We start from the raw sequence: 72,089 nt of genomic DNA on the forward strand, positions 1-72,089 counted from the left end.
TGTTAAAACATTAATGAAAATGGAACCTAAGGGTTGTAATGTTAATTATGGAATATGCCGTAATTACATTGGTTAATTAATTTGCATAATTAATGATGAGGAATGAGGAATTGATTTGGAAATGTGTGGAATTAAAGGGTGTAGTTGGATTATTTATCACTCACCTAGTTGAAATGTTGATTATATATATCCATTGTTGCATTTATTTTCTGTATAGAAATAACTGCTTTGGGTTATCGGTGGAGGATAGTCTTGATTGTTGTAGACAATGCATGATGATTAGGCAAACTGAAACTAATCACTGGAATGTGTCATTGAGTATGACGGTTGAAAGAATACATTAAATTTATGTGTTGTGTGATGATGTGTATAATTATTGTTTATATGCATTGTGTCGTGTTGGAGGAGATAGGGGATGTTCTCCACGGTTTAGGGGAAGATAGGGGATGGACCTCTAAACCGGATGTTGTTGGGAGAAGATAGGGGATGGACTCCATAGATAGAGCTCATATGCTTAACTATTAATGTGTTGACAGAGCTCATATGCTTGTCTTTGGAAGTGTGATAGTGCTCTTATGCATATCTATGGAAGTGATGATATAGCTTGTATGCTTATCTGTTGGTGTGTGATATAGTTAGTATGCTTATCAACTATGAAATGAGAAAGTGCTTAATATGAGTTACTGTCTCATATGAGTTGTTTGGCCAGGTTCTGAGCCATGGTTATAAATTGAGAATTGAAAAGAATTGGAAAATGGATTGTAACATGGACTCGTATGTCATGAAACTGTAAAGTGTGATAAGGGAAAGTATCAATGTTGGCCATCTATCAACTGCTAATCTTTTAGTCATTGTTCATATTTGGTTTAGTGTATTTCTACTGGGCTGTGGCTCACCCTATATGGGAATATCATTTTCAGGTACATGTAGCATGCCACCTCCAAGGACGTAGCCTGGGAGGCTAGAGGCGGGCGGACTTTTGTTGTTTAATTTCTTTGATGTATTACATGTATATTCAAGCCAAGGGCTTAATGTGTAAATGAGTTAGCACTCTTTTGTTGTAACCAAGTGTTAACTTGGAAAGCTGTAAGCCTTTAGGGCATTTGCTTTTGTCGTTAACATGTAACACTTTTGGTAATGGAACTCTGATGAATAGAAGAAAGTGGAGCTTTTATATATCAATGCATGTCTATATTGATGGGTTTAATGTTATTATTTTGAGGGCGTTACATAAAAAAATAATTTCTATCTTTGGCGAGCAACAGTTTGGTAGCCAAAAATGTATCTTCAGCGACTAAAAGAAATTTTAGTCGTTGTATAGTTAGTTATGGATGCTAAAATTATTTGGTCCCAGAATGGGCGACCAAGATTTTGTTTTCAGCGACTAAAAAAAATTTAGTCGTTGTATGGTTAGTTTTGGCTACTAAAATTATTTAGTTGTCGAATGAAAAATAAAAAATTAATTTTTATTTTTGGCGACCAGTAGTTTAGTCACCAAAAAATGAATTTTCAGGGACTAACAAAAATTGTAGTTGCCGTATAGTTAGTTTTGGCTATTAAAATTATTTAGTCGCCAAATGAAAAACAAAATTTTAATTTTTATCTTTGGTGACCAACAAGGTTGGTCGCCAAACATTTATTTTCAGCGACTAAAAATATATTTAGTTGCCAAAGAACTAAAATATTTGGAGGGACACATTTCAAATTTTAAATGGATTTATAAAATTAATTAGCAACTAAAATGTTTAGTCGTGAATTGGAGGGATTTGTATATTTTGTTTCCAAACCAAACCCTAAACAAACCAGCACCTCTCTCTCTCTCTCATCAATGTCTCTCTCCCTCTCTCTCCCTCTCCCTCTCTATTGCTCCTCTCCCCTCCCTTTCACACCGTTGCTCCACTAGCCACGGAACAACTCTTCTCCGCCGAGTAACTACCAAAATTTTACTAATAAACTTTGGTGACTACCTAATTTAGTAGCCAAATATTGATCTTCAGTGACCAAAAAACATTTAGTCATTGTATACTAATTTTTGCCGACTAAAGAAATTTCGTCGCCAAAAAAGTAACATAAATATTACTTTTAATCTTTGGCGACCAAAAAATTAGTCATTAAAGATATATTTTCAGTGACTAAAAATATTTAATCGCCAAATATACATGCTTTAGCTACTAAAAAAAATCTAGTCGCCAAAGATAACCACTTTAGCTACGAAATAAAATTGGTCGGCAAAGGTACAATCATTAGCTACTAAATAAAGTTTAGTCGGCATTTCTCTTACTTTTGGCGACTAACTGAGTTTTAGTCGTTGAACCTTCGATTTTGGGCGACTAACTTTTTTTGGTCCCCAAATGTACAATTTTTAGCTAGTTATAATAATTTAGTCGGTATTTTTATTTTACTTTTGGCGTCTTATTGAATTTTAGTCTTCAAAACTAGGATTTTGGGCTACTAAAATTAAATTTAGTCCCTAAAATTATTAATCTATGAGCATGTTTGATTGACAGGATTAGAGCATAGCATTAAGATTAGTAATCTGTGGGCCCAGTAATCCTGTGCTTGTTTTGAAATTTTGTTTCAGAATTATTAATCCTAAAGATAATTAATCCAACAAATTTGTGGGATTATTAGTAATAGAGTAGAGGTGAGAATATACATCTTGAGCAGGGGAATAAAATAAAAAGACTCTTTATCTTTGACTAAAAATTAAAACACTTATTATTTTTATATAATTTTATATTTTAGAAGGCTAAAAATAATTTTTTTTAAAATTTAAAAATATTTTTTGATATTTATTTTATCAAATTAGTTTATATATTTAAAAAAAAGTTAAAAAACAAACCAAACATGGCATTTGTATTTTGTATTTTATTTTATTTTGTTTTATTTATTTATTTATAATTTTTTTAAAAACCACGTTTATGAAGAAATTTTGATAAAGTAAAGATTGTGAATAAACATTGATGGAGAGTGAGATTGGAAAAAAAGATAAATATAGTTGTAATCCTACGTTCAAATGTTTTCTTATCCAATACAAATCAAGGAATCGATAAAGGAACAATTTATCCTGCAAATCTAATTGGATAGTGAATACCACACTAATTTAATGGGATTATTAATACTTTGATTATTAATCTTGTGAACAATTTTTTCATACTCGGACCGGTCCGGCTGGTCGAACTGGGAACTGGGCCTTGTAAAGGTCCGAAAAACCCTCTAAACCCGAACTAGGCCAAAAACCGGTGGCTCAACCGATAAAACCGACAAACTAGTGCCGGTTCTTGACCAACCCCCTTCTCTTTTTTTTTTTTTTTTTTTTTTTCTCTTTCTTATATATTTATATATATATACATCAAAATTTTGACTAAAAACTCTTTCTTCAAGTTTCCTCTCATGAGGAGGAGTCTCATTGGAAGTTTGTAGAAATTATGAAAGTCTATTCCAATTTATAGGAAAAAAAAATTGTTCAAAGAGAAGCTAAAAATTCGATGTGGGATTCAATCAAATTGTTTGAATCATATTTGATTCGAGGAAGAGTTGAAGATTTTATTTCCCTCTAAAATTAAATCTAGCATTCAATCAATTTGTTTGGAGGCAATGTTAATTTTTTTTAATTTCTTTAAAACTAGTGTTTTTATTTTATTTTATTTATTTTTATCAATTATGAATTTATTAAATATTATTAGTAAATATTATGCAACATTTTTTTTTATTATTCCAGTAATTATATATATTTTTATTTATTAATAATTTTTAATTATATAATATTAATTATGACGCCACGGTTCGACTGCTTCGATCCCCGATGGTTGAACCAGTGACCCGTCCACCTGATCTTTTTTCCAGTTTGCTCAGTGGTCTGGTTTTCAAAACATTGCTTGTGAATCAAACATGGCCTATAGCTACTAAAAGTAATTTAGTTGGTATTTTTCTTACTTTTAGCGACTAAAATTTAGAGAGCAATTGTATGGAATTTTTTGGAGGTAAGATTTTAAAATTTGGAGAGATTCCTAAATGAATTAGTGACTAAATTTTCAATTGGTCGGTAATGGAAGCGTAATCCATTGATTAAACAAACCCACTATTCTGGGTCTCTTTTCTCTTACGCGTCACACCTCCGCTCTCTCTGTTACTAGAGCACCATCGCAACGATTACACGACCACACCGCGAGACGCCTCTGCCCTCCTCTCTGTTACTGGAGCACCACCGCAAGGGTTACACGATCACACCGTGAAGGTTACATGAGCACTACCGTAAGGGTTAGCACCACCATCGCTTTGTCTCGGGTAGGTATGTCCTCTCTCTCTCTCTCTGTCTGTCTGTTTGTCTGCCTGTCTCCCTTTCTATGCCTTTTTCCATTTGCATATATCTTCACATCCAACCCCAAATTCGACCCAGCCCCAAATCGACCCATCTTGCTGGAGTGGTGATTGGACTGCTCTTTGGATTTCACTGCTTGTGCTCTCGTAAACAGTTAGAATGATACTTCTAGCCGAGCTTGTTCCTGCTCTTTGGACTTTCACCCCTTGAACACTGTTAGTCTGATTAGAAGCAATACGATAGCCTAATATATGATGTTTATGATGCCAACATCTTAATCCCTTAAATTGAATAAATGTGCTTTAATGCAAATGTTCCAAATCATTGTCCATAACTGATGAACTAACTCATCATATATTCTCATAGGTCAGTTTTTGTAGAAATTTAGGAAAGTATATAACTTTATGATATTCAAAGACCAATTGTTCAAATCCTGTTTCTAGGGTCTTTGATAGAAGGATAAGTGAAATTATCGAGATTTGGTCGAAATAGTTGAAATGGCATGAACAATATATATATATATATATATATATATATTGTTGTGCCTAGGAGGTAGAAAACAATCTCACAAGTAAGAACACAGAATGATTTACGTGGTTCGACAAATCGCCTACGTCCACGGGCAGCGGATTTTACTATATGGAGAGAAATACAAAGATTACAAAAGGAGACACACTCTGATAGTTTTTTTCTCTCTATATCAACTCTCCCCTTAGCCTCTCTATTTGTACACTCAAGAGAAGGTGGAGAGGTTGGCTGGCCTTGCACATGGCCAGTTGTTCCTTTACAAAAGTTGGCCAGTTGTTCCTTCACAAAAGTTGCCGTCCACCTTTGTGATTTGTCAGTTGGCAAGCTGTGTTGCTGCGTTGGCTTCACATGGAGAAGAGATCACTCCTCACATGAAGTGGTCTCCAACAAATCACCCCTTCAACCCATGTGAGTAGTTCGGCTGAATCTTTAGTCCAATCTTCAACAAATCTTCACCTTGGCGAGGATTCTCTTATATCTGCCAAATTATTTGCAGTACTAATCTTTTGAAGCAGAATATCCCCTTCATTCACAATTTCTCGGATGAAATGGAAACAGACATCAATGTGTTTTGTGTGGGAATGATGAACTTGGTTCTTTGCCAAACAAATGGAACTCTGGCTGTCACAGTACACCTCAACGTGCTTCTGAACAATACCCAAGTCCTCAATCAACCCATGTAACCAAATGGCTTCCTTAAAGGCTTCTGTCACTACCATGTACTCTGCATCTGTAGTAGACAAAGCCACCGTTGACTGAAGCATTGACCTCCAACTCACCAGCCCTTTAGCAAGCGTAAATAAATACCCTGTTGTTGATCAGCGTTTGTCCAAGTCATCAGCATAATCTGAGTCCACATATCCAACCAAATTCTGTCCGAGTCGACTGTCTCTCTCGAACTTCAATCCCAGATTAACCGTGCCATGTATGTACCTTAGGATCCATTTCACTGCCTGCCAGTGACCTTTTCCTGGATCATGCATATACCTGCTTACCATACTCACAGCATGTGAGATGTTAGGCCTTGTACAAACCATAGCATACATTAATGCACCAACTACATTTGCATATGGAACTTGTGCCATATGCTTCCGTTCTTCTTCTGTGCATGGAGACATCAAAGCACTAAGCTTGAAATGAGGGGCCAATGGTGTACTCACAGCTTTTGTTTTCCCATTTATGCCAAATCTGTCTAACACCTTTTTCAAATATTGAGTTTGTGTTAGATGAACCGTGCCCTTCTTCCTGTCTCTCTTGATCTCCATGCCAAGAATTTTCTTTGCTTCTCCCAAATCCTTCATTTTAAACTCTCTTGCTAATTGTGCCTTGAGTTTGTCAATCTCCTTATAGCTCTTTGATGCATTAACATATCATCTACATATAAGAGCAAATAGATGAAGGACCCATTTGGAAGTTTACGGAAATATACACAATGATCAAATTGACTTCTTATGTATTCTTTCTCTATCATGAATCGATGAAATCTCTTGTGCCACTGTCTCGGGGATTGCTTCAATCCGTACAACGATTTGTTTAGCTTACAGGCCCAATTCTCTTTTCCAACAACTTTGAAACCATCTGGCTGGGACATGTATATCTCCTCTTTAAGATCTCCATGTAAAAAGGTAGTTTTGACATCGAGTTGGGCGAGCTCGAGATCAAACTGTGCAACCAAAGCTAGCAAGATACGAATAGACGTGTGCTTCACAACCGGTGAGAATACCTCACTGTAGTCTATTCCTTCCTTTTGGGCATAGCCTTTAGCTACCAATCTGGCTTTGAATCTGATGTTGTCTTTGCCTGGGATGCCTTCCTTCTTAGTGTAAACCCACTTACACCCAATTGCTTTCTTTCCCTTTGGAAGTTGCACCAACTCCCAAGTCTGGTTCTTGTGAAGTGACCCAATCTCTTCATCCATAGCCTCCTTCCATTTGACAGTTTCTGTATTCTGCAACGCTTCTTTGAAAGTGCAAGGAACATTGTCTTCAATGATTGGAAGTGCATAGGCTACCATATCAGTCATCTAACCGGGTTGCTTAGTAACCCTTTTTCCTTTCCTGATTGCAATGGGTTCTGATTGTTGTGGGGCCTCTCGATCTTCATTTTCATCTGAACTCTCTTCAGAGCTATCCAATGAGGCTTCTTCAGGATGGTTGATTGGCTGAATAGTCTTTGCTGGAGTCTCAAACTCCACTTGCACTGACTTCTTCAATGCTTTATCATTTTCTTGAGGATTTGGTTGCTTCAACATTGTAGACTCATCAAAAGTAACGTCTCTTCTAGTGACAACTTTCTTTAATTCAGGGCACTAGAGTCTGTATCCCTTGACACCATCACTAAGGCCTAAGAATACAGCTTTCTTGGCTCTAGGATCCAACTTAGATTCTGTAACATGAAAATAGGCTGGACATTCGAAGATACGTAGCTGATCATAATCAGTAGCTGGCACTCCTGACCATACCTCCATAGGAGTCTTGCCATCTAGTGTTGCAGCAGGTAGTCTGTTGACAAGATGACGAGCATAGTTCAACGCCTCACCCCAAAATGCCTTGCTCAATCCTGAATGTGATAGCATACACCGAACTTTCTTCACCAAAGTGCGGTTCATGCGTTCTGCAACTCCATTTTGCTGCGGTGTTCCAAGAACTGTGAAATGTCTCACTATTCCTTCATTCTGGCAAACCTCAAAGAAGGGATCTGATATGTATTCCCCCCCATTATCAGATCTAAGCTTCTTGGTCTTTCTGCCTGTCTAGGTCTCAATCATTTTCTTCCACATAAGAAAGATTTCTAATACTTCATCTTTATGCTTTATTGTGTAAACCCATACTCTTCTTGAGAAATCATCAATGAACGACACAAAGTAGTGTTTACCTCCCAACGAAGCATTCTTGGAAGGACCCCATACATCGGTGTGAACGTAGTCTAGAATCCCTTTGGTATGATGAATAGCAGTACCAAACTTGATTTTTGTTTGCTTGCCCAGTATACAATGCTCGTAAAACTCAAGCTTCCCAGTTTTGGTGCCTTTTAACAGGCCTTGCTTTACCAAACCTTGTAAAGCCTTTTCTCCAGTATGTCCTAAGCGCATATGCCAAAGTCTGGAAGTTTCTGACGCATCATCCTCTGAGCTGTTGGAGACAACCACTCTCCCTGTGACTATAGAGCCGTCTAGGAAATATAAATTTCCTTTTCGAGTGCCCTTTATTACAACAAATGCTCCTCTAAAAACTTTGAGGAATCCACCTTCCACAGTTACTTTGTAACCTTTGGAGTCTAAAACTCCCACTGAGATGAGATTCTTCGTCAAATCTGGTACATACCGAACATCTTCAAGAATTCTGATTGTTCCATCATGTATCTTCAGTCGAATTGTTCCAATCCCCTTTGTCTGGAAAGCTTGGTCGTTGCCCATCAGTACAACTCCTCCATTGAACTCTCGTAAGCTCGAGAACGACTGCTTGTTAGGACACGTGGTAGGAACATTCGAAATCTAAAATCCATTCATCAGACTGGCGAAGTGATGAAACTATGAAGATTGATCCTTCACCATTATCTCCATCTCATGTAATGTTCACCTTTTCCTCTTTTTTGTTTTTATTGGGACAATCTTTTGCCCAATGCCCCTTCTGGCGACAAGCAGCACACTTGTCTTTTGCAAGACGTCTTCTATCTGATGATTTCCCTCTGGATTTTGAGTGAGACTTTTCTCGCCCTGTATATCTTTTGTTATTCATCCTGCCTCTACTGTCAATGCCTCGGATGCTGAGTCCCTATTTGCAGATTTATCTTTCCTTTTGAACTCATTATTTACCAAGGCGTTTGAAACATCAACATACTTGATCTTTTCTTTACCGTACAGTAAAGTGGTGGTGAGATGATCATATGTGCCAGGCAAGGAATTCAACAGTAACAGTGCTTTATCTTCATCATCAATGTGATCGTCCAAGTTTTTCAAATCGGTAAGAATTTTGTTAAAATTGTTTAGGTGTTCATTCATCGAAATACCTTTCTTATAGTCGAAACGAAACAACCTCATCTTCAAGGAGAGTCGGTTCTCAATGCTCTTTGTCATGAACTTGTCTTCCAGTGCCTTCCAAAGTTCCTTCGCAATATCATATTCTGTGAAGGCATACTTCTCCTCTTTTGCAAGGCAAAGTCGGATGGAACTGCAGGCCAGGAGATTCACTTTCTCCCATTGTATCCCATCCAGGTCATCTGGTTTGTCTACTAGAGTGAAGTGCAGGTTTATCTGGACAAGTATATCTTTAACTTCGCATCTCCACATGCCGAAGTTGCTGCTTCCATCAAACCTTTCCACCTCGAACTTTGCATGGGACACTGGGTCCAATACCTAGAGTTGTTTGTAGCCGCGGGGTTGCTTGTAGACTCGGTTCATCTCCTTTCTGTAGATTTTGCCATTGAGACTTTCAAAAAATCTCCACTATAACAATAGCGGATGCTTGAAATGCCTGAACACGACAAATTCTAAGTTCCTGAAAACTTCACTGAAAATTCGAGTTTGAATCTCAAAAAACGGAATCCGCAGTTGTGTCCGGAATGGTTGATTTAGCCAGGAAAGCACTTTCTCAACCTCTCCAGGGACCTCAATGAAATGTCTCCAAATCCAGGGGCCAAATTGTAATTTCCCAAAACTTTGGAGACCTTACTGTAATTAATAGAAGTTCTAGGGGCTAAATTGTAATTTTAGCAAGATCAGGGGCTAAAATACAATTTACCAAAACTTTAACGGGCCTCCCTCCAATTTCAGAAAGTTTGGTTGACTGGGATTAATCACGTGATAGATGTGCTGATGTGGCGGTGGAGCTGGCGGTGACGTGTCTCGACATGTGGCAGTGACTTGGCAGCCATGTGGTTCAGATGTGGCAGTGACCATCCTGACAGCTGGCACTGATGTGGCGTGACGTGGCAGCTTCCCAAAAATAAATTGGAAATTTGTTTGGGAAGAGTTTTGAACCCGTGACCCCAATGCTTCAAGCCAAGGCTCCAACCACTTTGCCAAGTGTTAACTTGTGCACCTGTGACCCCAATGCTTCAAACCAAGGCTCCAACCACTCTGCCAAGTGTTAACTTGTGCTATAATGGTGCACAAGTAAATGCTTAAAGCCTTTAGGACAGATTGACTTCCTCAACCTTTGCTTCTTCGCCGGACTGGACTTTTCGGCGAGTCTCTGGCATAACTTCGGCAAGCGCGTGAGGGCATGTGAATTGTCCTCATGGGTTGGTCTTTCTGGATATGAACTCCTTTCGTTGAGGCGGTCATCCTGGTAGGTTTAAAACTGAATTTCGACAACTTCAAAATTTTCAGTTTACAGAAAATTGCTCTGCTTTTTGCACAACAATGCTCTGATACCAATTTGTTGTGCCTAGGAGGTAGAAAACAATCTCACAAGTAAGAACACACAATGATTTACGTGGTTCGGCAAATTACCTACGTCCACAGGCAGTGGATTTTACTATATGGAGAGAAATACAAAGATTACAAAAGGAGACACACTTTGATAGTTTTTTTCTCTCTATATCAACTCTCCCTTTAGCCTCTCTATTTATACACTCAAGAGAAGGTGGAGAGGTTGGCTGGCCTTGCACATGGCCAGTTGTTCCTTCACAAAAGTTGCCTTCCACCTTTGTGACTTGTCGGTTGGCAAGCTGTGTTGCTGCGTTGGCTTCAGATAGAGAAGAGATCACTCCTCACATGGATGATCTCCAACATATATATATATATATATATTTTAATGCTATTTATCAATTAGTCATTATAAACAAAATACTCAAAGTAGCCAACAATGGAAAGAAGTGGAACAAAATCTCAATCTTTGACAAGGTTCTATGTATTTAAATGGTTTATTGCTATTTTTCAATAATTTTTGGTGGTATTAATATGCTAATTGGGAAACTCTGAAATTGGGAGCTTTGAATTAACCACAGAGATTAATTACACAGATGGGATGTAAAAAAATTTGTGTGTACTGAAAATTCTTCTCTAGGAGTGGAAGAATTTCTCTATGAGGCCAACTAGATGCTACTACATTTCTTGTTTTTAATTTTTTTGTTGATTCTTTATGTTTTTTTTTTTTAAAGATTTGTGCATCTCCAACTCTTGACTTAAACTTGTATCAAATTTAAAGTTGCATGAACTTACTCAACAACCTCTTCCATTGCTTAAAATTTTAAAGAAAATTTTGAAGCTTTCAAAATTTTAACTTTACCATCACTGAAATTTATGCTTAAATTTGAGTGTGTCCATTGGAGTGAGCTTTCACTCAAAATTTCACTCAAATTTGAGCAAAATCTGAGTAATGGCTGGACATAGCCTAATTAATATATGATTACTCATGTTTACAACCAAGCTGCTGTTGAGTGCAATTTTGTGACCAGTGGATGGCGTTGAGTCCTAATATATGACTACTTTATTATTTTAACCTCTTTTGAAAGAACCAAGAGGTGGTAAACTTTTGATTTTGATTTATGCTTTATTTTGTTTTTTCCTTTGCATTCTTTTCAAATTTTAGCCTTCTTTTTTTTGTTGACGGATAGAAATCATGTAGTTGTATTTGTGTGTGTTTGTCTTGTTGAGTCTTTGCCTTTGCATTCTACATGATTTCTATCCGTGAACAAAAAAAATAATTTAGTAGAAAATTCTGAAACTCTAAATTAAAGAACACATAATTCCTTTTTTGTGATGAAGTTTGAAGTTTCAAAGATTCTGAAAACATCAACTCTTAAAATCAGAGACTCACCACCCACCCTCACAGATTATAAAATGGTCGCAAGCCAATAGATAGCACACCGAGGGCTTACCTTCTATGCAATCAAATTCTTTTATGAGTCTTGCAGTTGGCCTGTCTAGATCTTCTCGTTCAGCAACATTAATACATAAACACCATTTAAATCTTGCAAATTCTTCTTCTCTCTCTGCAGATCATGATGGAAATACGGAAAAAGATTGTGTAAGATGGAAACGTAGAGTATGTTGCGATGTCTTTACTCTCAATGCCTAAAAATCCAACTCTAGGAAATTATCCTGAGCATATATAGCAAATATTACCATGTTATTTACAAGTAGGAACCATACATAAATGAATAACCAGTAATAGGCATCACAATTGGGAATCCCACAATAGACACATTCACATATAAATATATAAATCATAACTAATCAAAACTTAACAGGTTCTACGCGAAGCCCAACACTATGCAATTCAATAATTAGAACAAAAACCATCTGATGTCCATGAAGAAGAAATGCAAACAAAAACTACAGCATACATGAATAAAAGAGCCATACAAGGGGTAACATCACATTTTGATAATTTAAAATGATCTAGGCCGAGGTATACGTAGTTTAACACAGTCAATATCTTACCGTGTTGAAGAAGCATATTGCAACTTCATCATAACACCTATTAATGATTTGAGTTTTCAGTGTCTGGGCAATACAACTGACAACAACGTGAAAGTGAGTTTCCTCCTCTCGATTTTCCAGCATGTATTGACAAATTGAAGAAGTCAATATTTTTAAATTAATTTATAGAGATCAACAAAGTTTAAATTTGGCTATTCCTGCAACAAGGGAAGATTACCTGTATGAAGTTGCAAACAAGACAACAATTCCATTTTGTACTCTTTCATATGTACTGATTTGATCCGTTAAATAGTGTAGGAATGTTGGCTCAAATATTCTCTCTTTAACACAATAGTCATAGCTTAACTTGTGCCAGACAGTACAGTAAAAATGAGCAAGACATTTACATAAGGATTGCTTCCTCTGAGTTAGGTAAGAATTCATTCCAAACACCTAGTAGTAGTGGTTTTACCAAGCACACCATCCCAGTAGCTTCCCCTGTTCAAATCACCTCTTTATCATAATGTTGTAGCAATCTCCATCTAAAATACCAAACCTGTCCTTCTCCAATCAAACATGTGTACTCAATTGTAGAACATTACTGCACTGCTCAAGGAAGCTTCCACTTTTTAAGATATTTTAGTTTCAATTTCTGCACCCACTCATCAATGGTAAAACTAACACCATCAAAGTTTGCTGTGACCCAAAATGCCGCTTGGACCTTGATTACATCAATTACCTCACTTCAATATATTTCATTATGATTAAATAAATATATAGCATCGTTCCTTGTTAACCATAAGCTACACGAAATAGCAGAAAATAAGGAATCCCAACTTCATCCTCTTATGGTTGGATTGGGCAAGTCACTTGTTATTCTGTGCATTTTGTGACATCATGAAGCAGATGGTTTACTTTGATTACCTGTTTGTTTACACGATCCCATTCATATTACTTCTATTATTTGTACTTGAGATATCATTAAGCAAATGGGTGTGACTCATTTTTCTGTCTGTTGTTATGAAGATGTGTATTACTTGTATTTTCTACTGTGATATGACACCATTTGGCTATTCTATGTAGTAATTTGATCGCTTGCATTTTGCATTGGTCTGTGATTAGATTCATGGACTTGTACTCCCTAACTTTGAAAGGGATATTTTCAGTTATTGATATGTTGGTGCTAGTGATGGATTTGGTTTTTAATGAAAAAAGCATGTTTTGATTGTATTTCTTTTTTTCATGTTTGAAATGCTTGTCCAGATAATTGTGTCAAACTCAATTCTGCTGCCATCTAGGTAAATGAAGAGGTCAAACACTTGAATGAGAAGAATGCATCCATGTGAAAGGATGACAAATATTTGTCTCTACAATGACCCAACTGGATGTTTCACGCTATTTGTGTGCATCCTAGGGATATAAAGGGTCCTTTTGCAGTTGAGGAAGGATCCACCCCCCCATATAAATATTTTTTAATCAAATATAAAAATATCAGAAGAATTAAAGAATTTCAAACTAAGAGATTTAAGTATTTGTGACTTTATTTTTTGGGATAAAATAAATATTTTCTAAATGTGAATGGTTTAACAAAGAGAAGGGTTTCAAATAAAATTTGGTTTTTAATGTTCATTAGTTTTCATGCAGCTATTTGTTTCAATTGTTTTTATTTGCAGAAAAAAAAATTCCATGTAGCTTAAAAAAATTAGAAATGAAACTGACAACTAAACATTTACAAAAACAGAAAACTAAAAATTCCCCCAAGAAATGCCAGACTCAGGACAGGGCAATTAACTATATAGCTTAAAAAAGTCAGAAATAAAACATAAAATCCTTGCATGTTTTTTTGTTTTGTTTTGTTTTGTTTTGGTTTTTTGTGTTTACGATAGAACCCTTTACATGCTTTGAACACCCAAACAGTGAACTCCATTCTCATTTGCCTCAACCTTGAGGTGGTAGCACTTCCTATCACGTGCCAAAATTTGAACAAATTCAGAACATAGTATACCAATGAAATAGAAGGGGATTAGGATGCTGCTTACCATATATTCCGGCAAAAATACATTGTAAAGTTGATGGGCAACTATTGGTGCTGTAATTGACTGACAAAAAATAGACATCGGCCTTGCTCGTAGAGCAGAATTGCTTGGAATGCCCAAATTTATGTCACTTTTTTCCTGACAAACTTGGTAAGAGTGTAGATAGATCAGTACTTCATTTTGTTTGTTTAGTCTAACCAATGTATGAGTGCTCTTCCAAAATTTTAATTAAATTTTGTTGGCAAACTTCTTGTGCCTTGTGTGCTATATTAGATAAACTGATCAGACTTGGATTTATATGTAGTCTACAAGTCTGTATAATGCATTATGTACTTATTTGGATTAGTTTAAGTTTTAGAATGTTTTCTAGCCCACTGGTTTAGACTCATACTACAAATATCTACATCTATATCCATATATATAATGGTGGATTTTATGAATTCCCTGTGTGCTGTGCATATTCAACATTGCCGATACTAAGTTCATGTTAAAAAATGTAGACTAATCGTGTACCCCACTGTAGGATCCTTTTGCTTATAGCCTCGCCCTTCCTTGATAAAAAAAAAATTAAAAAATTAGCTAACCTGATAACTCAATGGATCTCTTCGGAGTATGAATTCATGAATCTAAATACAAATATGCGAGCAAGACTTAAGAAATTGGATATAGATTTATTTTATTTTATTGAGAATTTAATTTTAATGACAAAAAAATGAGAAATGATTTATATAACTGATTCCAAGTTATTGAGATACAACAATTAATTTAATTCTATTAAAATTTAAACAAAATAGTTGTAGCTAAATAAGTTGATAGGACACAATTTGGAATTGGAAGCATGTATTTCAATCCTTGAACCAAAATTCTCATTTTGTTCCTAGGTTAATCTTTCCTTGATTTGTAGGTGACAATAATGGACAAGAGTTGGATGATGATAAATAATAGGTTGACAAGCAAAGAGTATCAACAAGGGGTGAAGTCATTCCTTGACTTTGCTACCACAAATTTAGGCCCACATGATGAAATTAGGTGTCCGTGTGTCGATTGCATGAATGACACAAAATTTAGTAGACAAGTTGTGTGGACACACCTGATTCGAAGAGGAATTGCGTCTTCGTATATAACTTGGGTGCACCACGGGGAACATGTTCCCATGTATCATCCTAGTGTACCAAATGACCATTTTGGAAGTAGTGGAGAAGGTATGCCAGATACTGATCATTCGATGATGGGTGAATTGCCTAATATGATGGAAGAAATTTACATGAGTGGTCTTATGGATGATCATATCGACGAAGAACCTTATAGTTTGGAGAGGGAGGGTTTGCAGGAGTTCATTAGGTTATTTGAAGATGCTCAATGCAAAAGTTCTCTATGTTGTCATTCGTTATTAAGATGCTTCATGTGAAGGTGTACAACAAATGGAGCAAAAAGTCATTCGATATGGTTATGCAGGCATTCAAGGACATTCTACCAGAATGTGATCAAACTGTTCCATGGATGCTCTATCATGCCAAGAAGTTCTTACGTGACTTGGGTTTGGGATATGAAACCATTCATGCGTGCAAGAATGTTTGTGCACTGTTTAGGAAGGAGAATGCGAGTTTTGAGAAATGCCCTACATGTGATGAGCCTAGATACAAGTTGAACAATGATGGGGGTAAAAAGATTCCTCACAAGCTATTGCGGTACTTTCCTTTGATACCAAGGTTGAAAAGATTGTATATGTCAAAAAAAAAAAAAAAAAAAAAACAGCCGCAGATATGAGATGGCACAAAGAGAAGCGTGTGGATGATGACATATTAAGGCATCTGGCCGATGGTGAGGCATGGAAGGACTTTGATAAACAACATTCGGCGTTTTCTACTGATTCTCGAAATGTAAGGCTAGGGCTGGGGACAGATGGTTTCAATCCATTTGAAAATATGAGCACATCATATAGCATGTGGCCCGTAATCTTAATGTCTTATAATCTCCCACCGTGGAAGTGTATGAAAGAGTCATTTTGCATGATGTCATTGCTTATTCCTGGACGATCGGCACCTGGAAGAGACATTGATGTTTACTTGCAACCATTAATAGAAGAATTGAATAATTTGTGGGAGTGTGGTGTGCAAACGTATGATACATCCAATGGCCAAATTTTTATAATGCATGCGGCAGTCATGTGGACCATAATGACTTCCCCACCTATGGTAACATGTCAGGGTGGAGTACGAAGGGTTACTTGGCTTGCCCTAATTGTAACATGAATGCATCATCACAGGGTTTGCGAATTAAGACCGGGTACATGGGTGCTCGTCGGTACTTGCCTGAGAACCACAATTGGCGAAGGAATAAGCTCTTCAACGGTCAAATTGAGGACAGGTCCAAACCTGTGGACTTATCGGGAGAAGAAATACTAGAGCAAATTGGTTGTGGGACTTACAAGCCGTATGGAAAGCACCCACACAATCGAAAAAGACAAAGGAATGAAAATCCAAATTTGAATTGGACAAAGAGATGCATTATGTTTGACTTGCCCTATTGGAAAATGCTGAAGCTGCGGCACAACCTTGACGTCATGCATATTGAGAAAAATATATGTGACAATGTGATCGGGACACTCTTGAGCATAGATGGAAAGAACAAGGACACAGACAAAGCACGCTTAGATTTGGAGGACATGAGAATATGTAAAGAGCTATACTTGAAGAGTCTTGCCAATGGATCTTTTGAGAAGCCCCCCATATTGAACACATTGTCCCTGACAGAGAGAGAAGGCTTTTGTCATTTTTTGAAATCAATTAAGTATCCTGATGGCTATGCAACAAATATATCGAATTGCGTGACCGCTCAAGGAGGTAAATTATATGGCCTCAAAAGTCATGACTATCATGTCCTTATACAACGACTTCTTTTGATTGGGATACGTGGCTACCTTACTAAGGAACGTGACACCACACTTTTTGAGTTGGGAAATTTTTTCAAATAGTTGTGTTCAAAGACATTGAGGGTCACAGATTTGGAGAAATTAGAGAAACAAATCGTACTCATACTTTGTAAGTTCAAGAAGATTTTCCCTCCAGTTTTTTTGATGTCATGGTCCACTTGGCAGTTCACTTGCCTTGAGAGGCTATGCTTGGGGGGCCAGTGCAATATCGATGGATGTACCCAATTGAAAGGGATGTTGGTACTTTTGTAGTGTGAAAATTGTAATTAATGTTTCACTGCTAATATATATTTAAATATAACATTCTCATCATCTTGGTTTTTAGGTTGCTTGGACGTCTAAAAGGATTTGTGGCCAATAAAGCTTATCCTGAAGGTTTTATTGCCCAGGCTTACATTTCAAAAGAGTGTACCACATTTTGTTCAATGTATTTGGATGGAGTTGAAACAATTTTTGATCGGGAGAAAGAAATTGCGACATGGGCAACCATGGTCCAGGGTTGGTCGTATTCACTCAAAATGTCTGCCCCTTTGGTCTAATGACAAGGGCATCCAATGTGTCCGTAGCTGAACGCGAGATGGCTCATTGGTTTGTTCTACACAATAGTTTTGAACTAGAAAAATACTTAGAGTATGGATCCATTCCACGTATTTATATGATATAGTTGTCAAATTGATTAGTATTGATTTTTTAAATTTTTTTTGAGAGCCATTTTTGTAACTAGGGAGCACAAGAAGTTGTTACAACAAACTAGAGGTGCATTCGACATCGCAAAGAGGCAACGCAAAGAATTTCCTAAATGGTTCAAAGATTGTGTAAGCTGGAATTCCCCTTTGTAATCAGTCATACATTACCTTAATATTGCGTATACTTGTAGCATAACACATGTTCTACATGTAGATGGATCAATTGTGGAACCAAGTATCCCCTTGAAGCAACTGATGAGATGTGGTCATTAGCCAATGGTCCTAGTGGCTTAGTGAACACATATTCAGGATGTATTTGTAATGGCATCCGATTTCATACTATCGGCCGTGACAACCATCGTAAAATTCAAAATAGTGGGTTAGTCGTGGAAGGGGACCATGAAGGCCAATTGATAAACTTCTATGGGTACTTGTGCAAAGTGTGGGAAATGAACTATTTGTTTAGACATCGGATCGTATTGTTCCAATGTGAATGGTTTAACACCAGTAGTAGCAGAACTATGCGTGTCGAACCACATTTGACAACGGTTGATGTAAGAAGTCAATGGTACAAAGGCGACTTATTTTTCTTACCAAGTCAAGTTCAACAAGTATTCTATGTTGATGACACCAAATTAGGTGCCAATTGGAGAGTCGTAGAAAAGTTTGAACATCGAGGAATTTGGGATGTGCCAGAGATGGATGACATAGAAACTGATGATGTGTTCCAACAAGAAGAAACTACTGAGGTTGTACCAACTGAGGCTATTGACGATGATATGGTTTTGCGTTGAGATGATATTGAATATGAAATTATTCCAATGGAAGGTTTACAATATATTAGAGGTGTAAAAGCCGAGGGTGTTATAGATGATGCCTTCATCTGTGATGATGAAGATGGATTAATGAGGGAGGGTAACGACACAGACGAAGAATGTGACCTACAAAGTGATTTTGATACAGATGTTGACGTAGAATCTTGATGTATTTGCTTTTATGATTTGGATATGATAATGAACCAAAATACTTGTCTTATTTCTTCATCAAAATCATGTCATCGCTTGTTCTATATCTTTTTATTAATTATTTCATTTATATCATGTTTTATAATGTTAGCTTGTTATATATCTATGCAAGAAATAATTTAAAAAGCAGGTCATAGTAGCTTGTTACATCTCTTCTTTATAATTACATGTCTTATTGTATATGACATTTTGTACTGTTAGTTGTTTTATTGCAGTTTGCATCATGGTTCCTGGCTTGAAGATTGGTTGGCTCAAGAAAAGGTCAATCACGACCACCGAAACAAACTCATCGGTTGCTGTCCCCTTAGGATCAACAGTTGCACCACCTCCTGTTGTCCCCTTAGGATCAACATGTGCACTACCTCCTGTTGTCCCCTCAGGATCAACCGGTGCATCTTCTATTAATGTGACTAGCCCACCATTCGAGGATTCTGATAAGACACAGCCACCGTCAGAAACTCAAAATCATATCATAGGTAAGATCATTGTACTTCAACTGTGTCAATTACCAACTGTCATTATTTGCAATTTGCTTATTGTTATTTTGTTATCAGGGACTTCTAGGTACACACGGGCATGAGGACCTACACTTGGAAAAGGAATACAAAAAATAATTAGATCCAAAAAAGGGAAAAAATTATATGTTCACGTCGATCGTGTTTTGATTACAATGACCGGAGATTATGCCACTCCAGCAGCTAATGAGTTAGGGCTTCAGATTAGGAGTCTGTGCCCTCTCAAGGATGTTACGTCGTGGCTGAATATGGATGAGACTACCAAAGCTACAGTCATCCAAGCTATTCTCGTAATTGATAATATTGGGCAATATGTATTTCTCTATTATTTATACTTGTTAGAAGCACTTATTTTAATGCTTGTCATTTTCACTTGTTATGCTTGTAGAACAAGTTTGATATTGGTGACGACTTTCACAATGACTTACTAGCTCAACAAATTGTGAATACAAAGGCCTATAAGTTGTACAAAATTGGAGGTACAACTTGAAGCAAGAATTCGAGCTATTAAAGGAAAAGGGTGTTGATGACCTATATGCTCATCCGCCTCGAGCGGTGAGTTTGGATGGTTGGAAGCATTTGATCGATGTGGCATGGCAAGATGCATCTCACCAGGTAAAATACTAATGCATCATATATAGTCCCGTGCCAAATGTGATAGGCCTCAATATTTAACAAAAAATTGTTTATGTACTTATTTTTTGTAGAAACGGTCAGGAGCTGGTAAGAGTAACATAAGTCAATCGTCATACAATCATACTAGTGGATCTCGCTCATTTCTTATCGTGATGGCTGCTATCGTGAGATTGATTTTATTTAAAATTAACTCCATTATTTTTGTTTTGTTATGAATAATATGTTGTGATTTTTTTATTTTTTATTTATTTTTATTTGAAACTAACAGGTAGCGAAAAATGTGGAATTGGATTTTCCTAAGTTTTATGAGGACAGCCACACTTCGAAAAAGACGAATGACTGGATCCATCCCAAATGTGGTGAGCTACATGTAAGTATGAAACAATGAATTAATTGTATTTAATATTACTTCGTACCCAAAAATATATATCTTATTATGCCTTTTTGTCTTCTTTATGTGCAATGACAGCAAAAGATGGTCAATCTACAAGCGGCTGCCACTGAGTCAGGGACACCATTGACATAGTAGGAGCTTTCAAGGCAAGTGCTTGGCGAGAAGAAAAAGTACTTGCTTGGATTTGGGATCGGCTCACAACTGTCTACCATAGCTGCATCACGAGCACGTGATAAGGACATGGAGGCAATGAGAGCTGAGATGGAGGCACTTCGTAAGGAGCAACAAAGAGATCGTGAAGAGTTGATGAAAGAGCGAGAGGAGCGCGAGAAAAATTACAATGATATGTTGAAAGAGCGAGAGGAGCGCGAGAGATGTTACAATGAGATGTTGCAAGAGTGGGTGCAAGGACAGAAAGATCGGGAGGAGACAGATAAAAGGGTTGATCATCTAAATAATGTAGTCGCCAAACTCTCACAACTCTTGGGGATCTAAGGTGGTCGAATGACGTTTACTATTTGGTAAGTACAACTTTATTGCATATTATCTTTATAGTATTTTTGTTGGATTGTTGAATTTTTGTTATTGCATATTATCTTTATTCTATTGTTTCACGAAGTGAGGTGATGCAATTAGAATTTTGATCACGTAACAATTCAAAAGAGTAGATGTTACTTATAGTTATGAAATCAGCTTCGAGCTCCTGCAAACCCTAACTGGATTTGTTCTGTGTTTAGTTTTTGTAGTATGCATAATATTGGATGTAGTTCCATTTCTTTGTTGCATCATGTTTCTAACGTCTGATTGTGGCAAATAAAATTTACTTTGGGACTATCAATTTTTTTTTTTTTTTTTGAATGTGTTAAGGTTTCTATATATAATTTATGATGAAATTGGACACTTTATGAGCTGTCAAGGAATTGAAATAGTGGTGAAAACGGAGAAATATAGGATACTGTAGGCAGAGCATTCAAATCAATTGAGAGTTTTACTTGAACACTTTAAGCATACACTTTAGCACATAAATGTTATTGTACTTAATAGCTTCAGTGTCTTTGGGATACCTTCAACTAGGATTTTTTTTTGATCGTGTTAATCAAAAGTCAGCTAGTGAACTGCATATAGTACTCTACTAATCCACACTAATAATGCTTAGCTATAAGAGGTGAAGGAATTAATAGTTCTGATGTAGGACGATGTCTATAGGAAACAAGTCCTAATGCTGCCGACAATTAGATCTGTGGTGGTTTTTGGCTATGAAAAGCTTCTAGGGTTTGGAAATGTATGTGTGAGATTTGGCTTGATTTCCAAGAGGGCAAGTTTGCAAGAATTTTAAGGAGGTTTGGATTGCCTGCAATTTTGGAGTTAAATGGTTAAATTCAAGGCTTTAGAAGTGATTATTTATGATATAAACCTCTGGAGTTGAAAAGGTTCATTTTTGGGTAAATTATACTTGTCACCCTTATAATTTGACTCAAATTACACTTTGATTCTTATTATTTAAATTTTAACAATTAAGCTCAATTTCAATTTTGTCCTTTGGTCCAAATTACTGTCAGTTTTTTTAATATGTATACTTGAAGAGACATTAGGCTCGCTCTGAATTTATGGTTTTGAAATGAATAGATTTGATATCAATAATTTGAAGAGTATAGCCTTTGAAGCCAATGTAATATTTTAGATTTAGATATGAAGAATGGATTTGAGAGCTTTGTAATGATGGATTTCAAATAACTTTGTAAAAATGATTATTTGAAATTCTTCCATAAAAGATTTTACTTGTACAAAAACCTGAACAAAATACATGAAACATACCTGTATTCAATCCTCCACTTTAGAGTTATCATCTACTTTGAATAACTAATCTTCTTATATTATTTTACAAAATTCTAACTTCAAATCCCTTCATTTTATACCAAGCTGGGCTATGTAGTTTTTTATTGTTTTACTATGAAGTTTTGGGGTTGGACTGTCAACCATTTTCCTATGGTAGAGAGAGAGAGAGAGAGAGAGGCTATTTCTGTGGTTGTAATGTGAGTGCTAAAATGTTTGATAATTTGCTTGGTAGTTGATCTGTTTACTAAGTAAGTTGTTCTTACCCATTCCTGATTTTGAGTTTTTCATTGACAATCTATGTATGATTTAATTTTTATGGTTGTTGAGAGAACAGAGTGTTCCTAGACGATTGAATTTGCACATGACACTAATAGTTGAACTAATAATCCATGTCTTATGAATTTCTAATTATTTGTTTGTTTCCACTGTCTTTGAGAACTAGATGAAATAACCTTACATTTTCTGAAAGCTAGATATTGGGTTTTTGGATTTGGAAACTTTGCCGGGATAATAGAGGCCAACAGAGTTTCACCCACTAATTAATCTAGATATGGGTTATGAATTACACCATGCTTTCATGCACGGGCGTACGCTAGTATTAATTATATTCGAGTTTTGTTCTGTGAATACACTAGTATTAATTATATTCGAGTTTTATTGTCATATTTTTTAATAATTTTAAATATGCCAAAATGTAGTCAATACTAATGATTAATTTTATTTGTATAGATGGTTTTTGGTGTGGAATTGCAGTGTATGACTTTTTTTGATATGTAAGAAAGATATTGTTTTTAGTCTACAAATTAGTACTCTTCGTACATATTAGTTTTATGGCGTGGTACAACAGACTGAATTTGACGTGGTACATATTAATTTTTTATGCGGTACAGATTACCTTTTGATGTGGTACAGATTACTTTTTTGGCATGGTATAGATTACCTTTTGGTGTGGTACAAATTAGTTTTTTGGTGGTACAAATTAACAATTGGATATTAATTTTGTTTAATCCTATGTTATGTAGGGAATTATATTTTTGAGATTGGATTATACTTGGTTTGTATGGAATTTTTATTGGAAATATTAATTTGATATTAAATATGAATTTTTTTGATGGTTGAAAGTGAAATGTGTGCATGTTGTGGAATAGTTGCTAATTTTTTCAGTATATGGATAATGTTATTTATACACAGGGTACAGATTGTATTGATAATGGAATAAATATAGGTGGTTGAGAAATTAATTAAAAAAATTACAAATTTTTTGGTGACTAAATATTTTGGTAGCCAAAAATGCAAGCAAAGGTTTTTCATGACTAAATATTTAGTTGTAAAAAGAAACAAAAGACTTTTGGCGACCAAATCGTTAGTAGCTAAAATAAATCAAGATGAGGGAAGAAACTTTTGTCGACTAAAGATTTTAGTCACAAAAGAACATGGCATCCTTTGGCAACTAAAATGTTTGGTCGTAAATTACCATGAAAGGAAAATATCTAATCTTTTGGCGACTAAAATGTTTCACCGTGAAAACTAACAATGACTAAATATTTTGGTCACTAAATGTATTATTATTAGTGACTAAAATTGTTAGTCGGTAAATGTATTATTATTAGCGACTAAAATGTTTTAGCGACTAAATATTTTAGTCGCTGAAAGAGAATTTCATTTTGATTTAATTACTTTTGATGACTAAATAATTGGTCACCAAAACATTATGTTTGGCGACTAAGTCCATTTTAGTAGCCAAAAATCTTAGCACTTATTAGCGACTAAATATTTTAGTCACTGGAAGAGAATTCCATTTTGATTTAATTACCTTTGACGACTAAATAATTGGTCACCAAAACGTTATGTTTGGCGACTAAGTTCGTTTTAGTAGCCAAAGATAAGATTATTAGCGACTAAAATGTTTTAGTGACTAAATATTTTAGTCGCTGAAAGAGAATTTCATTTTGATTTAATTACTTTTGACGACTAAATATTTGGTCGCCAAAACGTCATGTTTGGCAACTAAATCCGTTTTAGTAGCCAAAGATAAGATAATTAGCAACCAATGTAAATTTAGTCGCCGTTGACTATTGCCGACTAGGCTTTGACGACCAATGGGGCGACGAATAACTTTAGTCGCCATTGACTTTTGCCGACTAAAAAATAACCTTTGGTGACTAAAAATTTAGTCGCCAAAAGTGTAATTTCTTGTAGTACCATATGGACATTTTAATTAATTAATTAATACTCAATTCGTGGAGGGAGTCTTTTATTTGAGTTCTTTTCCCCGAAGTTGTTGTGCTGAGAATCCTTGCCATCCACATCCCAACTCTTCCTATAGAGGACAAATGGTTGTTTTGAGAAATAGGTTAAAAGTTATTTTTTTGACTTTTTTTTTTATTTTTTGTTTTTTTTGGAAAAAATCTGTAAAAAGTAGAGAGGTAATGTGATCGAAAAGAGGTTAAAAGTCAAAAAATTAACTTTTAACCTCTTGTCAAAAGATGCCAAACTTGTTTAGGGTATGACTGAGAGTAGAAATTACTCTGTCGAATATGCTTTTTTATTATTTATGGCTCTTAATGAGAAATTCACTACTTCAATAAGTTAAACCCTCACTTGAAGAAAGTTTGGTATAGAATCAAGTCATTGAAGATCCTTCCTAAGGTTTTATTCTTTCTTTGGAAGACCATTCATCGTGCTTTTTCAATTAAAAGTTGTTAATGTGCAAACAAGAAGTTGAAATTGGACTTCTCTAAACATGTATTGGGATCTAGTTTGGACTTTGATTTTGATAGTGGAAGCCTAGTTCTTTCAAGGAATGGTTTTTTTTTTGGATATATTGGTGATCACCCTTTGGGAGAAACAAGTTTCTTTTTTTTTTTTTCATTTTAAAAATGTTGATCTTATGCCTAGTGATATATTGGCCTTGATTAATGATCTTAATTCTTAATTTTATGCTTTGAGTGAAAGTTAGAGATTTGCAAGTGATTGATGGATGGGAAGCCAAGTGATGCTCTACAATACCATCCAAATTGTTTAAGGCGGTGCATGTAAAGAGGTTACATGGAGGTTGATATCCAGATAGATAGTTTGTTGTTTGTTTAGGCACTAAATGTTGATTATGCAACAAATTGCTACATGTGTTTTCTGATTATGGACATTAAGTGGCTAATAATGTTTGTAATGTTTTAATCCTTTGTTTATTATGTTTCTTCTTCTTCCTAATAAAAATAGAGAGAAAAAGAAGAAAAAAAGACAAGTCTTACCTTGCACATGGATACCTACAACTCATCAAACATTGATCAATATAAGCTATGTCTAATAACATTTCTAGTCTCTTATGTATGTGATTTGTGTCATTTTTATTAACAATGTTTAAATTGTGAAAAATATTTTAATTTGGTCACCTAACTCTGTTAATCGATGGCGTTAAAGCTAAGGTAAATGTGGAAATTGAATTGAAACAAAAAGTACGTTTTTAGTTATATATACTAAAGGTGAGTGCAAACACGTTAGATTTGTAATTTTATATTTAAATTTTTGGATAGGTTGAAAATTGAGGAAAATCGATCAGTAGTTTTAAACCGTTCAATGAAGGAAAAAATAAAGTCATTTTAACAGTTGTTACATGTGATAGCTATTGGGTGGAAAGAGGTGACAATTATTGAGCGAGAAGGGTATTCTTGAAAAAGTAAAAAACTTGATAGTGGCTCAAACCAATTTAAATATACGTTTTATATAATAGAATAAATATACTAAAAAGTGTGCATTGTAATAGGCAATTATAGAATCCCGTGTGTGCTTAAAATAAAAGGTAGTTTTGAAATAAAAAAGGGTTATTTACATGGAGATTTATTAAATTATTGTGAAATATCATTTTAATTTCCTAAACTATAAACGTATACAAATAGATCTCCTAAATTATTAGCATGTTTCACTTTGATCCCATCTGTTACTGCATTCTCATTTTTGAGACGAAAATACTCTTTAACACTCTATATAACACACCCAACAATACTTCTTTTCAATTTTTCTCATTGTTTTTGTTTTATTATTATTTTTAAATATTCTTTCTGTAAAAATATATTTATAAAGAATATTAAAATAATAATAATGGATTAATGCTTATATTAAAAAAAATAAAACAAATAATAATAATGAAATTGAAAATATATAGAGTGTGAATGGTATTTTCGTCTAAAAATATTTAGAAGTTTGGTTTAACTTACGGTGCAGTAATAGAAAGAGTCAAAGTGAAACATGTCAATAATTTAGGAGATCCATTTGTATGATTTTATAATTTAGTCAAAGTGATACTTCTCAATAGTTTAGAATGTCTTTGTGTAAATAATTCAATAAAAAAAGTTATGAAAAAAGTTTTCAAGATTAATATAGATATGAGTGGTGCTACATTTCCTAATTTGGTCCTCCTAATTCCACCTTTAATGATGTTGCCCACTCTTATATGAAGCAGTCCAATACTCCTCTCTCTCTCTCTCTCTCTCTCTCTCTCTCTCTCTCTCTCTCTTTCTCTCTCTCTCATCTTTAACCTTCCTAATTTCACATCATTAAAGATAAAATTAGAGAAACAAAATTAAGGGGATAAATCATTATACCATATGTCACGCCCCAAAATTTGAGACCACAAGAGAAATATATAAAGTACAACTCAAACAAAAGAGATAACCACAATATTTTAATATACACATATAAGCAGAGTTATAACATAGATAACTGATTTGAGTTCCACTAGAGGTTTACAAAACACTGTCAAACCAAAAGATAAAAGGAGAAAGAAAACAAAAACAAACTACTAGTCCAAATTTTCAAGTGAACCACGGCTCTAAAACTTCATCTTGATTGTCTTCGAAATAACCTTCCCCATCGTAAGCTGCTACTTCACCTGGCATAACACGCCATGAGCTTGGAATGCCCAGTAAAAACACACACACCCCTATATCTTCTATCAATCAATCAATCATACACAAAACAAATCAAGTAACATAACATACTTACGTTAAGGTTTTATGAATTAGTAGTTAGACTAGGCATCTAGAACCCCCCAAAGAGATCCATACCCAACCACAACATTAAACACCGGACTACTCAGAACTCCCCCTTTTGCTGCTTTGCAGACCTTACCACCCATGCCCACTTCCCTGTTACTTACCGGTCAACGACATCGATGGACCTCAAAAGGGACGGCCAAACAAGTGGGCTCGCTTACACCCCAAATCGTGCCTAGGGGTCGCTTACACCTTGCACATACCATACCAAAGGGCTCGCTTACACCCTGAAACCACCGCATAGACTCTGAATATGTCCGTGTCAACCTAGGGGCTCGCTCAAAATGCTTACACAAGACTTAACTCATTTAGTATTAATCCCATCATAATTCATGTCATGCATATGTATAAAATTGTTCTAAAACACTAAGATGAACGTCACCCATTGCCAGCCCTTTATCACTTCCCATTTATTAGATCTTTTGCTAGGTAAATTAGTCACATTCGGTAATTCGGTCATATAAAAGAGTATGAGAAAAACATACGAGAGGAAATATAGTCCATGATCATCATTTATAAGTATAGTAAGGCAAGAAAACAACATTAGAAATGCTTTGAAACACTTAGAGACAATTAACATAATAGAACACAATTTTCAGCACTGTTCGGTTCTGCAGGGCTAAAAAGAACGCTTTGGTAAAAATACTTCTAGGTCAAATTAGGGGCTGAAATTGCACATAAACAGTATTCAATCTGTCTAGTTTTAGTTCCAATTTTCAGAAGTTGCACAGCCCCTCCCAAAAATTCATCTACAAACTATATTCGAAAACCTGTCCAGACTTGTCACCCTTTGAGAAAACTAGCTTTTCTCTCAATCTACCCAACGGTTTTCACTCAAATAAAATCTGTTGGAAAGAGGACTCAGAGTTCTAAATTTTGATAGAAGATCCAACATGAGATGATTTTTCTAGAATTTTATAAAATTGCTAAAAGTGGACTGTTTTTCAGAGACACAGGACCAGATTTTTCAACAAATTATCCAAGCCCTAAAAACACACAATTAAGAGCTAATAAAATTTGTCACGAGCTCTAAACACATAAAATATTCTACGATAAATTCAGATTTGAGAATTAGATAAATTTGATATTTCTTTTAAATTAGAGAAGTTGCAGCAGTGCCTAATTTCACAAATTTGTAAGACAATGACACTATATCATAGCCATACTTTCACACACACCAAAAACCCTATTTACCATTAATTTGTAACACAAGAGCCATACTAGACAATAGAATGAGTTGATGAAAGGATTGGAGAAATTAAGGGAGAGGTATGTTCTTACCTTTAAGAATTCCTTTTTTTTCTCTTCTTTTTTTTTCTTCTTCTTACTTCTCTACTTCCCTTGAGCCAACTCTCCCTCTCTCACCCTCTCCTTGGGCTGTTCAAAAACGTGGGAGTGAATTTGGACAAACTCACAATTTATAGAGTATAAGGTAGCTTAATGGCTACGTGAACTAAATATCTAGATATTTGTTTTTTTTTATTTTATTTACTTTATTTTTGGTTTGTTGTTATCCAATCAATTTTTCCACCAACATATTATATATATATATATATATATAAACTATGTATATATTCAAATAAACAATAGTATTCTATTCAAATAAATAATAAATGAAAGAACACTAAAAACAAAAAAAAATATAGAAATAAAAATAAAATGTGTGAATTAATTTAGAAATTATGAGGTAAAATAAATAAAACCAAGTTTTAGGATAGTTTCAATCATAAAGTAGTGTTCTATGATTTAATTATGGTAACACACGGAGAATTTATTCTTTACTTGGGCCCTTAAGCAGACTTTTACGGAACTAGGGCTAAAATGCTATTAACTTAAGGCTCAGGGTTTCAAGTGTAATTACAAAAAAAAAAAAAATTAGGGTCTCTACACCATATACTCCTATGCCTCATCTTTTTGGCTTTCCAAAAACAAAGTAAAAAAATTGTCTTTTTCTCATGTAACTCACTGCAAGTTTCCAATGTACTGATTAGAGAAATGCTAAATTTTGAAGTTTTGAACTCATGTAGTATAACCCCCAGCAGGTAGCATACAAGAAACGCTATAATGTTTTTTAATACCAAATAAAACTTTATTGAAAATTTGTAAAGAAGCCTTGACAAATGACCTTGAAGCCATGGCATACATTTGATTCAACAAATGAATTAGTAGCTAGTCTTTCATGAGAGAAGGAAATTACAACTTCCTTCAAAGACATCAATTTGTCATATAGTGAAATGGTAGAACTTACCTCAAATTCACGATGCCATTTCTTGATTTTGCGTGTTTTGCTCTGTTCATCCAAACACCATGCTCATCACATGGGAAATAAATGAGACCGGGACATTCTACTTTCTCGAAGTAGATCAAATTGGGAAATAATCTCCTAAGGTCCATCCACTGCATTTGGAAGTCACTCAAGTACTTCAATTGCAACATCTCAATTGTGGTAGTTGCTATTTGGTCTAGATTACACAATAGTCCTCCTCTAATGTGGAGTTTCTTCAAGTTCTTCAGATTGCCAGCTGACAACCAACTGGGTGTAACCATTTCAGGGAAACACTCAAGCTCTAGTTTTTGTAATGATGAAGGAAGTTCCATCTGGATAAGAAGTTCCAAATCATGCTGCTCGCTGAACAATCCTGTCAGTGCTCTTGTTAGATTGGCATGTGGATGTGGTTGTGGTTGTGCTTGCCTAGGTGTGTTGTCTGTTTTGCCTTGTAAAATGCATCCTGTCCAGGATATTTTTAACTTTTGTAAAGTTTTTAATCTTTGTAAATAACGGAGCTGCTTACTTGTTGGGAATTCTTTCATATTGGTGTGTAGGCTTAATTTTCTCAACTTTGACAGTTTTGTCAAATCATCGATAGTACATGAGTTTTTATCCTTGGAATCACCAATGATAAATCCCTTAAGAACTTGGAGTTCTGATAGTGAACCAAGGCCCTTGGGCATGTGATTTAAAAAGTAACACTCAGATATGTCTAAGTGTGTCAAATTCTTAAGTAAGCCAATCCAATCGGGAACAACCTCAAGATTGTGACAAGCTTTGAGATCTAGGATCTGGAGATTAGTCATCTGTGAAATACACTGAGGAAGCTCTGTAATCAAAGAAATTCCTCGAAGGCTAAGAAATCTTACCCGTTTCATATTCTTGAGTGCATTGAGAATTTTGGTATCTGTGACTTCAATGTGACGAGTGACCGAGTTTTGCCACCTTCCCAAGTAAACAATTCTGAAATAGATGAACTTGGAAAACCATTCAAACCTGTCATCAATAATGGCCTCATCAACATTGAGGAAGCATTCATGCAAAGCAAATGGAGTATAAATTCGATTATTCGTATCCATAGAACACACTGCTTTAAGGCAAAACTGGTTTAACGCAGAATGAATGGAAGGGTGCATTCTGTAGCTATCGACGGCCAAGCCACGATTTTTGTGGATAGGCTCGATAAAGCCCTTTGTAGTAAACTCATCCAAGAACTCATTGCTAAATTCCTCTGCCGTCTTCACCAACGCAATTTCTCTGCCCGTTGAGGTTGAGAATGTTGGGGATACAAGTCCCTCTCCAATCCACCAGTAAATCATAAACCTTTTCTTTATAACAACCATTTCTGGGAACATCAAGAAACATTTCAAACAATTTTTTAGTTTGTCTGGGAGGGCATCGAAAGATTCCTTGATATGATCGAACTTTGGCACCTTGTACAAGCTCTGCGAATGGCCGGCCTTGTTGATATCGACTTCGTAGTTGTTGATGCTACGGTTAATGGATCCATCAAACCATGGATTCCGACGTGGTTTGGAATCATCATCGTAATCGGTTTTCATAATCAGCTTTGATGGAATTTGGGATTTCAGTTTCTTGACTGCCACTTTCAGTTCACTAAGTTCTTCTCCTCCTCCTGTTTTGAGCTGCTCAAATTTCTGACTGGCCTGGTCGATTTGGACATTCATACGATCTACGTACTTCTGAACCTTTACCATGGCCTCTTTCATGTAAATAAGATCTTGACCAATCATGTTAGCGAGCGCAGGATCTCCAACGTGGTAGTAATCGTTGTTTGTGGCGGTGGTAGCTTTGTGGTGGTGGTTGTCAAGTGGATTTGGTTGGGAGATACTGCTGCCCATGGCTTTCACTGCCAAAAGGTCGTGTTGAAGTCTTCGCTAGAGTTAATAGAGAGAGAGTGAACACATTATTTCTTTGATCAAGAGAAAGAGGCGCAAATGAGAGAGAAGAAACGTTGTGACACCATAAGAGAGAGACGAAGTGTGTGTGAGAGAGAGAGAGAGAGAGAGAGTAAAGGTGCAGAAGAGATAAATAAGGGGGTGGCCTACGGATGTTGGAAATCTACCGAGACAATAATTAATGAGACGCCGGGAAGAAATATGGTCCACTGGCCGGGACCAGGGTTGTTGAAACCGCGTTGTCTCAGTAGGTTTTTATAAATTTTATAAATATAAATTGGGTAATAATTGGTGATTATAAATTTTGTGGTTTAAATAGTCCGTAAATATTAAAATAATGTCGTTTTGGGTATAAAATAATTCCGAAAATGTTAAAACGACGTCATTTTGGTATTTTCGGGTCATTTAAGTCATAAAATTTGTAGCCACCAAACATTTTCTATATAAATTTGAGACAATTTGATATGCATTTATGAAATTTATTATGGGTTCTGTCTTAATTTATGGAGTTTATTATGAGTTTTATTTTAATAATTTAAATTATTTATTTTGTAGGTTATTTGTATATATTATTTATTAAAAATATTTAAGTCGATTTGATAATCGTAATATTTTTTTTTACTGTGCTTGTTTTGAAAAAAATAAATGGTTTATTTAAAAAAAACATACTTGTTTTTTTTTCAAAAAACAAAAGTGATAAAATAAAAATATTATAAATTACGATTCAACTTAATTTTTTTGCATGAATAATATACATTAAAAATCTTACAAAATAAACAATTACGATCATTGAAATAAAACTATAATGGATTCCACGAAGAAACCCACATGTAGAGACTCTAATTTGACCGGTCTTAAGACTTGGACGTTTTCTTTCGAACATTTGATGATGAAAATTGAAATATGTTAGTTTATGAATTTCTCTGCAAAAAAATCAAATTTAAGTTTTAATTCTAACCTTACACCCATTTCAATCAAATTATTTTACATCCGTTAAAAAGAAATTTCTGGCCAAAATCCAAAAACAGAGCAATTTTAAGAAAATTAGCTCCCACACACGTGGGATGGCCACATGTTTTGAAAAACCTCGTGGATGGCCGCATGGTTTTTGAATCTCGTGGGATGGCCATGTTGTCATGGGATTTTATTGAGGAATTCACCAACTATAAAAGGGGCACTCCACTCAGTTTGTAAAAAAAAAAAAAAAAACTTATTAAAAGAAAAAAAAAAAGGAGAAATCAGAGGTAGAGAGAGAAAAAAAAAAAATCTTTTCAAAACGAAAAAGAGAAAAAAGTTAAGGAAAAGAAAGAGGTAAAGAAACGTGGAAGAGGTGAATTTGTTTCCGAAAGGAAAAAAAGGGTGAGAGAAATTGTATTCAAAGAGAGGAAAAGAGAAAAAAAGAAAAATTAAAAAATTGAGAGAGAAAGTCCATCGAGGGATTTTGTTTTCTTCACGGATATATAATCTTCTAATTTCATTAAAGTTAAAATTTGAACTTGCGATTTTATCAAAACATATTTTATAATCCTGAGGGTATTAGAAAGAGAATTTGATAATCAAAAAATTTATCATTTACTCAAAAGGTGAATTTTTGTATTCTTCTCATCTAATTTTGTGTTGTTTATAGGCAATTTTTTTTAAAAAAATAAAAATAAAAATAATATAATAATTTACAATATGTAAATAATTATTTGAGGAAGTTGTCTCTCACCCTCCTCCTCCGTTCTCTTGCTATTGCTTTTCTTTTTGTTTTATTATATTTTTTTCCTTTTTGTTTTCTTTTTATTATTATATATATAAATTGTGAAGTGGGTTGCGTTGGCACCCACATTTGTTTATTTTTTGTTTTTATATTTATTATTTTATTATGTATAATATATATATATATATATATATATATATATTAAATAATGGTAGTAGGATTAGGAGTGCAACTTAGTCGGATTTAATCTGAATAATCCGTGCCTCGAATTTTTTTTAAGACTTGAGCAACAATAAATTTTTGATGCTCGAATTGTGGCCTAGACAAATTTTGTTTGTAACTTGAGCAATTCAAACCCGTGTTCATTTTATATATTATAAAAATTATATAATATAATATATAAGTGTGGGCATGTCTCGTTTGCTTTCAATTTGTTCTCTCTTGGACACAGAGACCACATGGGGCTATTCCCTTTGCTTTCACTTTCTCTTCTCTTAGGCAGAGAGACCACCACCACCTTTTCCTCATTGCTGTCATTTCCCTCTCTCTCTCTTTGACCACCATTGAAGTTCAAGCTTTGAACTTCACCCAAATGATCCCTCATTTCTCGAGATTTGCGAACAAGATCATGAAGCATCTGATATATCCTTTTGAAGATTTAACTTGTATTTTTTTCTTCTCCCTCCCCCCCCCCCCAAAAAAAAAGAGTGTTAAGTTGGATTCCATACTATATCCTCAGCTTCTCTCTCTAAAACTCTTGATAAAGTTGTCTACTCTGCTTGTTTTATTGGATTTGCAGGTAGAACTATAAAAAAAAGATCATTTTTATAGTTGTAATGGTTTACTTGCATATAGTTTGGGAAAAATTTAATGTAGGTAGGCTTTAATTTTTTAATGGATTGTTTAAAAATTTCCTTCTTTTATTATTTAATTCTATTTCGGTGTGATGAAGATGAATTATTTTTCTTTTTTATTTAGTACATGATTGTTATTGAATCATTCCTGGTCTAAATTTTATTTATTTATTTATCTATTCAATTGGAAAATTCAGACAATTCGGCTAACCTGAATTCAGATTATCAGGTTGATGGACGGGCTTGGACACTTCTAAATACAATTCGGGCTTGGCCTGGGCAACCCTCCAACCGAGCCAACTTGCCTGAGTTGTACCTCTTGTTGGAGGTGTCAGATTTTCAGTGTTTAGATATTACTTGAGGGAAAGCATACCACAAAGCTTGGCTTGGCTTTGTGACGCCCTGTATTTTATTACTCGGATAACATTACCAATATTCATTAATTAAGTCCATTTATAAATAATAATTCATCATTTGATGAAGTGATGAATAAATAAATATACATGCTTCCTCTCGTTATACAACAGTGTCATTTACATACAAATAAAATAAATGCCCTGAGGCTTACAATAAATAAGAGGGCGTTGCCCTTTACAAAGCATAAAACTCAACTAAAGAAACAATTAAAAAGCTCTATGGCTCATCACCACTTTATAACCATGTTAAGGTAAAACCGGCTGTTTGATCCTTAAGTTCGAAAACATTCCCTGTACACATGTACAGGTAAGGGGTGAGCAAACTACTACCTCACCAAACAATCTCATATTATAACATTAAAACACATGCGGGTCCAGCCATACAGTGATACCAAACATATATATATATATATATATAAAGTCATACCATGCCATAACCTTATGACTTTATTATTTAATTCCAAGTTTAATTAATTAACCACACTTGTTAACTTAAATAAATTAACATACTTCAATATCAACCAGATATTCTTTTCAAAACCAATGCGATGCCATGCTCAATTTATATTGCAATTTATTTTATCTCAATTCATTAGTCATGTCCATTTCATTCAATCAACCAAACTAGGTATACAGCTCGATAGGTCTTTAACGAATATAACTATCACACAAATACATCTATTTGCCATTTTACAGAAATTTTGTCTCCGAGATCGGCACACATGCATACGCGTGGTTTCGGGACTTTCACCATTGACACACAAGCCAACTTAATTTCAATGGAGTTCATCCCCTATCTTCTCCCAAACAATGGAGTACATCCCCTTTCTCCTCCTAAACAATCATATATATACAATGTATTTAAAACATAGTCATATTCAATGACAACCAACAAGAGATTAGTTTCAATTCACCTAATTCTCATGCAATTTATACAACAATCAATACTATCCTCTACCGATAGCCAAAACAGTTATCTCTAATGCATTAATTAAAAGATAACAACATGAATATACAATCCAACATGCAACCATAACTTGAAATCCCCTATGATTCCCAACACTTGGAAACAATCCATATTCCACTTTTTAAAGCCAAACTTCTAAACAATAGGTTCGATAACATATAACACAAAAGCGGGCTCAAGGTTTCATCAATTCCTAACTCACATACTTTATCACTAAAATGTAATTACAATCTTTCCAAAACTCATCACCATCCCAACATCAAATAGAATCAAATTCCCATTTTTCTCATGCAAGTAAAATCTCGGGATTTTCAAGTTAAATCATAATTCTCAATAAACATAAGTGAATATTCCAACACTATCAATTATATCAAATTCTTCTCTTGACTATAATTATAACATATAACACGAGTATTCACTTTCCAAATTAAACTAAGGAAAATAAATAAATAAAATAAAAGTTTTGATAACTCATTCTTGTTTTAATCCAACTCATACATTTGCTCCATACGAGCTGAAATCACATTCTTTTCTTTTCTTTTCTTTTCTTGTCAAAGACCGCCAAAACCATTCAAATATCTCATATATGAATTTGAGGTAATATTAAAATAACATAACTCAACTAGTAAAACTAGGGACCAAATACCATACTTCATCAACTTAATCTCGCTTATTTCTCCAAATCTCATACATGGTCATTTCATCACTTTTAATCTTACATATTAAAAGTTAGGAATTAAACCCAATAACACCATTTTAATTACAAAGGATTTAAATTATTAACCAAACTGATTTAATTCATCAAATTTGTTAAGTTCATTATATTCACCGTTTTCCAAATTAATAACACCAAACATAACTTCACATGTCTCATCTCTCAAATACACCCATATTTCATGCCTAGCCAATTTTCCCAAAGTGTCTACAAATAACACTTTCACAACTTTTCTAAAATTAACTAATCAGCATGATATTTACATCAAAAATTTAAAAATATACCCAAGAGCACATTTTTTAAAGTTTCAAGTTCAAAAGCTCAAATCTCATATTTTCCTTCCCACAAAAAAATAAACAAAGATGACAATGTATATATTAAGGGGTTGTTTGGAGTGTCTTAAATAAGTGTACTTTTTGTCTTTTTGGACTAAAAAGTTGAGGGAAAAAATAGGGATGTTTGGATTAACTTTTTAACTTTTTATGAAAAAATGTGTAATAAAAAATTATAAAATTGGTTTGTAGAGGAAAATTAGAATTGGGAGTTGTGCAGCCGTAATTGTTGACTTTTGGTGAATAGTGTTAACTTTTTAACTTTTTGAGTAACTTTTTGACTTTTTTTGAGTATCCCAAACTTGGCCTAATATTCATCAAATGTCATGAACATAACACCCTTAAGAGTTTTTTTTTTAATCCCAAAATCACTCTCTAATTCCAACTTGATAGTTCTTATATGTGTTCATGAACCTAAACTGATTTTCTCAAATAAAATTCAAAATCAAACATGGAATAACATTTTAGCATGGTTTTTGACAAATAAAATAACCAATCATAATCATAAACAATATACACACGATTCAACTCCTATCATAATATATTTTTCCAAATAACCCTAACATGAATTTTAAAGCAATAATATGGAGAAAACCCTATCTCAAATAATGAAAAGAAGCAAATCCGAAAGGTAAACCTTGCCGAATCAAGAATGCGAGATCACCATTGCAAAGAGTACAACGAGATCTTTAAATTTCATTTACATGACTTTTATAAAATCTGACGCAGCGGAATACACGAGGACTAGATATCGTTCTAGTAGACGAAAGGGGCTCTCAAATCCATGAGGAAAATAGAACCTTGAATCTACAAGGAAAAGAAAATATCTTAATATTATTGATTGAATAAATAAAAGTTGTCTTTGCCATGAGGCTTACATAACTATTTATAATAAACTAAACCTAATACTTGTAGAAAAAGTAATTATAAACTAGGAAACTTAAATCAACACAAATTAGAAAACCTAAGAGAACAGGAAACTAAAATTCTAAACTTTTTAAAATCTTAGTCAAAATCTAATTCCAAACTAATAAAATTAACAAACCTAATAATTCTAAAATATTTATACTAAATTACAAGAATCCTAATAAAATAATATATTAAAAATATTAAACTAAAAATATGAAAATTGTTAAAATCTTGTCCTACATCAGACTCCTCTTCTTTGAAAGAACTCGTCCTCGAGTTCATATTAGAGGCTTGCCATCTTCCACGCCAAATAAAGAGATATTTTGAATATTTCAATTGCTTGCCCCTATTCCAAAAGTTTTATGTAGAAAAATTTTCTTTCTGAAAATTATTCTATAAACTTCAACTGGTTGACAAGATCAATTAGACAAGTATTGAAAATCAAATTAAATTGCTCCATACCAAGAAAATTAACTAAATTTAGTTTATGTAGAACTTGCATGCTCTCTTGATGTTGCACCATCCCAGATTCAATTGATCATTCAATTATCAACCTTGCAATTTCTAGTGTAGCATCAACCAATTTCTTTGTTGTATTCAGCGGTTGTACTATCTCTTCTTCTAATTTCTCTTTGTTACTGGGCTTAATCAAATCTCATTCTTCCTCAATATTTTTATGATTTGTTTGTAAAACTTTCTCTCCAATATTCAAATCACCATGTGTTGATGTATCATCAACACTCGAACAAGGCTTTGTATCTTCTTTATTAGTTTTACAAACAATCTCACCACAAATAATCTTTGGATGCGAATTTTTTTCTTTCGCAACTACAATTTCATTGCAAAATTTTACCAACCCCTTGGAAGTATCTTGATTTGTATATGACAATATATCTTCATGATCATGAAAGGAAAATTTTGTTGCTAAAAACTTTTTCATTATTAACCACGAATGAATTTTGTCTTTACCTTTGCAAACTTGATAATCTTGTAATCCTTTCCACTACTTCAATGCAATTTTATCAAGTTTGTAGAATGCAAATATAACATTCTTTTCATGAGGAATCTTCATGAATTCAAAGAAATTTTCAAGATCAAGCAACCAATCAAGAAAATCTTCTTTTTAAAACTTACTTGAACCGTTAAAATATGAAATTTGTGCAAAATAACGTAAGCTAACAGGTTGGCCTCGGGCAAATCCTCCGGCGCAATTGTTGTCAACTATTGGTTGCCTTTGGTTGACGATTAGACCCAAATCGGCAAGTAGATTACAAATCTCATTGCGAAGTTTATGCACCTCTAGTCGTTGTTCCTCAATCGCATCCCATGTGGCTTCTACCCTACGATCAATGTCAATAGGAATTGTGTGTGCTCCATTGTGTTGTGTCATTGAGTTAGGCGAATCCATGCTCTGATACCACTTGACGCAGCGGAATACACGGGGACTAGATATCATTATAGTAGACGAAAGAGGCTCTCGAATCCACGAGAAAAATGGAACCTTAAATCTACAAGGAAGAGAAAATATCTTAATATTATTGATTCAATGAATAAAAGTTGTATTTGCCATGAGGCTTACATAGCTATTTATAATAAACTAAGCCTAATACTTGTAGGAAAAGTAATTATAAACTAGGAAACTTAAATCAACACAAATTAGAAAACCTAAGAGAACAGGAAACTAAAATTCTAAACTTTTTAAAATCCTACTCAAAATCTAATTCTAAACTAATAAAATTAACAAACTTAATAATTCTAAAATATTTATACTAAATTACAAGAATCCTAATAAAATAATAAATAAAAAATATTAAATCTAGAAATATGAAAATTCTTAAAATCTTGTCCTACATCAAAATCTCACGTTAAAGACTCTCATTTGAAGCTCAAAAGTTGAGCAACAATGGAGAGAAAGAGACGAAGCAGAGAGCCACCAAAAATGAAAGGAAAAAGAAAAAAAAAATAATGAGGGAAGTCAAGAGTCTGCTCTGCCTTGGGCAGAGAAGAAGAAATGGGAAAGAGTGCGAGTAGAGGGGGCGTAGGGGGCAAGTTGCCACCCACTTCAATTATTGTATTATTTAATTATCAATTGATACAAATAAATTTATAATAATATCTTAAAATTTTATAACATAAAATATAAAATGATATAATTTTTCACACTATAAAAATATAATATTTTTGTACATTACAAAATATATGCACATTTTCATTAACTATAAAATATATAATTTTTCATCGTATGGTATGGCTTGAGGGTGATCCTTTAATCAATTAAGTCTATCCCTTTCATTTTAATTTCATAGACGGTTTTAATCAATTCAATTCAACCCTTTCATTTGAATTTCATGAACCAACGAGTGATAAGGAGTTTGACGTTAAACAAATTTGAGATGTGGAATGCTTATGAAATGGAATCCTTTTCTTTAACTTGAGGTATCTTTATAAGTAAAAATTCAGTGTAATAGTATCATGTAATTATTAATATGTCATATAATTATTTAATAATAAAATCATCATATAAGATTGATGAAATTATTATTTAAATGTAACTACCATCCAAACAATTTAATAATTACAACATATGCACATGGAGTTTTGGTGATCCTCATTATTTAAATGTAACTATCATCAAATATAATTAATTAACCACTACGTTTAGGAAAATTATTATATACTCAGAGTACCATGATATTGTCTACATGGTAGTACTCCAGCCATTGAAAAATTACAATATATACTAAACTAGTAATATTTTGTTTTCTAAGTACCTAAGAAAGATGAATCAGTATGTTCTATCCGTAAAATTTTGTATTGCGTAATTGATTTAGAATATCACGTAAACAATACCGTATAATACTCTGAAACTACCGAATAGTTACCCACTTCAACTATGTTGTAACACCTTCAAAAATAAACCCATCATAACATACATTTGTGGGGGCCGAATACATGGAAAAATCAGATGGTGCATACCATTGGAAGACTGATATTAATCGGCTATATCCTACGAGAGTGGGGAGCCGAATATAATATATGTGCCGAATAAGTGTAAGTCCTTAGGGCCGAATAAAAGAAAGGACAATGATTAAAAAGTAGGCCTTGACCCCGAGGATAAAAAAGAACAGGTATAAATACAGGAACAACGGTTATAGAAAGGTATGTAAGAATCACTTCCGTTAATTCCGGCACCCCCGACCGGAGTGTTTATCTTTTCAGGTGACTAGCTGAGGATCACTAGCGTCTCCCAGGATCCAAAGAGTATTTCCGAACTACTTCTCCACAATTAGCGCCGTCTGTGGGAATACTCAAATACATCCATGGCAGGCGTGACTGAAGATCCTCCGGCAGCCATTGACAAGACCGCACAGGGAGATGACCTCACTCCAGCAAATATGCTCGGAAAAGAAACCATCGCTGCAAGACGCGCCTTGAACTTCGACTCACCAACAACCTCAGCGCAAGAGACAATGCAGGCGATCACCGAACAAGCAAAGTAGAATGAACAAAGGCTGGAGAACATGATTGCTGAAAATGAACGTCTCCGTCAAGATTTGGCCCTCGAAGTCGCAAAATCGAGAGAAGCCATGCGCCAAGATCCCGAACGACCTCTGAGGGCCGGTGGACAACGACCTCGAACCCGACCAAAGGATACCGATAGCGACTCCAACTCATTAACCACAGAGCTCAACAAGAAGGGACGATCCGAAACTTCTAACTCCTCCAAAAAGAGTCTACATACAAGGAACAAGCGCATGAGGAGCAGTTCAGATGAAGAGGACCAGCACGATCCTTTTGTCTGACGGATTGCAAGGGCGACCCTGCCCAAGAAGTTCAAAGCACCGTCATTCACTCTCTACGATGGAAAATCAGACCCCACTGATCATATCCATCACTAGAAGCAGGCCATGACATTGCATGCAGACAACGAAGCCCTCATGTGCCGAATATTCCCCAGCAACTTGGGGCCATTAGCTGTCAGGTGGTATTACAAGTTGGAGCTGGCCTCGATCAAAAGCTTCTATCAATTACAGAAATCCTTCAGAGCCAGGTTCATCACCAACGAGGTGCAGTCGAAATAGGTCGACTCTCTCTGGGCTATGCAGATTCAGTCAGGAGAAACGCTCAGAGCGTATTCGGCGCTATTGGGAGTGCTTCAACCTCGTCGACGACGCTTGCAACGACTCCATGGCCATCACCGCCTTCAAAATGGGACTACATCCTGACAGTCCTTTTCGCAGTTCCTTGATCAGAAGACCCCCCAAAATAGTCTGGGCATTGATGAAGAAAGTTGAAGAGTATTGCAAAGTGGAAGATGATGCCTTGAGAATAAAAGCCGGCAAAATGTCCAACAAAACGGCCCCCCCTGAAATTGCTCAACTAGTAAGTTCCGCACCACCTCCTAGCCCAGAGCCTCAACAACGCGCTAAACGAGACAAAAGGCAGGATACTTGCTGATCAAGTGATCAATGCTCGCACCGGAGGAATGAACAACTGCAAGTCGATAGCAGGCGTTTGAGGCGTGCCGACAAGAAGTACACAGAGTAGTCAGAACCAATCTCTGCAATAATGACCAAAGTCCAACACCTTCCATTCTTCAAATGGCCGTCAAAGATGGTGGGGACGCCTGACATGCGAAGAAGGGATAGGCGGTGCGAATATCACAAAGATCACGGCCATGAAACGAAGAGTTGTTACACATTAAAAGATCACCTGGAAGAACTGGTGCAAGACAGCTGACTACAACAGTACGTGAGAAAGAGAAAGCCAACCACGGCACCGGCCTTAAGGCAGGACTCACCTCCACTTGGCGTGATCCATATGATCTACAGCCTGCCTGCACCCCCAACCGTGCACACAATTCAATTGCATCCAATCCCCCAAAAGCAACGTATTCCGACTGAATGGCCCAAAGAAGCTCTGACAATTACTAACAATGACTCCGATCTTAGCGGCACAACAGCTTCCCACATCGATCCGTTGGTCATTAGATTACGCATAAATCGGTTCACCATTGAACGCATTCTCATAGACCCGGGGAGTACTTTGGAGGTTATGTATTACCAAACTTTCATCAAACTCGGCCCCAACGAGTCAGATCTGTCTCCGACGCCTCACCCATTGTTCGGCTTTAATATCAATCCTGAATACCCGTGAGGGAAGATCATACTACCTGTTCGAGCGCGCTCCAGAACGGTCGAAGTAGAATTCCTGGTCGTCAAACTCCCTTCGCCGTATAATGTCATCATGGGGCGAACCTGGATACATATTATGAAGGTCGTTCCAAGCACTTATCATCAGCTTGTGCGCTTCCCGACAGCCCATGGCATTGAAGAGATCCGTGGCTCCCCCCAATCGGCACAAGCAGAGATTTAATGAAAACCCTATTACTGACTTGACCTATGGGCTTTGATACTTGTATATATATCACACCTGCAATGCAAACCATTTTTCTTCGTGGCTCCATTCATTTCTCAAAGCTCCCTTGGGTGCATGACACCTTAGGGCCGATTAAAGTCTCTGGATTAGGAGCGTCCTTCGTGGATATCACGATTGGCCAAACCAAGTCTCCGGATTTGGAGCCCCCTTGGGTGCATGACACCTTAGGGCCGATTAAAGTCTCCGGATTCGGAGCCCCCTTTGGTGCATGACACCTTAGGGCCGAATAAGTCTTCGGATTCGGAGCCCCCTTTGGTGCATGACACCTTAGGGCCAAATAAGTCTCTGGATTTGGAGCCCCCTTGGGTGCATGACACCTTAGGGCTGACTAAAGTCTACGGATTCGGAGCCCCCTTGGGTGCACGACACCTTAGGTCCGATTAAAGTCTTCGGATTCGGAGCGCCCTTCGTGGATATCACGATTGGCCAAACTAAGTCTACGGATTCGGAGCCCCCTTGGGTGCATGACACTTTAGGGCCGATTAAAGTCTCCGGATTCGGAGCCCCTTTTGGTGCATGACACCTTAGGGCCGAATTAGTCTCCGGATTCGGAGCCCCCTTTGGTGCATGACACCTTAGGGCCGAATAAGTCTCCAGATTCGGAGCCCCCTTGGGTGCATGACATCTTAGGGCCGACTAAAGTCTCCGGATTCGGAGCGCCTTTCGTGGATATCACGATTGGCCAAACTAAGTCTCCGGATTCGGAGCCCCCTTGGGTGCACGACACCTTAGGGCCGATTAAAGTCTCCGGATTCGAAGCCCCCTTGGGTGCACGACACCTTAGGGCCGATTAAAGTCTCTGGATTCGGAGCGCCTTTCGTGGATATCACGATTGGCCAAACCAAGTCTCCGGATTCGGAGCCCCCTTGGGTGCATGACACCTTAGGGCCGATTAAAGTCTCCGGATTCGGAGCCCCCTTTGGTACATGACACCTTAGGGACGAATAAGTCTCTGGATTCGGAGCCCCCTTTGGTGCATGACACCTTAGGGCCAAATAAGTCTCCGGATTTAGAGCTCCCTTGGGTGCATGAAACCTTAGGGCTGATTAAAGTCTACGGATTCGGAGCCCCCTTGGGTGCATGACACCTTAGGTCTGATTAAAGTCTTCGGATTCGGAGCGCCCTTCGTGGATATTACGATTGGCCAAACTAAGTCTCCGGATTCGGAGCCCCCTTGGGTGCATGACACCTTAGGGCCGATTAAAGTCTCCGGATTCGGAGCCCCTTTTGGTGGATGACACCTTAGGGCCGAATAAGTCTCCGAATTCGGAGCCCCTTTTGGTGCATGACACCTTAGGGCTGAATAAGTCTCCAGATTCGGAGCCCCCTTGGGTGCATGACACCTTAGGGCCGATTAAAGTCTCCGGATTCGGAGCCCCCTTTGGTGCATGACACCTTAGAGCCGAATAATTCTCCAGATTCGGAGCCCCCTTTGGTGCAGGACACCTTAGGGCCGAATAAGTCTCCGGATTCGGAGCCCCCTTGGGTGCACGACACCTTAGGGCTGATTAAAGTCTCCGGATTCGGAGCGCCCTTCGTGGATATCACGATTGGCCAAACTAAGTCTCCTGATTTGGAGCCCCCTTGGGTGCATGACACCTTCGGGCCCATTAAAGTCTCCGAATTCGGAGCCCCCTTGGGTGCACGACACCTTAGGGCCGATTAAAGTCTCTGGATTCGGAGCGCCCTTCGTGGATATCATGATTGGCCAAACTAAGTCTCCGGATTCGGAGCCTCCTTGGGTGCGCGACACCTTAGGGCCGATTAAAGTCTCTGGATTTGGAGCCCCTTTTGGTGCATGACACCTTAGGGCCGAATAAGTCTCCGGATTCGGAGCCCCCTTTGGTGCATGACACCTTAGGGCCAAATAAGTCTCCGGATTTGGAGCCCCCTTGGGTGCATGACAGCTTAGGGCTGATTAAATTCGCTGGATTCGGAGCCCCCTTGGGTGCATGACACCTTAGGTCCGATTAGAGTCTTCGGATTCGGAGCGCCCTTCGTGGATATCACGATTGGCCAAACTAAGTCTCCGGATTCGGAGCTCCCTTGGGTGCATGACACCTTAAGGCCGATTAAAGTCTTCGGATTCGGAGCCCCTTTTGGTGCATAACACCTTAGGGCCAAATAAGTCTCCGGATTCGGAGCCCCCTTTGGTGCAGGACACCTTAGGGTTGAAAAAGTCTCCAATTCGGAGCCCCCATGGGTGCAAGACACCTTAGGACCGATTAAAGTCTCCGGATTCGGAGCCCCCTTTGGTGCATGACACCTTAGGGCCGAATAATTCTCCAGATTCGGAGCCCCCTTTGGTGCAGTACACCTTAGGGTCGAATAAGTCTCCGGATTCGGAGCCCCCTTGGGTGCACGACACCTTAGGGCTGATTAAAGTCTCCGGATTTGGAGCGCCCTTCATGGATATCACGATTGGCCAAACTAAGTTTCCAGATTCGGAGCCCCCTTGGGTGCACGACACCTTAGGGCCGATTAAAGTCTCCGGATTCGGAGCCCCCTTGGGTGCACGACACCTTAGGGCCGATTAAAGTCTCCGAATTTGGAGCGCCCTTCGTGGATATCACGATTGGCCAAACTAAGTCTCCGGATTCAGAGCTCCCTTGGGTGCATGACACCTTAGGGCCGATTGAAGTCTCCGGATTCGGAGCCCCCTTTGGTGCATGACACCTTAGGGCCGAATAAGTCTCCGTATTCGGAGCCCCTTTTGGTGCATGACACCTTAGGGCTGAATAAGTCTCCGGATTCGGAGCCCCCTTGGGTTCATGACACCTTAGGGCCGATTAAAGTCTCCGGATTCGGAGCCCCCTTTGGAGCATGACACCTTAGGGCCGATTAAAGTCTCCAGATTTGGAGTGCCCTTCGTGGATATCACGATTGGCCAAACTGTCTCTGGATTCGGAGCCCCCTTGGGTGCATGACACCTTAGGGCCGATTAAAGTCTCCGGATTCGGAGCCCCCTTTGGTGCCTGACACCTTAGGGCCGAATAAGTCTCCGGATTCGGAGCTCCCTTAGATGCATGACACGTTAGGGCTAATTAAAGTCTCCGGATTCGGAGCCCCCTTTGGAGCATGACACCTTAGGGCCGATTAAAGTCTCCAGATTCGAAGCGCTCTTCGTGGATATCACGATTGGCCAAACTGTCTCCGGATTCGGAGCCCTCTTAGGTGCATGACACTTTAGGGCCGATTAAAGTCTCCGAATTCGGAGCCCCCTTGGATGCCTGACACCTTAGGGCCGATTAAAGTCTCCGGATTCGGAGCCTCCTTTGGTGCATGACACCTTAGGGCCGATTAAAGTCTCCGGATTCGGAGCGTCCTTCGTGGATATCATGATTGGCCAAACTAAGTCTCCGGATTTGGAGCCCCCTTGGGTGCATGACACCTTAGGACCGATTAAAGTCTCCGGATTCGGAGCCCTCTTTGGTGCATGACACCTTAGGGCCGATTAAAGTCTCCGAATTCGGAGCCCTCTTTCGTGCATGACACCTTAGGGCCAACTAAGACTCCGGATTCGGAGCGCCCTTCGTGGATATCACGATTGGCCAAAGTAAGTCTCCAGATTCGGAGCCCCTTTGGTGCATGACACCTAAGTGCCGATTTAGCCTTCGGATTCGGAGTACCCTTTGGCACGAACAAAACAAAACTCTCTAACATCGCAAATAAGGTGCTTAACTCAGTATATAAAAAATTTAGAATAAGACGCAAATGTTCGAAATAAAGCTTTTTATTCGATCAAACAGTTGTTGCATAAACGCAACCCGCATTTGAGCATTACAATTTTTATTTAATCACATAGTTATTACATAAACGCAACTTGCATTTGAGAATTACAATACCCATTTCCAAACTTAAAAGCTAAAAAAGGGAGAAGACGCATTGGTAAAACGGCAGCGCCGAATCAACTCCCGTCACCCGGAAGTCCTCCGCAGTTTGCAATGCCTTGAGCCAACCGTGCCCAAGTCCTCCCCTGATACCATTGACAATGTCAAGGCAAAGATCCAAGACAAGGAAGGATAAAAACCCAATGGTCGTTGCCTTTCCTTTCGGGGTGATCTGCTTCGACGACTTGAAGATTCATGCCAACTTTTGGACGCCCTACTTCCTATACGGATGGGTCCTCTGCTGCGCTACATGGCAACACCAAGATCGGCTGAACTCCAGTCTCTCTAACTAACATCCCCACTTATCCCACCACACATGAGTGATTGTTTATCTGCGCGAAGCGCCCACTCCTTTATTTTCAATACCGGCAGCGATCTCGAGGCCCCAATCCCGAGGCAATTTCACTAACACTAAACTCCATGAGAAAAACGTCGGTTGACATTCGCCACAGTGTAGTTATCCAAACGACTTTTTGAAGCACGTGCACTGGCCAAAAATCTAGGCCCCGAGCCGAGTTGAATTTATCACAGCCACTCTACCCACTAGCTTTCGGCTTCCTCAAGTTACAATAGCCTCATTCAGGGATAAACGGCTATCACGTATGGGTCGACCCTGCCGATCAACGTTTATACATTCATTCAAACATATACAGTAAAACGAAATGCATACATACCAAATACGAACTACAACAATATATTTATCATAGAACATTTTTTTTATTCGATAAAACAAGCAATATATTACATAGTTTTGAACGCGATCTGCGTTTCAACCTTACAATAAGTATACTTATACGGCATCACCCTCATCCTCACTCTTCTCGACTTCAAAAGTAGAAAACGGAAAATGTTTACTGTGGTAGAGTGGCGATGCCGAATCAATGCCCGACGCTCGAAGAGCTTCTGCGGCTTGAGATGCCTTGATCCAACCGTGCCTAAATCCACGATTTTCACATTGGCAAACTTCTTTGGCAAGTTTTTCGTTGGTCTTTTCGATTCCAACTTTTCGACCGTCATGAAAACCTTTCTCATAGGTCCTCCCCTTCGCGTTCTCCATTGCGAACATACTCGCCGTCTCACGATCGGCAAGAGCGGAACTGATGAGCCGACTGGTAACCCTTTCTTCCACGATTGGGTTTCCGTGCCCGGCGAGCTGTGCCTGGGCCGCCTTGGTCTTTCTTAACTCGCGTTCAGCCGCCTCCGCGCGAGCTTCCAAACTTCGAATACGTTCCTCTTTTTTCTCCATCTCTCAGCGGGCAGCGCACAACCGCATGCCGATTTCATAGGTAGTGTAAAGCCCCTTCACCGCCCTGTGAATGCCTTCGCGAAATACTTCGTTGTCCTGACGACCTACCATCGATTGCTGAACCACAGGAGGAAAAATTTGTTGAGCAAACTCGACCGCTACATTTGGGTCCCGAACGATCGAGTCCGCCTCTATCATGGGTCTATTTCCCACAAATACCGCAAAGCTTAATGGGTACGGATTCAAGTCAGATCCCTTCTCGACTCGAGGTTAAGGGGATCTGCCCTGCGATTGCTTGTCCCGCCTGGGTGACCTGCTTCGACGTCGAGGAGACTAACGCCTCTCTCAATCCCTGGAACTCCTATCCCTTGTGCGCAAAGGGTCACCACCTCGATGCATGTCTCCACCCAGCTCAGCTAGCGTCCTCGCTTCCCCTCTGCTGTTAAAGAAAAGTCTGTTCGACACTCACGCGATACCTTCAAAAGCTGGAGTTAGTTGTTTACTGTATTCATAAAAGTTGTACCCTTAATCATTTATCCTTTACAGAGGCAGCACCCTCGAGGCAATTTCATTAATTATGAAAACCTTAATTGCCCATCGCCGACTGGATAGACTCGCCGGTGCCCGAATGATCATACACCGCCTGGGGCAAGGGCGTGATAGATTAATCAATCTATTCGGCTTAGGTGCCCCAGCCGGCTCAAGAATCAACTTCAGAATGATCATGCGCCGCCTGGGGCAAGGACGTGATAGATTTATCAATATATTCGGCTTAAGTGCCCCAGTCGGCTCATGAATCAACTTCAGAATGATCATGTGCCGCCTGGGGCAAGGACGTGATAGATTTATCAATATATTCGGCTTAAGTGCCCCAGTCGGCTCATGAATCGACTTCAGAATGATCATGCCACGCCTGGGGCAAGGGCGTGATAGATTAATCAATCTATTCGGCTTAGGTGCTCCAGCCGGCTCATGAATCGACTTCAGAATGATCATGCGCCGCCTGGGGCAAGGGCGTGATAGATTTATCAATATATTCGGCTTAAGTGCCCCAGTCAGCTCATGAATCGACTTCAGAATGATCATGTGCCGCCTGGGGCAAGGGCGTGATAGATTAATCAATCTATTCGGCTTAGGTGCCCCAGCCGGCCCATGAATCGACAACAAAACTAAGTTTGTCTCCTCCGGCGCCCGAATGATCATGCACCGCCGGGGGCAAGGGTAGATTAATCAATCTATTCGGATTAAATGCCCCAGCCGGCCCATAAATCGTTTCAGCACAATACCAACGAACTATTCGGCATACGAATGATAAGATTGCCATGATATTCAATCATAGAAAGGTCAACAGAGTAGTCATTCTAACTAAAGTAGTGAAAGGCAAACATTCTACACCAACATAACATCACAAACTGCGCATTAGTAGTGAAACAAGAAGATAATTTTCATTAATAAATTGAGCATAGACAGTAGCCAATTTATACATGAAAACTACTCGGAACCAACAAAAGTCCTAAAAACAAAAACATAAATTAAAAGGGAAAGTATTTCATAAAATTCGAATGGCTCCCAGATCCATCCTCGGGGTCAGACTCAAGTGGCTCAATGTCCACCTGCTCATAAGGAATTGGCAAGGCCAATGTAACCCCAGCGGCATCAAGGGCCTTGAGCCACCCGTGTTTGAACCCCCGATTCTCAAACTTGGGGACTTCATCTACGTATTCTTTGAAAGCAGCGCCTTTTCCTGCTTCGAATGCGGCAGAAGCCTCAGATTCTACCTTTTCCTTGGCCGCCTTCAACTCTGCTAACTCAGTCTCCATCCTGTTAAGCGCCTCCTCGGCTAGCCTAAGCGATTCTTTGCTCGCGTTCGCCTTATCTTCGACATCAGAATGGTGCTGATCGGCAGCCCGAGCCCTTTCCACTTCGGCTTCGTCTCGCGCAGTCTCCATAGCGGCCCTCATCATCTCAAACTCGGCCCTGCTCTTTTGATCGACCACTTTTGACTGCAAACGGTCAATCCTCTCAAGGGCATCGTGTAGGCAGCGGCCCAAGTCAGCGATCCTGCCGACCGTCTGCAAAACGAGTTGGGATCGTTAGATGCCATAGGCAACCAAAATCAAAACAAGTCAAAGTTCACCTACCAAAAGGGCCAACTGCGCAGATAGGGCTATGGCCACCAAATCCGGCACGGCATGAAAGGATGCCTTATCAGCTGGTAGGGAGATTGACGCCGCCAGGCTTAAGGCTACCGCCGGGTCGGTAATGATGGATGTGTCAGAAGGAATCGGCGTGTCTCTAATCTTTGGTTGAGCAATAAAAGGAACAACCACGTCCGATTCTTCTAAGCGAGGCCTTTTGTCGGCAAGACTATCTTCTGAACAGGCCTCTCCCTCGGCGCTACGCTTCTTGTCCCGCTCTTCCGAAATCAACCGTTCATCAATGACCGGTTGTTCAACCTCTTTCGCTGTTTCGGCCGCAACAATCTTAGCCGGCTCTTCAATAACGGGTTCGGAAGACTCAACCAAGGCAGGTCCAGAACGGGCGGTTTCGGCCTCCTCAGCGAGCTCTTTGTCTGGTTTGGCGACTACCTCTACCACCGGCTCGACGTCTTGCCCCGAGTTAGAGGCTTTGAGACCAACTTGTCTGAGACTCTTGAAGCTAGGGAAGATAAGAGCCGCAAGCTGTCGATTGTCGGATGGAATTAGAATATTGTCAGCGGCCGAAAAAGTAGTATAAGTAGGCTTGTATCGAAGAAGTATGTGGGCCGCTCTCCCTTGCTTCTGTAAGTTTGGACGGCCGAAGTATCCGAGTGCAGTTGCAACCTGCGCAAAGATCGCGTCGTCGATAGAAACCAGAATCTTTTTCAAATTACTGCCTGCAAAGGAAAAGGGTTAGACACAGGGGGAAAGCCGAGTAAAAGAAAAGTTCAGTAAAACACAAGGAGACACACGGCAACCTGGTTCACCCCTCTGTCTGGGAATAGGGTCTAGGCGATTCTCGCCTTCGCCAAATTCCCAATTCCCTCGGATAATGACCATTACGTCATCCACACGGTTGCCAGAACTGGCGAGCGTGGTTACCAAATGATGGTCAGTATCCTTGGCCCTAAGAAAGTACCGCCCAAGCCGACCAGAAGATTTGGCTAAAGCATAACAGTGTCGAATGGTCGGAATCCCAAGATCGATCCTGAGGCGCCGGTTCAACTCTACGATCCCCATTACGATTCGAAAAAAGTTCACGTTGGGCTGAGAAGGAATCCGACCCCAATAGCGAAGGACGGCCCTAAGGAATGGATGTAGGGGAAAACGGACCCCGCCCTTTGCAATGGATAGGAGAGGAAAGACGATCGAATTTTGATCCTCTCTCTCCATATCCAGAGTGTTGTCCGTCACTAGAGATAGATGAACATCGTCGGGGATGGAAAAGTGTCGCCGGAATCCGGAGACACGACCCTCAGAAAGGAGGTCTTTCAAGTGTTTGGCCATTTTCACGGGGAATAAAGGGTTCACCAAAATGAAAATAATAAACAAAAAGTAAGATTGTAAAGAAAAGAGAAGAAGACTTACGAGGAGCAAGGGAGACGAGGGTAGACGGAAAAGAGTTGCAGAGAATGCGAGTCAGAGAAGGGATATCTGTTGGCGGTCCAAGAGTCTCGAATACTCGATGAACTGTGCATTTGAAAGGACTGAAATTTCAAATCATAATAAATGCAAGACGCACGATTGAGGCGGGAAAGCGTAATGATGAACGAAAAGGTGTGCGCATCCAGACATCTATATTGGGGTACGCGAAGCCGCCTGACCTATTTTAACCTTTCCAATTCGAGACCAAACATGCCGATTAACTTTCGTTAATGGGGAGTTCGGGGGGTAATTGTGGGGCCGAATACATGGAAAAATCAGATGGTGCGTGCCATTGGAAGACTGATATTAATCGGCTATATCCTATGAGAGTGGGGAGCCGAATATAATATATGTGCCGAATAAGTGTAAGTCCTTAGGGCCGAATAAAAGAAAGGACAATGAATAAAAAGTAGGCCCTGGCCCCGAGGATAAAAAAGAATAGGTATAAATACAGGAACAACGGTTATAGAAAGGTATGTAAGAATCACTTCACAAAACTTAGTAAAGAAGCTACCCTGAGTATCTGAACTAACTTGTCCGTCGGAGTGCTAATTCCGGCACCCCTGACTGGAGTGTTTGTATCTTTTCAGGTGACTAGCTGAGGATCACTAGCGTCTCCCAGGATCCGAAGAGTATTTCCGAACTACTTCTCCACAACATTCACGATAAATAGAAGAGATTTCATATTACAATTATCAGAGTATTCTTACAAAAGGTATTACATGTTGACAACAAAAGTAAATGCCCTATAGGCTTACAACTTTCCAAGTCAACACTTGGTTACAAAAGGAGAGTACTAACTTAACACAAAATAAGCCCTTGGCTTGATATACATATAATACAACAAAATAACAAAAAAGTCTGACAGCCTCAAGCCTCCCAAGCTACGTCCTTGGAGGTGGCATAACACCTGTACCTGAAAATGATGTCCCATATAGGGTGAGCCAATGCCCAGTAGAGATATGCGAAACATAATATGAGCAATAACTAAAACATTAGCACTTGATAAATGTTTAACTCATATAAACCAACATACAGTATAATCCAGTTCCATAATCCTTCACTTAACAAAAACTCAACTGATAAACATGGCTCAAAACCTGGCCAAACAACTTAAGTGAGACTACATCTTATGCCAACAATACTTCAAACTGCCATTTTACGGAAATTGCGTCCGCGGGATTCTGCACCTATGTGTATTTATGTTCTTATGGCCATTTTACGGAAATTTCATCCGCAGGACTCGACACCCGTGTATAGATATTTTCAGATTTGCCATTTTACGGACATTTCATCCGCGGGATTCGGCACCTATGTATAATTATATTCGAATTGCCATTTTACGAAAATTACGTCCGCGGGATTCGGCACCAATGTGTAATTATTTTTGAATGGCCATTTTACAGAAATTTCATCCGCGAGATTCGGCACCCATGTATTCAAATACTCATCATATACAATGACCAATCAATACATAAATTCGTTGTATTATTCCAACCGTCATACTCAATGACATACTCAAATTGATTAGTTTTAATTCATCTAATCATCATGCAGTGTCTACAACAATCAAGACTATCCTTCACCGATAGCCCAAAGCAGTTATCTGTAAATAGATAATAAATGCACCAACAGATAAATTATCAACAATTTCAAAAGTGAGTGATTAATGAATCCAACTCCACCATTCTACCACATAATGAGCCAATTTCATTATTTCCAACTCAATTTCATATTTCCATAATAAATGTCATTAATTACACTAATGACTCAAATATACCCAAACATGGCATTTTCACCCTTTTCTCAACATTGACCCAAAGGTCCAAATATTAACAACAACATCAATAACCTCCTTCTTAGACCTAAAACACATATGTTTGAATCAAAAGAACAAAACCCCTCTTTCTAATATAACACATTACAAACCCTAACTTTCCAAATCGAACCATTTATACAAAAAGCTCAACATCTATGTTAAAGCTCATAAAAATGAGTAGTTATCCCTACCTCAAAGTTTGAAGCCCAAAGGGGAAGATGAAGAAACCCAAAGATGCTCCAAATCAACACCTTTGTGGATCCAAAGATAGCCCAAGCCAAACTCTACCTTTTGTACAAAGGAACTAAGGTAGAAACACTCTAGAGCTAGATGGATTCTTAGAGAGAGAGAGAATGTAGAGAGAGAGGCTGTCAAAATTAGGGTTTCGAAAAGTTAGAGAGAGAGAGAGAAAATTGAAAAAGTGATTTAAAATGGCCCAGCAGCGATCTGATATACATATGACCCGCTCGAGCGGAGAATAGGACGCTCGAGCGTCAAACACAAAAATTGGACCCGCTCGAGCTCAAGAATACCCGCTCGAGCGTCAAGATACAGCTGCAAAACACACCCGCTTGAGCGCAAAGGGAAATCCGCTCGAGTGTAGATTACACTCGTCCAGTACTTTTACAGACATTGCACACCCGCTCGAGCGCCAAGAGGCCCGCTCTAGCGCGACCCGCTCGAGCGCAAGGAAATACGCTCGAGCGTGAAAAAAGCACCTGCAGAAGTTTTGCAGAGGCACAAAATGCTGAAAGTGTGTAAACTCCGCTCGAGCGCAAAGGGACTCGCTCGAGCGGACCACCAAAAATCTGGGCAACAAGGAATGGGACTAAAGCTCAACCAACCTGTTCGAAACACACCCAACACAACCCAAGACTCAAATACAAAGAGTAAAGGATGTAAATGAGAATAAGACAACATAACCACGGAACCACGTCCGGAATGCAATAATCAAAGGAAAGGAAAACCGGGATCGCTATATATGTCCACATAATCAATTGAGTTAGCCGAGTTGGCAATCTTGTACATTCTGAAATTATAGGTAGGATGGTCAATCATTGCAAAAGGTAGATTAAGCTATTTATTCCTTTGTTAGAGGGTCTTGTTTGACCTGTTTATTCATTCCTAATTATGGGCCTTTCTAGTAATTGTTGATATTGGACTTGAATGGATGTTTTTGCAAATTTTTTTTATAAAGTTGATTGTCTAGTTTAATGTAATTTTCTTGATACATATAAATAATCTCCTATTAATTGAAAGAAAAAAAAAAAGTATGCCCAAATATTATCTATTAATTTTTTAAATAATAGTTACTTATTATCTATACTATTAATAAAGGGAACACCTCAGTTGGTGTCTTAAAGCCATCCTTCACTTTAATGCTAAGTGTTCATTTTGTCATTTAAAAAAAAAAAAAAAGTTAGACAAATAATGGATATGAAACTCGAACTATGAATACATATATATATATATATATATATATATATAGTATAATAAAGAAGACTTTTATCACCTGAATCAAACACAATATATATGATACATATTCTATTTTATTTTTACTTATTTAAAATGCACACACATTGCGTGTGCCAACCGCTCGTTAGATTACAATACAAAGTGTTTATGATAAGAAGTATCACAGTCATACTAAATTTATTATTCTCTACGTTAATGAAATCCAGAATTGCAGTTGTTCCATTTTCCTTAAGAAGCGGAGTTATTTACATAGAAATCTCCTAAACTATTGAAAAATATTACATTGACCTCTTAAACTTTAAAAGCATAAAAATGGACCCCCCAAATTATTGAGAAGTATCATTTTGTCGCCCTAAACGATAAAAACGTACAAATAGACTTCTTAAACTATTAGTGTGTTTCGCTTTGATCGCTTTTATTAGCGGTTTAATTTGTATGTTTTTATGATTTTAAGGACATTTGCACGTTTTTATTGTTTAGAGGATAAAATGATACTTCTCAATAGTTTAGGGGTTCATTTCTACACTTTAATAATTTAGAGAATCAAAATGATACTTCTCAATAGTTTAGGAGCTCTTAAAGCAAGTCCAATGGTGAGGCATTGGAGTTGCTATTGCTATAAAATAGCATGAAGTTCACTTTTTTCATCTACAAGTGAGCTATCAGAGCTATTAAATTATACCTTTGTTATATCTTTCATCAAATTTGTGTAATGCCCCAACCCTTCACATGTCATCGATATTGTCCTTTTTGGGCCATGCTCGCACGGATTTGCTCTTCTTAGTGGGTCACTCATCCCAGAACTACTCATCTTAAGCACGCTTAACTGGGGAGTTCTTCTAGGGATTCCACCACCTGGGAAAAGGCCTCGATGATATATAATGGTCCAGGTTTTTACTTTTATAGCTCATGAACTCCCCCTTCATTCCCGATGTGGGACACTGGGACCTTACAATCCACCTCTCTTAGGCTGTACGTCCCCGTGCAGTAGCCTGCTAGCTCACAAGCCCGCGCAACATGCACCGAGAGACACAACGGGCCCACACCTGGTACTAAGAGTCGGCTTTGATACCATTTGTAATGCCCCAACCCTTCATATGTCATCGATATTGTCCACTTTGGGCCACGTCCGTACGGATTTGTTCTTCCTAGTGGGTCACCCATCCCAGAACTACTCCAGCCTAAGCACACTAAAATATTGTAAGGTCCCGGTGTCCCACATCGGGAATGGATAGGGAGTTCTTGGGCTATAAAAGTAAAAACCTGGACCCTTATATAGCATCGAGGCCTTTTCCTGGGTGGTGAAATCCCTAGCAGAACTCTCTAATTAAGCATGCTTAGGCTGGAGTAGTTTTGGGATGGGTGACCCACTGGGAATAACAAATCCGTGCAGGCGTGGCCCAAAGCGGACAAAATCGATGACATGTGAAAGATTGGAGCGTTACAAATGGTATCAGAGTCAACTCTCCGGAGTACCGAGTGTGGGCCCATGGAGTCTCTCGGTGCATGTGGCGCGGGCTTGTGAGATGGCAGGCTATTGCACGGGGACGTGCAGCCTTAAGAGGGTGGATTGTAAGGTCCCGGTGTTCCACATCGAGAATGGAGGGGGAGTTTCTAGGCTATAAAAGTAAAAACCTGGACCCTTATATAGCATCGAGGCCTTTTTCTGGGTAGTGAAATCCCTAGTAGAACTCCCCAGTTAAGCGTACTTAGACTGGAGTAGTTCTTGGATGGGTGACCGACTGGGAAGAACAAATCCGTGTGGGCATGGCCCAAAGTGAACAATATTGATGACATGTAAAGGGTTGAGGCGTTAGAATTTGACACTAATTTTACTTATAGTTAAAGCTTTCAGTGCAACAATTTTGAGAGGCTGGTGGTCGACTAGGTGTATATCCAAGTGGTTGACCACTTGGTGGAAGTTCTGCTCTGTTTTGCTAAAAAATAACAATTTCACCATTGGAGTAACATTACTATCCTATAACTATTTTACACTATTCATTGCACAAAAATTATAATTTTAGCTATTCATTTTAACTATCCACCATTGGACTTGCTCTTAGTGTAAATAACCCTCAGAAGCATATCAACCTGAAAATTTTCCATTGGAATAAACTCTTTATAATTGGGATAAAGTCATTGGAAGATTATATCTTACCACCAACAAATCATAAACACTCCCCCTCCCCCCCTCCCAAAAAAAAAAAAAAAAAAAAACTAACTGTAAATTTGTTATTGTCCTATTATAATGAACAAAGTAGGGGAATTAAATTGATGGAAATTGAGGTCATTCCATCTAATGTTATATAAGCATATTATTAAAGATTCATGAGCTATTTTGTAACAAGAGGGTTAAATTATGGGCGTTTTTTTTTTTTTTTTTGTAATTTTCCCAAATGTTTTTTTTATTTAGGTTAATTACACTTTTCACTTTTATAGTCTGATTCAAATTTCATTTTGATCCCTATATTTTTAAATTAAATAGTTTTGTCTTCGTTTGGGGTGTTGAATATAAGTACACTTTTTATTTTTTCAACTTTTTTAAGTCATATCACCTCTCTACTTTTCTGCATACCTTTTCATAAAAAATCAAAAAATGCATTTATTTAGATTATCGCAAAAGTTTTAATTTGGTCTTCTTATTTAAGTTGCAGGTTGAAGTTGACGATTTTGGGGCATTTATTAGTCTCTTAAGGTATATATATATATATATATATGCAAGAAAAATTAATAGAAATTTAGACAGAAAGACCAAATTGAAACAAAATTTAAAGTGTATGAAAAAAAACTGTTTAATTTGAAATTATAAGGACTAAAGTGAAATTTGAGTCAAAATATAGAGATTAAAAATGCAATTACCCTTTTAATTTTATTATTATTATTATTTTGCACATAAAAAAATAAAAAAATAAAAATAAAAAGCATATAAGATATCAATTGAAATAACTTCATCAAATCATTATTTTGACATTTAGGAGTGATAGTGTTTCATTTTGATGTTTTTAGCTCTTATATTTATAGTACTTTTCACATTACGAATCTCTTAATTTTGCTTTGTAGGTTTACTTTGATCTTTGAATTGTTATTATAAAATTTTTAAAATTCCATGTTCATATAAATAAAGTTATATTATATATTTCAACTTCGCAATAAAATTGGTTTGAAATTAAGACAATTGCAATAAGAATGATGAGAGTGAAATTTAAGCAAAAAATTGATGGTAATAAATATACTCAATTTGAATTTTATTAGCCAAATCAATAAGTGGGAGGGCCTAGTGTATCATGGTGCTTTGAGCGCCTTTATAAAGACTCAAACCACTTGGGTGCTAAACGTGCAATTCTGAGTTTGTGCAAAACATTCAAAGAAGAAATAGGTGTATCATCATGTTTATAGAGATGAGGTTGGTGTGGTTGTGGGTAATGTTGGTTTTCGCTAGTGAGTGCTATGGGTGTTTGGAGCTTGAGAGGGTTGCTCTTCTACAATTAAAAGCTTCCATTAACCACCAAAATCACAATAGCATATATCCAAGGAAGGAGATTTGGAAGGGTGAAGCGACTACTGACTGTTGTGAATGGGAAAGAGTCAAGTGCAGCACTACAACAGGGCGAGTGATCCAACTCTCACTCAATTCTACTTATTGGGACACTAGAGGTAGGTATTTGAATGCCTCCATGTTTCTTCCATTTGAAGAACTTCAAAGTCTCGACTTATCATACAATGGATTTGCTGGTTGGCTTGAGAATGAAGGTTTTTGATTACTAGAATAGCAACCAAACAAGTCTACTCTCTTGTTTTCTTTTTGACAATATTTCCAGAAATTAACATCTATTGTGGTCTATGTTATGATATATATTATTGACTGTTTTACAGGTTTTGAGAAGTTGGGTGAAATTTTATTTTATTGAAATTTTATTTTTTCAGTTAATTATGTTTAATAAAAAATTCTGATAAGCGGTATTTGTAATTTTTCAAACCACAGGGAACAATCCATATTTTAAGTAAATCTCACACTGCAGGAAAAACCGTTTTTACCGGCGTTTCAAAAACGCCGCTATAAGTGGCAAATGCGCCACCAAAATACTATACCGGCGCTTTTATATTACATAGATGATACGGCCGTCGCTATAGATATAAGGCGCTTAATAAACGTCGCTGAATTTATAGTGACGTTTTCATAAACGCCGGTATACTATTAAATCTTCTTAAATAATTCTCTTAAATATAACTGATGATGTCACAGGATATAGTGGCATTTTGAACAAAAACTCCACCTTTTTACCTTATTTCATAATTTAATTAATATAAAATATGCTCTGAGCTGGTTATTTACATTCCATTCACAAAACACATCCTAACAAAAAATAAAAATAAATGTGGATAAAACTATCAAATTCAATATCAAAGAACAATTAAACTGTACATGTTCACAAAAGCATATTTAAGTTATAAGATTCACCCAATCTTAAAAAAAAAACAAAAAAATCTGAAATTCACCAATCAGCACACTCGGATATTTAAATTCTTTTACAAAAAATAAAAAAATAAAAAATTGCCAGCAAGATTTCAATTTTGGCCCTGTTAAAATCCTTACATCTAGAATCAGATCTTTTCCTCCGCAAAATTATCCTTTTGACCTACACATAAATAAATAACAGTTGTAAATTATAATATTTTTGAAGAAAATCTAGAACAAAACAATAAATACCATCAAAATCATAAAGAGATAAAAAGCTAATACATAAATCCCCTTCATAATAATAACATGTATAGTAAGATCTTTAAGGTCAGTTTCATCAATAATCAAACACTAAAAAATTACCATGAACTTTCTTTATTACCCATACTTCTTTCCATTACATGGTAACATATACTCAAAAAACATAATCATCGTACAACAAATTTCAAGAAAACTTTGATTATACCTATTACAAGCATCACATTGCCTTACCAAATTAAAGTTTCCATAGCTTTGCTTGACTGAGGGCAAAGCTTGAGGTTCAAGTAAAATGACAGATTCCAAAAAAATTATGTGATGACATGTTGGAGAAGCATAAAGATCACAAAAACAGTAAACCCTCTCAATCATTAGTAATAGACTTCCCTAATCAAGGTTTTTTTTTTTTTTTTTTTTTTTTTTTTTTTTTTTTTTTCCTCTTCATGATAAGATTTCCACTTAAAATAAGATTCAAACAAAGAGTTTCACTGTTTCAATATAAATTGACCCATTCTCAAATAGCAGATGAAAATGATGCCGGACACCCAAACCTCGAGATAGTTCAAATTTCAGAATATATTTCAAAAACCATAGGGCTATAGGGGATGTCAGTGATATCATCAGAAACATCAAACAAAATATTTTTATCTACCTCTTTGAGTGGTTATTGTTCAAGCAAATGATAAACTATGCAAGGCTCTAATTGAAAGGAAAAGAAAACAAAATGAAGATTAGTTACCTTAATAACTTTTATGATGCAATCCTGGCAGCAGCAATAGTGCTACGGTCAGGTACCCACTTTACAAGATGGTTTGGATCCGATCGCATTGGGGAATGAATCTTAACAAGCTGAAAAAAAAAAAGAAGAAAGAGAGGTGGGGAAGCAGGAGTAAAATATGAGAAACTACTGTAGGAACCGAATAATTGTAAGGAAAACAATTCTATGCATACCACAAAGGACTCATGAGGTGGTGAAATGGTGAGAGCGTTTTCGTACTTGCAGCAATAAGGAAAAAACAATTCACATGGATGACTATAATTTGGATGCTTTGTGCTAAAGCAGGAAACAAATAATGATTAAAAGAGTTGTGATAATCCTCTAATTTGAACGTTTCACTCCCATCTGGTATCCATAATGGTTGTGGTTCGCATTTCTTATTTCTGTCATCAACATTTTTATTTTATTATATTATATTTTCAATTCTCACAACTACATTGAATTTGTTAAATTTGTTCAAGCAAGATACAAAATTCAGCATAAAAGAATACAGAAGCCATAAACTTACTCCTAAACATTCCAGTTCCTTTTGTACACAATGTTGCCATGGGCTAATTTATGTCCTGTTACTGCATATGTTCAAAAATAGTACTATCAATTTATGGTAACAAATAAAATGCCCACCAGAGTTTATAAATGCTATTACTAGAAATTACTATCATAAAGACTGCACACATTAACTTATGCAAGATACAAAGGCATTCACAAATATTTTGCTTTGATTCATACTTGTAGAAGAATCCAAGATAAAACAGAAACCATCGTCGAAGTATGATAGGTAAAACATCAACTATCTATTGAATGCAATGTTCTCTGAAGCATATGAATGCAATTATATAGAATAAATAAATTTATAAAATGAAAGAAATAGAGTAAAATAAGTAAATGGTGAAGGCATATTTCTATTGAAATCTATAATTGAAAATTTTCTTATAGGTTACTTCTATGTGATCATGTAAATTTTGTGAGAGTTCCAAGAATCAGTCAAAATATGAATTACAATGTACTCCGTCATTCTTTTATTTTTATTTTATATTTTTTTTCCTGTTTGAATGCAAACATAATTTGTAAACATAATTAGAATTTGTTTTCATAAATTAGAGCACTAAGAAAAAAATTGGCTGATCAAGGCTATTAGGCATGCATAAACAAAGTCAATGTCAAACTTTCAATATTCAGAATTTCAATTTGCTTTGTTTTGTTTTGTTTGTTTCCCCCCCTACATTTTCTTAGCTAACAATCAATCAAACAAACATTTGTTTTCTTCTTTTCTTTTTCCCTGTTTTTTTCATCAAACTTTCAAGATTCAAAAATTTTTAAATTCCTTTTTCCATCCTACAATTTTTGAGAATTGAAAATATAATATAAATGGAGAGAGCAAACTCAAGAGCCTTGAGCCCAGTTCCTTTTGCTGCTGAACCAAAAGATGCACCTAACATGAGATATACAGGATTCCGAATTGGAATTTCCTACAGAAGACAAAACCCAAAAGTTATGACTTAGTGAGATGTAGGTTGAAAAGAAAAAGAGTAAAAGTCTCCTATTTTAGATGATCCACATTTCCCAAAACACAATTATAGTACATTGCAAATGTTGTCAAGTAAAGAGCAAACATTTATTTGATTCTAACATTAGTAATAACAAAATCAAGAAACAGGACTTGATTTGTTTTGCTTATTATTCATCCTTGGCAATATCTAAAATTCAATACCATAGCCTGAATCCTATTACATAATGAATCAATCCTTAACTATTCAAATGACAAATCCATGACTTACAAAAGTGTTAAAAGCAGCTTTGTGGGCTGTAACGCCCTCAAAATAATACATAGAAACCCACATTATTGACATGCATTGATATAAGAAAATAAAACATCCTTCCATTTATCAGAGTAGTCAAGTACAAAAATATTACATGTTGACAACAAAAGTAAATGTCCTATGGGCTTACAGCTTTCCAAGCCAACACTTGGTCACAAAAGAGAGTACTAACTCAAATACACTTTAAGCCCTTGGCTTGAATTTACATGTAATATCCAAATAACAAAATAACCAAAAAGGAGTCTTCAATGTGATTAGTTTCAGTTTTCCCTAATCAACATACAGTGTCTACAACAATCAAGACTATCCTCCACCGATAGCCCAAAGCAGTTATTTCTAAACAGAAATAAATGCATTAAACAAATATGATATCAACATTTACGTAGGTGAGTGATAAATTAATCCAACTACACCATTCAATCCCATAACTTCCCGATTTCACAATTTCCAATTCAATTTCATATTTCCCCCAAGTTAATTATACCAATTAATTTATCACATAACTAGGGCATTTTTCTCTAATCCACAATATCAACCCTAAGGTTCATTATCATCAATAACACAACAATAATTCCATTTCTCAATGTCTTACCTACATATGGGTTTTATTATTTGAAAACCCCTATTTTATAAATTACACAACAACCCTAACTTTTCCCAAAATTACCCAACATCACCAACTAATCAAAATGGCCAAAATTTAAGACAAAACTCATAAGATGGAGTAGGGTATCCCCACCTTGAAATGAAGAGACCAAAGGAGAAGATGGTGAAAATCCAAAGTGCTCCAAATCCACAAATTTTCAGATTAAAACGTAGCCCACACAACCCTCTATCTTTCTTACAAAGAACTTAGGGTAGAAACACACTAAAAATAGATGAAACCCTAGAGAGAAAGTGTATAGAGAGAGAGAGAATAGATCTAGGGTTTTGAAAACAAAAGAGGATAAAAAGTGAAGTGTTTCCCCGCTGCTGTCTACTGATATAACACAGGCTTGCTCGAGCGAAGGATTGGTCGCTTGAGCGACCAGACACAAGGAACCCTTGCTCAAGCGTGGAAAGCCTCGCTCGAGTCAACAATTCGAAGCTTCAGGTCTGCAACCTAGAAGTATGCTCAAGTGAAGAAAAGCTCGCTCGAGCGAAGAACTCCAAAACATAGTCCTCGCTCGCTCGAGCGAAGGATTGCAACTCTCAGGTCTAGAACCGGACGCAGACGTAAGCTCGAGTGAAGGACTTCTCGCTCGAGCCACCGGACACAAAACTCAACTCTCGCTCGAGTGAAGGAACCCTGGCTCAAGCGAAGGATCTAAAACACAGAGCTCACTCGAGCGGCAAAAGGCTGGCTCGAGCGGAGGACCAAAATTCTGGGCAGCAACCATTTGCTCCCAATCACACCCAACCTGAAACAATCCTGCCCAAAACATCCTATAACTCAAATACAAAGTATTGAAGGACGGAAACAAGATACAAACCACAACTGACATCCACGGAACCAAATTCGGATACAACAACCAAAGGTGGAAGAACCGGGATCGCTATATGGGTAGCCATTTCAATATGCAACATCCTGAATAACACAAATTAGGCATGTAATAAATGACCAGCAAAGAAATGGACACATTTAGAACAGATGAGCTGAAAAGTTCAAAAACGATTTGGAGTTTACCTAAAGACTAGATATCTGACTTTGAACCATAAGGTATATCAGTGAGAAGTTCAGGACACATATAACTAGGAGTTCCCATCACCTGCAATTGATGCCGATACATCAGAGCAATGAGACTATACAAAAGAACAAACATGAAGCTAAAACAATGATTTTAAATACTCACAGAGGAAGCAGGATCATCGGAAGTCAACATCTTAGCAAGACCAAAATCACCTGCAACCAAATATATTTTAATACCTCTAATAAAATAACACAAAATTATCATTAACAAAATTATAAAGGTGCAGTCAGGAATGACAGGAATAAGGTAAGACTTCATTTACCTAGGCTTGTGTCCTGATCTTTTGTCAGAAATTTATTCGAACACTGAAGCAAGTGTGAAACATCAGCAGTGCAGAACAACCATTGAGATTTCAGAGATATAACACTTCACTTAAAACATTACAAATCACATAGAGAGGTAACTAACCTTGACATCACGATGAAGGATATGGTGTGTGAATTGATACACTAAATTGATGCAATTAAAACTATGATAACCAAATTGACACAATAGACAATACAATTGTATACATATATGTGCACACACAATAATAGCAGTAGATGCTGATGCTTGAAGCTGCCCATTTCTCTCCTCTAAGCTCTCCTGTAATCTATACATCTCCTCCTCTATCTTCTTAGCTTTGGCCTCTGCCTAGGGAAAAAAAAAACCCAAAAATACACAAAATTAGAGAAGGTCCCACAAAGAACATCACTTTACAGAGAAGAACAAAAAGGTGAAATGAAATGATTTTATTTCCAAAGTACACACAGATGCAAAAAAATATACATAGAAACATATAAACAAATATACAAATTCACATGCCTGTCTTGTTAGGGTTTGAAGAGCCAATGACTGTTCTTGTGAAGCGAGATGGCTTCAGACCTTCTTGAGCTCCACCGCTAGTGACACCACGTTCCGCCCAAAGCTCTGCTTCTTCTCATTCAGATCCTTCAACAATGGATCGATATTTCTCGGTGCGCAGAACGCTGTCGTTCCATGCAATCACCTCATTGTCCATGTGATTGAAGCTTCTCTCCATCACAATCTTCCACTCCTCCGTACTCGAATCCTTCTTCTCTATCTCTTCCTTTACAAGTTCATGTAACTGATCTCTACATTTCATCGCCACCTACAAAGAAATCAAACACCGATTAACACTTGATAATGAGAAACAAAACACAAACAACTTGCTTGAAACCTTGTTAATCAGTAGATCTAACAAAATGCGAGAGAGATCAGATTAGATAGACTTTCTTGTTCGATTTCGGATCTACAATTTGCGAGAGAGATCGAGTTTAAATTCGATGAAGAAAAGCTAGAGCAAGAATAGATCTAGCAAAATGCAAGAGAGATCAGATCGAGTTCGGATTTCAATCAGATTAGATCGACTTTCTTGTTCAATTTCGGATCTGCAATTTGTGAGAGAGAGAGAGAGATCGAGTTCGATGAAGAAGAGTAGTGTATGAGAGAGATTTTGTGTTACTTTTGTAATTGGAATGGGGTTTACGTGTTTATTAAGTTAAATACAGCGAGCATGACGCCTTGAAAAACGTGTTGACTATTCAGTATACCACAACATTTTTTAAAACGTCTTGATTCAAGCGCCGTTATAGACCACTTTTCTTGTAGTGTCAGTAAAGGTATTTATAATTTTTTTGAATATTTACATAAAATTTTTGTAATTATGAGCCACAATGTTGCGTGTTTTGTCTTGTAATAAAAGGACCACGACAGGCCACACAATTTTATATCTAAGTTTAATACAAAAATTATGTTTGTAGATCACTATCCTTTAAAATTGGGTTTCAAATACAAGTCTTTTAAGATTCTTAGTAAGCAAACTACCTATTTTTATTTTTATTTTTATTTAAATAAAATGGATTACATGTCAATTTTACGTGTTGTTTTAGTTGTGAGGATGGTGGTGACTTGAAATGGAAATTGATTATGCAAGTTTTGAGAGACTATATGTGTTAGGCAAGCTGGAGGTACTTGATTTGGAAGTCAATTTTTTCAATAATAGCATCTTACCATCTCTTGATGTGTTGTCATCACTCAAGACTATATCCCTACATTACACCAATTTGAATGGATCAATTGATATAGGAGAAAAGTCCAATATAAAATCTTTCACCTATTCACAACTAAAACAACCTTTCCAGCATCAATATGGACAATATTTGCAGCATCAATGTGAGTTTTATGGGCCATTTTTATTGAACAGATTGTAACATAGGATTGAGATTATCAATGTATGGAATTCACATTCTCACATTTAGTTGTAATTTGTATTATTCGGATTAGATTGTAATGGACATTTTATTCAACAAAATTGGTGAATTTTTTAATCCTATAACTAATAATACAAAATAAACATATAATTGGTATTATATATTTCGATATTTATTGCAAAACAAAAGTGAAAAGGAGGATAATCTAATTGGATAATCAATCTTTCACTGATTCCATGAATTGTTGTTGGAAGTGTCGGATCATGCCTTAAAACACCACGTGATTTAATGTCATATAATATTTTGGAATTAGTAAATAATTATTAATTATTCAATTTTATGATAGTTAGACTCGAGAAAAACCATAGCACCAAAAGTGTAAGTCTCCCAAGGTTGAGATGGTTACTATTTTAGTTTCTAAACTATGGAGTTTGTGTGATTTTGGTTCTTTGTTTAAATTGTGTTGGTTTAGCTCCCAGTGTATAAAAATTATTTTGATTTCCTCCCCTAACCGAATTCCATTTGTAGATACCATTAAATTTAATTCAAGGGTAAATATGGAAATTCAATCAAAATTTTACTCTTATAGTTCCTAAAATAAGATATTTGTATTATTTTGGTCCTTAATATATAAATCATGTCAATTTAGTATTTAAAGTATACAAAGTGTTTCAATTTGGTCCTCTAACCAAGATTACAAAACTATCCATGCTTCCTCTCACTTTTTCTCTCTATAAACCTCCACTCTGGGTCTCACCGTTGGCCGGCTGGCAGTGCCATGGCGACTAGCTGGCCTCGCTTCCTTTGTGTGTGATTGTTGTTTTTCTCTCTTTTTAACTTGAATCCACAAAGTTTTCCTACCATATTATTTTGAGAAAATTACATTTTTACCTCTATTCTTTGCCTTAATTTACACCATGTAGTTGGTTTTTTGCGCTCCTCGGAGGGATTTAGTCTCATCGGATGCAATTCCCTACAATTTGGACTCCCGTGGTTCTGAATCTAGTTTCACGAGTGTAATGTAAAACAAAAGAAAATGAGAGACTAAATCTGGCAAATTCTAGAAAAATCCACTAATCGCAAGAGATGCCAAAAATGGATTGCATTGTCAAATTTCAGAGTCGCCACCTAATACTTTTGGGAGAATTAGGAAACTAGTGACACATGCCAAAGGCCACTTGTCCATCATAACCAAATTTGCCTCTATTCAGAAACTTAGGTATGAGAGGGGAATGTCATGAATTGAGCACCACACTCACCCGATCAAAGATCGGCCTTTACTAAGTCATGATGTGAGTTTTATTAACATTATGCTCATGTTCTAGTTATAAATATGATAACATTACTATGTGAAGCAAACAAGTATAGACCACGCCACTGTAGACACCCCATTTTTGATCGCCCATAAGACTTGGGCGCCTCAAGTTGAACACTCAATGATGAAATGTTACGATGTGCAATCGTTCGAATCTTTAGCAAAAGGCTTCGATTTTTGAGCTTCTGATCCCAACTTTACACCCCATTTCGATCAAAACTATTTTGAACCTTAAAACCCACTTTTTCAAAATATTTTTCCAAATATTTCTACGATGTTCCGAGGCTCGTATTTTGTTTAAAATATTACACTTTTCTGTAAACTGAGTAAAGACAAAGTGGAAATAAATGGAAGGGAGGTGAACCCTTTGAAAAATATTTAAAAATATCTTATTTATAGGTTTGGAGTTAAAGGAAATAGGAGGGGTGGGAAGAAAACTAGTTTAGGAAAAGGTTAAGCATCAAATCGTTAAGAGAGAATTGTGTAGCCTTCACTAAATTAGGCATATCTCTTTCTAAACTTATAATTTAGATATCATACCACCACCATTGGAAAGTATACTTTTGGGGCTTCAATTTAGACTCAAGAATCACCTGAAACCAAGTTTGGATGAAGGAGATATGCCCATTTGAAGTCGGGCTTGAGAGTAGTTTTTTCGGACTGCCTGGCCACTTTTTGTGGCCAGTCAGCTAGGTGTCCCGGCAGGAAGATATTTATAGCCAACTGTCCCCCCTATGTGCATGCCTTGCACCAGCTGTCTCTATATAGATATTTCCAACATGAGAAGTTGTTTTTCTATAAATACAAGCCCACCTCTCTTGATTTTAGGTTAGAAAATTTGTGAAGAGCCCAAATCTTACTAAGCACTCTCCCTGTCTATCTTGCAATATACATACACTATACATACACTTCCTAAACTAAAAATTTGAGTCTCCTTGCTGAGGTTCTTGAGCTAAAATCTCAGCCCTTGAGAGTGGATATCTTATGGCTTGTGAACAAAAGAGTAACACCTCTTGAAGAGGTATAACTTTGGCCATCTTTACACTACCTCTTCCTTCCCTTTTCTTGTTGTTTTTACTCTGTTTTGAATTATTTTTGGTGGGCTGAAACTTGTGATTTAAAGCTACCAAAGGTGGAGGGGTTAACCACCCTTTTTTGAACCTTATTCCATAAGCTTTTATCCATGTGTTTCCTACTTATTTCTCAACTTTTGGCCACTGATTTTTAGAGTTTTACGAGGCTAAAACATGTGATTTTAAGGTCCAAAAGGTGGAGGGGTTAGCCACCCTTCCTTTGGCTTGCTTACTAGCTTTAATTCTTTCCCATTTTTGCTTACTTTTTTTAGCATTGTCAAAGTAATTCCAGCACTGCTTTGTTGTTTTTTGGACTATTTTAGTGTATTTACTTCATTTATGCTTTGAATAGTATGCTTGAATTGTTGTAAGTCCTCATAGGTTTGGTGGTTTAGGCCTTAGACACCAACCTATTTGAGTTGATAGCTTTCATTTCATAGTTTTCATACATGTATTCATACTTGTAATAATCACCTCTGCAACCTCTCTCCTTTCTTGGTTTTCTTCTTTTCGTTTAAGCGTTGTTTTAAACAATTGATGGTTGTTTAAGGCATGCAAAAGAGACCTTCCATGCTTAATAGTTTAATCTCTTCAGAGGTTCATTACCAAGGCATTACATCTTTCTCATGCAAAAGACAACTTCTTGTTTGACATTTCTCTTCATTAATGGACATAACTCTCATGTTTGGACAAAATGATTAAAGAATGGAAAGGTAATACTAAAAGAGGCTAATAAAATTGGTAAAAGAGGTAAAGCAAGAGAATAAAATCAAGTCAAATTCAATCGGACGTTATATTGAACCCATTAAGTCTTGAGTCATTTCATACCCTTTAGTGATTATAATAATCCAAGAATCAATGTTTACCACTTCCCTTAAGGTAACTCCATGATAGGGAGGAGGTTTTGTTGGTCTTTTTTTTTTTTTCATTCATTGAGCCTTTGTCCCATCGATTCATAGATCATCATGCAACAACCTTACAACCATTGATGATTTGTGAGCCGATTTCATGATAGGGAGAGGCAGAGAGAATAAACATCCCTAGGAAACACTCTATTTTTGCTTTGTTTCCATTCTGTTGCAGCAGGGCAGTACCAAAAATTAGTGGCCGGCCGGCCACCTCTTGAATCCAGCTGACCACCTTTTGTTGAGCAAACAGTGGCATTTTTCTTGTAAAACAGAGCAGGAGCTGAGGTAAAAATAGAATTATTTTCTGACTGCGGACAGAACAGAATCAGGCAGTAGAACATAGGCGTTTTTGGGAAGATATTCTTGGTTGCATGTGTGGTTCCTCGTTTCCTGCGCAAATTAGATTTCACACATAATATGTTGTAAGTAATTAATTAGATTAATTCAAATTGTAACAATTAGTTAAATTAGCTTATTAATTCATTTGGTGTTTGTAATAGTTAGTTTAATTCGGACATTTATTCGGACCGTCTTGCATGAGGGCAAAATTGTAATATTGTGCATGTCTTCCAACCCCTATTATTTCTCCTTTTTATTTACTCACGTATGATGGATAGCATATAGCATCATGTTCTCCTTAGCATTTTCCATGACTCGCATCCATTCATTTTGCATGCATAAAAAGGTTTGGCTCATCATACTAATCAATATCAATTTCAAATTCCTTACTTGAATACATGTTTTATCGCATGCCTTGAATTGACTCATATGCTATACCAGTAGTCAAGCCTATTAATTGCATGTTGTATGCGTTACATTAGTCATGTTGCATTGTTTAGGATTATGCATTTTTTTTCTAACTATTTTCTTTCTTTTGGCTTGCCTCGGTTGAGTACTAGGTGAGCATTTCCTGCTTTAGCATATTGCATGTATGTTGGTGTTTCCATGTCAAGCATGTTTACCATGAGGCTACATGCTTATTTGAAGTAAACTCTTTGAATGCCTATGGATGAAGGTTTTTTCACTTAAGTTGGGATGATTTGATTAATGTACATGCAAGCTCATTTTTTCGAGTGGCACATATTCAAACACTTTTTAAAGCAAACATGAAATCAAAGAGTTTCAAAGTGGGCGAATTAGTCTATACTTGCGTGCTTCACATAGTAAGTGTAAACACCCCATTTTTGACCGTCCTCAAGACTTGGACGTCATCGTTTGAACACTCGATGATCATCTATATTCGTGTTTGTTTTGAGTTCCTGAAGGTCTCGACTACGCGTCTTGCCTTGGAACCTCTCAACTCATCTGTTTTGTGCTTGGTTGTGGACCAAGAGCTTGTGGTTTTGTTTCTGAGGGAAGGGGGGTGACTTGTTGGCCTCCCTACAAACCATCGGCCAAGCCTTGTGCTTATCGGCTATGTTTTGTCTCTATCGGCCATCAGTGTTGGCCGGTCGGCACTCTTTTTGGCCGGTTGGCACCCATTTTGGCCGATCGGCCATATATTTTGGCCGATGCCTTTTTATTTGCTTTTGTAGATATTTTTGTGCCAGTTTTAACAGCTGGTGAGCATAGATTTCATCATCTATACACGTGTATGGAGGGATTGAACCAAGCCCTTAGCTTGTCCAATAAGCTTAGGAATTGATTTTCTATAAGAATGGAGACCCCTCTCCCTTTCCAGAGGTTCTGAAAATTGATATACAAAAACATATATATCTCTCTCTATATCTCTCTCTCTCTCTCTATATATATACATATATATATATATATATTGCTTAAAAGTGTGTTTTGTCTTCACTTTTGCACTACAACACCTAGTAAAGCACAATTGCCTTGTTGCTAAGGTACTAGAGGACCTTGTTTGGACTCTCAAAGTTTGTTTTCTTTGGCTCAGAAGTGCTAGTTTGCTGTGGTTCTTCAAGGGTGAGTTGTTACCCTTTTTAAACCTTGTTTTGCTTAAGCTTTTGGCCCCACTTGCATACTCTTTTAGGCCTTGCTTTCAACTGAAAAAGTCTTTTTTTGAAGTGCTTAACATGTTTGTTTAAGGCCTCTTTGGTGTTGGGGGGTGGTCTACCCCCTTTGTGCCTTATTTGGCCTTGTTTTGAGCCATCTCTTTTAGGCCTTTGGATCACCTTTGTTTGGTCTCTTCACCACTGAAATCCAGAGGATTTTTAGTGGTAGAAATGTGGTTATGAAGCTGAAAATAGGAGGGGGTTGCCCTCCCCTACTCTTGTTGGCTTGTGTTGATGGCCAACCAAAAGAGCATGCATTTCTATCTTCTTGAGGCTTTGTTTGAGCTCATTTTTGTGACTTTTCAGGCCTTCCATAACTCTGTTTTTGACTTTCTTGGTCACCCCTTGCATGCTTCTTGTACTCGTAGTATAATCCTACTTATAGCTTTGCAAAGGAGCATGTTTTTCTAGCATGTTTTGGCTCCATCTTAGCTTGTTTAGGGCCTTATTCTAACATAGTATAACTCTGTTTTGGTTTGGTTTGATTGTCTCTTGCATGCTCAATACACTTGTAGTGTAATCCTTGCAAATTAGTCTTGCATGCTTAAGGTTTTGGCTCATCTTTCTAGCATGTATTGATTTCATTCCAGCATGTTTTTGGTCACTATTTAGCATGTCATA

At 37.1% G+C, this 72,089-nt stretch overlaps 3 protein-coding genes across 4 annotated transcripts; 2 read left to right on the top strand and 1 right to left on the bottom strand.

Moving 5' to 3' along the window:
* The first annotated feature begins 15,694 nt into the window (after positions 1 to 15,694).
* Positions 15,695 to 18,663, top strand: LOC114309116 (uncharacterized). The gene is made up of 5 exons (XM_082895317.1): positions 15,695 to 15,939; positions 16,415 to 17,094; positions 17,226 to 17,292; positions 17,509 to 17,703; positions 18,084 to 18,663. Exons 1-5 carry the CDS (start codon positions 15,695 to 15,697, stop codon positions 18,661 to 18,663), a joined length of 1,767 nt encoding a protein of 588 aa, XP_082751443.1.
* Positions 18,664 to 26,895: 8,232 nt separating this feature from the next.
* LOC145802102 (disease resistance RPP13-like protein 4) lies at positions 26,896 to 31,638 on the bottom strand. Of its 2 annotated transcripts, none has more exons than XR_014344399.1 (2): positions 28,608 to 31,638; positions 26,896 to 27,163 (listed from the first exon to the last, which is right to left on the bottom strand). XR_014344399.1 is itself a non-coding variant. In XM_082894598.1 (2 exons), exons 1-2 carry the CDS (start codon positions 31,455 to 31,457, stop codon positions 27,160 to 27,162), a joined length of 1,887 nt encoding a protein of 628 aa, XP_082750724.1. In that variant the 5' UTR covers positions 31,458 to 31,638; the 3' UTR covers positions 26,896 to 27,159. The 2 variants fall into 2 exon arrangements, 1 of the variants encoding a protein (XP_082750724.1); XM_082894598.1 differs by having other exon boundaries at positions 29,575 to 31,638.
* Positions 31,639 to 58,300: 26,662 nt separating this feature from the next.
* On the top strand, positions 58,301 to 58,810 carry LOC145802583 (receptor-like protein 9a). Its single transcript, XM_082895318.1, has 2 exons — positions 58,301 to 58,652; positions 58,776 to 58,810. The coding sequence occupies exons 1-2, from the start codon at positions 58,301 to 58,303 to the stop codon at positions 58,808 to 58,810; spliced, it is 387 nt and encodes a 128-aa protein (XP_082751444.1).
* Positions 58,811 to 72,089: the final 13,279 nt, after the last annotated feature.

This window comes from Camellia sinensis, chromosome 11 (genome assembly GCF_055761805.1).
Source record: "Camellia sinensis isolate YWXY chromosome 11, ASM5576180v1, whole genome shotgun sequence".
Lineage (NCBI taxonomy): Eukaryota > Viridiplantae > Streptophyta > Magnoliopsida > Ericales > Theaceae > Camellia > Camellia sinensis.

Coding starts and splice junctions, on each gene's coding strand:
- LOC114309116 (XM_082895317.1), top strand. CDS start 15,695: ATGGTTATGCAGGCATTCAAGGACATTCTACCAGAATGTGATCAAACT. Junction 17,095..17,225: donor TTGCGTGACCGCTCAAGGAG/GTAAATTATATG, acceptor TTTTTCAAATAG/TTGTGTTCAAAGACATTGAG. Junction 17,293..17,508: donor ACAAATCGTACTCATACTTT/GTAAGTTCAAGA, acceptor CTTGGTTTTTAG/GTTGCTTGGACGTCTAAAAG.
- LOC145802583 (XM_082895318.1), top strand. CDS start 58,301: ATGAGGTTGGTGTGGTTGTGGGTAATGTTGGTTTTCGCTAGTGAGTGC. Junction 58,653..58,775: donor TGGTTGGCTTGAGAATGAAG/GTTTTTGATTAC, acceptor ACTGTTTTACAG/GTTTTGAGAAGTTGGGTGAA.
- LOC145802102 (XM_082894598.1), bottom strand. CDS start 31,457: ATGGGCAGCAGTATCTCCCAACCAAATCCACTTGACAACCACCACCAC.